Source organism: Pseudorca crassidens, chromosome X (assembly GCF_039906515.1).
Source record: "Pseudorca crassidens isolate mPseCra1 chromosome X, mPseCra1.hap1, whole genome shotgun sequence".
In the NCBI taxonomy this organism is placed as follows: domain Eukaryota; kingdom Metazoa; phylum Chordata; class Mammalia; order Artiodactyla; family Delphinidae; genus Pseudorca; species Pseudorca crassidens.
The window spans coordinates 91,028,095-91,096,868 of NC_090317.1; the positions used below are offsets into that span (position 1 = coordinate 91,028,095).

The 68,774-nt window shown below is 47.7% G+C and overlaps 4 protein-coding genes and 1 long non-coding RNA gene across 17 annotated transcripts; 1 reads left to right on the forward strand and 4 right to left on the reverse strand.

Annotated features, from left to right (window-relative positions):
• Positions 1–6,161: 6,161 nt before the first annotated feature.
• On the reverse strand, positions 6,162–9,840 carry RBM3 (RNA binding motif protein 3). 2 transcript variants are annotated; one of them, XM_067723294.1, is made up of 7 exons: positions 9,684–9,840; positions 8,957–9,076; positions 8,613–8,719; positions 7,860–7,965; positions 7,667–7,760; positions 7,096–7,178; positions 6,162–6,757 (listed from the first exon to the last, which is right to left on the reverse strand). In XM_067723294.1, exons 2-6 carry the CDS (start codon positions 9,057–9,059, stop codon positions 7,121–7,123), a joined length of 468 nt encoding a protein of 155 aa, XP_067579395.1. In that variant the 5' UTR covers positions 9,060–9,076; positions 9,684–9,840; the 3' UTR covers positions 6,162–6,757; positions 7,096–7,120. The 2 variants fall into 2 exon arrangements, with proteins under 2 accessions (XP_067579395.1, XP_067579394.1); XM_067723293.1 differs by having other exon boundaries at positions 7,096–7,181.
• Positions 9,841–17,992: 8,152 nt separating this feature from the next.
• TBC1D25 (TBC1 domain family member 25) lies at positions 17,993–32,026 on the reverse strand. Of its 4 annotated transcripts, none has more exons than XM_067723284.1 (6): positions 31,774–32,026; positions 30,067–30,176; positions 28,945–29,099; positions 20,167–20,294; positions 19,838–20,026; positions 17,993–19,590 (listed from the first exon to the last, which is right to left on the reverse strand). In XM_067723284.1, exons 1-6 carry the CDS (start codon positions 31,888–31,890, stop codon positions 18,229–18,231), a joined length of 2,061 nt encoding a protein of 686 aa, XP_067579385.1. In that variant the 5' UTR covers positions 31,891–32,026; the 3' UTR covers positions 17,993–18,228. The 4 variants fall into 4 exon arrangements, with proteins under 4 accessions (XP_067579385.1, XP_067579386.1, XP_067579387.1 ...); XM_067723285.1 differs by lacking the exon at positions 31,774–32,026 and adding an exon at positions 31,556–31,611; XM_067723286.1 differs by lacking the exon at positions 31,774–32,026 and adding an exon at positions 31,306–31,451.
• Positions 32,027–34,614: 2,588 nt separating this feature from the next.
• On the reverse strand, positions 34,615–38,926 carry EBP (EBP cholestenol delta-isomerase). Of its 2 annotated transcripts, XM_067724300.1 has the most exons (6): positions 38,613–38,926; positions 38,192–38,311; positions 37,352–37,715; positions 35,973–36,009; positions 35,717–35,847; positions 34,615–35,092 (listed from the first exon to the last, which is right to left on the reverse strand). In XM_067724300.1, the coding sequence occupies exons 3-6, from the start codon at positions 37,650–37,652 to the stop codon at positions 34,869–34,871; spliced, it is 693 nt and encodes a 230-aa protein (XP_067580401.1). In that variant the 5' UTR covers positions 37,653–37,715; positions 38,192–38,311; positions 38,613–38,926; the 3' UTR covers positions 34,615–34,868. The 2 variants fall into 2 exon arrangements, with proteins under 2 accessions (XP_067580401.1, XP_067580400.1); XM_067724299.1 differs by lacking the exon at positions 38,192–38,311 and having other exon boundaries at positions 38,613–38,902.
• A 757-nt stretch (positions 38,927–39,683) lies between these two features.
• Positions 39,684–50,304, reverse strand: PORCN (porcupine O-acyltransferase). Of its 8 annotated transcripts, XR_010940097.1 has the most exons (17): positions 50,147–50,304; positions 49,308–49,480; positions 47,883–48,075; positions 47,515–47,558; positions 46,949–47,130; positions 46,737–46,867; positions 46,605–46,622; positions 45,373–45,387; positions 45,150–45,275; positions 44,889–44,989; positions 43,771–43,847; positions 43,614–43,677; positions 43,407–43,492; positions 42,274–42,384; positions 40,997–41,217; positions 40,726–40,889; positions 39,684–40,136 (listed from the first exon to the last, which is right to left on the reverse strand). XR_010940097.1 is itself a non-coding variant. In XM_067724292.1 (15 exons), exons 2-15 carry the CDS (start codon positions 49,441–49,443, stop codon positions 40,035–40,037), a joined length of 1,386 nt encoding a protein of 461 aa, XP_067580393.1. In that variant the 5' UTR covers positions 49,444–49,480; positions 50,147–50,304; the 3' UTR covers positions 39,684–40,034. The 8 variants fall into 8 exon arrangements, 6 of the variants coding, with proteins under 6 accessions (XP_067580393.1, XP_067580395.1, XP_067580394.1 ...); XR_010940098.1 differs by lacking the exon at positions 40,726–40,889; XM_067724292.1 differs by lacking the exons at positions 40,726–40,889; positions 40,997–41,217.
• Positions 50,305–50,398: 94 nt separating this feature from the next.
• LOC137217448 (uncharacterized) lies at positions 50,399–59,469 on the forward strand. Its single transcript, XR_010940099.1, has 2 exons — positions 50,399–50,899; positions 58,107–59,469. It is a non-coding gene; the product is annotated as an uncharacterized lncRNA (long non-coding RNA).
• Positions 59,470–68,774: the final 9,305 nt, after the last annotated feature.

Genomic DNA, 68,774 nt, shown 5'->3' on the forward strand with positions numbered 1-68,774 from the left:
GCAGGGGACGCGGGTTTGTGCCCCGGTCTGGGAGGATCCCACATGCCGCGGAGCGGCTGGGCCCGTGAGCCATGGCCGCTGAGCCTGTGAGTCCAGGGCCGGTGCTCCGCAACGGGAGAGGCCACAACAGTGAGAGGCCCGCGTATCGCAAAAAAAAAAAAAAAAAAAAACCAAAACTGGACCCTAGGTTTGGTACCTCAGTCTCAGGTGATATAGCTACATGGGCACAGCCCTTGATTCATCTCATTTTTTTCTGTTAATACACGGACCTACATCTGGTTGCTTTTTAAATATTAAGCCATCCTTGCTTTCTTGGGGTACGTTTCACCTGGTTTTGGTGACCGCCTGCATTTACCAAGCTCTTACAATATGCATCTTATAGAACTGTCACAACAGCCCTAATGAGGTAGGTGCAACATTTAGCCCCACTTTGAAGATGAGGAAAGTGAACCCTGGAGGGGTTTACTGTCCATGGCCACAGACATAGAAAATATTAAAACTAGCATTTGGACCCAGGCAGGAAGTAGAACTGGACTGTTTCTTATCCTGGATACCAGAAACCACCCCCCCCCACCCCACCCCCCCCCCCCCCCCGGTAACTAGCCAGGAGTGTTGACAACAGTACCCTATCCCTCTCTCACCTCTCTGTATGTCTCCCCACCCACCCCCCATCCCCGCATCAAGTCCCAAATCAATTTCCACTCCTGTCTCTCTTCTGACCTTCTGCACTGGTAGATCGGCCCTGAAATCTACAACAGCTTCCAGTTGCTGTGAGAAGCCGACCTCTTTAGGCCTCCTCTCCAACTTCATCCCCTGTTGCTCTTACTCTATCTGGTTATGTTCCAGTTACACTGGCTTTCTTGCACATCCTTTTCAAACTGCACAAATTGTTCCTGAGATCTGGAACACTCTCTTCTGTGCCTGCAAACAAATACTTCTACTCATCCTACGCTAATATTACTGATAACAAAGCACTTTGTGCCAGACACTGTTCGAAATATTTTACATAGAAAACCTTCTTTAATACTCACAACCCTATGAAGTTGCAGGTTACTATTATTATCCCATGTCACAGATCAGGAAATGAAGACAAAAAGATGAAGTAACCTGCCCAAGGCTGCATAGCCAGTAAACAATGGAGTTGGATTTACACCCAGGCCACCTGGTTCCAGAATCCTTGCTCTTAACCACTACACTATTTTACACTAATTCCCAAGTTACTTTGTGTGAGGTTCTCCAGTGTGGATTCATAACAATTTCTCTCTCTCATCCCACCCCCTTTGTTTTTGATCTGTCAGCAAATCCTGTCGGTTCTACCTTCAGAACGTATCCAGAATCCAACCTCTCCTCTCCACATCCACTGCCGCCACCACCACTGCTGGCCTGGACTACTGTGGTGGCCTCCTCACTGCTTCCGCCCTTGCCCCCGCCCCAAGTCTGTCCTCACAGTTGCCAGAGGGTCCTGTTACAACCCAAGTCAGCCCATGGCCCTCCTCTGCTCAGACCCCTGCTCCATCTCTCTCAGAGAAAAAGCCAAAGTCCTCCCCGTGGCCAGAGAGGCCCTACAGAACCAGGCCCCGTCACCTCTCCGACCTCACCTCCTGCCACTAGTCCCCTCACTCACTCTGCTCTGGCTGCACTGACCTTCTTGCTGTTCCTCACACACACCAAGCAAGCTCCCAACTCAGGGCCTTTGCACTTACTTGCTTTTTCTTCTGCCTCTAATTCTCCTCTTCCAGATGTCTAGGAAAGGCAAGGCTGAGATATTTGGCTGGTAAAGAAACATACCCTGGTTCGATTCAGATGTTTGCTACTTACATAGACAGCAGAAACAAGAAGAGCCACAGATGCCAGCTCATGTCCCTCATGCAGGGTAACGCAGAAACAAAAAGGGGCCAGATGACTGCAGCACGGGTGGTGGGATACTGTGTTGCCGAGAAGCTAGTACATGCTAAGCAGTTCTATAACCTTAAATTGGGGGAGAGAAGGAACAGAAAGCCTCATACCTCACCAGAACCTCGGGAGATGAGAAACCGTCTCATGGCAGCCTCCTTGGTAGAGAGGATCTTAATGAGAAATGGCCATGTAGCCTCTCGTGCTCTGTGTTCCGAGGATCACAGGGCGTTCTCCCAATGCTTAGATCAGCTTGCCTACGTGGCCTATGAGGAGACATGCTAGGCAGCCAGAGCACCGTGGCAGACCCATTCCCCTACCATTCTCCCTCTAATTTCAAGTCTCTGTTGTAAGGTCACCTCTTCCGAGTCGCCTTCCCTAGACCATCTTGTGTAAGACCCCAACACTCTTCATTCCCTCTGCTTTATTCTCCTTAACGCTTGTCACTTTCTAACATTACATCACATACCAATTTATTACTTTATCATCCGTAGACCCCAATATGTGATTCCTAAGCAAAGGAATCTGTCATTATGTTGCTGTGTTCCTACTATTATTATCTGGCACACATAACAAATGCTTGGTAACATTTATTGACTACACGTAACTACCAGACACTGTTCTAGGTGTTTCCCATGTCTTGACTCATTCAATGGGTATGATCCCCATTTTACCCTTAAGGAGAAAGGTTTCTAAGAGGTCCTGGGTTTTGAAGGAAGGCAGGCAGGACCTCTGGTGCTGGGCAAAGAATGGTCCATCTGCCTGGAGAAGCCAGAGGGGTCCTGAGGGCTGTGATTGGGGGGGAGAGGCAGGAAGGGGTTCTAGGACCTGTATCTGGTTTTGTTTTTTTGGCCACGCAGCATGGCATACAGGATCTTAGTTCCCTGACCAGGGATCGAACCCATGACCTCTGAAGTGGAAGTGCAGAGTCCCAACCACTGGACCACCAGGGAATTCCCTAGGACCAGCATCTGGAAAGTATTGTCAGATGTCAAGAAATACAAGCTAGCATTGCAGGGTTTCTTGAGGCCCTTGGAATAGAGATGCCTGTAACAATGGAGAAGGCTTTGGGGAACAGGGGCAAGCCAGCCAAAAATAGCTGACAGCCATCCACTTCCCATGCCAACGCAAACGTCTAACAAACCACACCCCTAACAGTTTTCTTTTGAACTTTTTATTACGGAAAGTCTCAAACTTACAATAGTAGTGATTTAATGTACTTCCATGTACCTATCACCCAGGTTCAACAATTATAAACACACTGCATTTTCTAAGCTGCAGGCTCCATAAGCATTTGAGTGGTTTGGAGCCAACTGTTTTTGTTAACAAAAAGATAACTAGAAAACATCAGGGCATTTTGCACATTTAATTCATTAAACCTTTCTTCCACTTAAATAGACAAATGGGTAGATTGTATCCCAATTTAAAAAAATGTACTTCTTACTAAGGATTACAGTCAAAGTTTAAAATGGAGACCACAAGTACTGTGCTTGAATGACTATTAAGTAGACAGAGTAAAGAAAACTTTCTGAATTTTACTTGAAGGAAGCTTAAAACTGAATTTAGAACAGCATATTAGAAATTTTTATGCAGAACAATGCCACAGATTGTTTTCAACAATTTAGAAGCCTTAGGTTTCTTTGTGCCTTCACTGGTTATGTTAGAACCCATGTCCCATAGGCTCCAGGGCAGTTCTCCATAACCTAACACTAATACTTCTGCAATATATTGCATACATATTCACACTAAGTGGGAAAAATAAAGATTATGAAAAGCTTCAGGTCTTGTCACTGAATTTGAAATAAAATGACTTTTAGTTTTGCAGATCTCTGTGCACTTCGAATTATAAGGGATCATGCTAGCCTGGAGAGGGGTGAGAGGTGGAAGAGGAATGCAGCTAGGCAGGAACTGTGGCATGCTTTGTCTCCAAAAGCAGGAGTGGAAGGAACACTGCCCACTGTTATCCGATATGCTTTCCTACATACCTAAGTATTTACAGCAACTTATTTTAAAAAGCTTTTTGAAAGTTTACATCCCCCAAACCAGAATGTAGGGCAAGGTGTGGGGGTAGCATCACAGACCTACCTTGTTCTAAAGGTCACCTCCAGTACCGCTCTGTGAGGTGGCACTATTATTCCCATTTTGCACGTTGAACCTGAGGCAGATAAAAAAACTAAGCTAGGAAGCAGGGTCTGTGAGATGTTTGTCCAAGTTTGGTGGGGGGTAGGCAAGATCCAGGGATTGAAAATACAAATACCTGTAGGCCAGGGGTCTGGTCTTCACAGGCTTTGGGACACAGGTTCTCAAAGCACCTTTGAATGTGCTTGTGGTCTCAGTGGGTTCTTGGGAAACATGCACACTAGTGAGATTCTGGTCAAAGTGAAGAGGACTAAGAAGCTTTTAATAAGGGTTTTCAATCTCAAGTCCAGAAATTGTATTGCTGAGTATGTGCCAAAGAAAACTGTGTCTTCTAGGCCCCTTCCTTAGAGCAAGTAAACAAGAGACTGGGCCTCTGAAGGCTGGATTACTAAACAGCACCTTCTGAAAGGACGTTTATGGTTTTTGTTGATGTCACTTGGGGGATCATTTTGTTGCAGGAACTTTGTGATTATGGGATCCTGTCTCAGGCCACATTGTGAGACGGACATTTTACTTCCTGAGGTAGGATGCAGAGGTGCCCCCCGCCCTAGACAGTAACAGTGGTCCTCCTGCCAGATCCCACAGCCTTAACTCCCTGGAGGCCCAGCACAGAATGCCTTAGACTGAGTACTCAACCAGTAAGGAGTAGCCACAATGTCCCTTTACCTGGGCCTGGATCAGCAGTCCAGGCAGGTCTCTGAAGTTCCCAAGTCTCCATCCACCTGGCAAAACAAATTCATGACTGGATGGGAGGAATGGTCCTGGGGCCTGTCTCAACTAGCTGGGAGGCACAGGAGACAGGCCATCAATACTGGAACTCTCACAATACAGGGACCCATGTAACCCGTCAGCTCTGGTTGCCATTTAACAGCACCATACACTGGGTGGTTTATAAACAGAAATTTCCCATACTTCTCGAGGCTGGAGTCCTAGATCAGGGTGCCAGCATGTCCAAGCTCTCCTGGGGGAGAGAGCTTTCTACATTGCAGACTGCCAACTTCTTTTTGCATCCTCACATGGTGGAGAGCAGGAGATTGAAGCAAGCTTTCTTAGTGACTATTATAAGGGCACTAATCCCATCGTGACAGTGGAGCCTTCATGACCTCATCTAACCCTAATCACCCCCCACAAAGGCCTCATCTCCTAACGCCATCACATTGGGGAGTACACTATCAGTCCATTAACACCTGCCCCATGAATGAGTGAATAAGGCAGTTTAGGATGTCCTGAAACTTACAATCTGGTGGTACTTGGCTCAGTATCTGCCAGTTAGACGCAATGGACATAACTGATCAGAAACTCTAAAGAGGAATAGAGCCCATGGGACTCCAATACAGGCACCAGAACCATGACTAAAGGGAGTTAAAACTGAGGAACTACCACTTTACCACTGAAGACCCTCACACCACCATGGAAGACTGAACGCCTGTGGTTGATGCCTTTGCAAACTGTTAACAGCTATAAACATGCTTATTAAATGCACTTGACCCCCCAACAGAAAATGTAAATTGTCCATGAGGCTGAGAGACATGTTAAATGACCCACTGAAGGTCAAATAAGTGGACAGCAGCAGAGCCTGGATTTGAATCCTGGAATCAGAACCCAGAGGCTGTGCTCCTAGAACCCTGTTTTCAAACCAGGATTCTCCTGTGTCCCTTCCTGTGTCCCTCACACCAAGGTGAGTTTACTATACCTGCCCCCACCCCCAGTATTTCAGGAGGAGGAGCTGGCACCACTGTTTACAGCAGGATTTAGCCTACATTCTCAGAACAATCTTGTGAGAAGGGCACCTACCTGATGCTCAAAGACAGGGAGATTCAAACCAAAGCAGTCATTCCAAAGGTGACACCGAGATGATCACAACGGGACCAAGACACCATCTCAGGAAACCCAATTCCAGCCATAAGGGGATTTCACCTGGACTCCCCACCCTTCCCACAAGCCTTATGTATACCAAAACCAATCCCAAACTCAACCAAACTTTGAACTCAAGGTCTCTACCCCTTCGGCAGTCCCTGCCCATCCCGTAACTAAATCCTTTTCTCAGTCTCCCTCTTGAACTTCTTCTATTTTTAATTCGTAATAAGCCTCTATACCTTAATTTGAGTAAGGAAAAAGCACTATCAATATCGATTTGTTTTCATCTTTTTAATCAACTCGTTGAAAGACATCCTAAACACTACATGAAACACAACAGAATATTTTTTTCTTCCAGTATTAAAAAAAATGACACAAATATTTTTAAGAAACTTCTATATAATCAAGGCAGAGATCTGGAGTAAAAAACACCTCTAAGTAATCATGTTCTTCATTTCTTATAGTTACAGTCAGAGATTGCTTCCTAATCATAATTAAACATTGTGTTCAAAATGTTCCTAGATGCACATTATTTAAAAAAAAAAATCAGTCTGGACAAACATTTTTTGCCAGAACCAACATTCCTGAGCCGGAACTAAAAAACTGGTTAAAAAAAAAAAAAAAAAAAGGAAACAATATCCAGACTCCACAAATGTCTCAGAATTTGTCTTTAAATGGGAGAAAAATTTAACAAAAAAACACACAGAACTTTCTGAAAGGTCTTTAACAAGCTACCTTGGGAGCTCTACTCAAAAAAAGAAGTTGACGTAACTAAAACAGATGTTTCAGTGCAGCTCCAAAAATCTTTATAAATACAGCCATTTGGAGGGATGGTCCTGGATCAGAAGAAGTTTTATTCCTTGTGTATCTGAGAACAGTAAGAAGGGGGAGAATTGTGATGTTGGGAATAGGCCAACATGCTCACTTCCCAGGGCTGATGAGGATGCTGAAAGGCTAGACAGCAGGGACACCCCTCCACCTCTTCCATGCTCAATAGGAATAGATGATTATAGACGAGATAGGTTTGACACCCCCACCCCCCCAACCCCCCGCCAAAGCAGACTAGCCTTTAACAGGCACCTGAGAGCAAGGAAGGCCTAGGAATGCTGTCAGGTGGGCTTGTTGAGGTATGCATAGGCAGGAGAAAAGTGAGAGGGGCAGGACTGGTACATAGAAGTCTGCTCAGTGGCAACACAGAAGCCTCACCTACATTAGGTGTGCATGCCTCATCTCAGTTGTCATAATTATCCCTGTAATTTCCTCCTGAGTAGCGGTCATAACCACCCTGGCTTCTGGGAAAAAACATACATAAGTATCACAGGAATATCTTATATACACCTTCTAATAATACTAAAAACCATGTATACTTACAAATCCTGTCACATTTTTATGTACTATAACATAAACTTTAACGTGTAAAATGAGATGTTAAACATGAACACCAAGTAAACATCAAATAATCACATTATGTATAACTTACGTATAGCATTTTAAACCATATTAAACATTAATAGAATACACACAATTAATCAAGACAGTACAATAAACGTGTATGGGTCACTGTCGACTGCACACTGCAATTATATGACCTAATATCTTACTGTTGTATTTAACCCAAATTATTGTTGCATACTTATTTTGTAGTTTCGTTATAATTTGTAAAAACAAACACTAGTAGCACCACAGTAAGAAATGTATGAATACTCAGGCAGCCGAGCTGAGATCTTGGGGAGAGGGAAGAGCACCACCAGAGTACCCCAACCCCTTGGCTACCCACCTGCCGCCATAGTCTCTGGACCTTCCATATCCATATCCATATCCTCCAGGTCGGCTATCATACCTGCCACTTCCATAGCCCTGGTCCCCACCACCTACAGCAGATAAAAAATATTCAAATGGCAATTGTCCAGACATAGGCTAACAGGCAACTCTCCTCCATATCCCATTATCAAACTTACCACTGCACTTACCTCTAGAGTAGCTGCGACCACGCCCATAGGCCCCAAAGGCACCCCCTCTTGTTCCCCGGGCCGACTTGCCCGCGTGGTCTACACGGATCTGACGACCGTCCAGAGACTAGGTGTGGGGAGACACAAGGAGGATGGATGGGTTGGTGGTCAAACAGAGCAGGGATGAGGTAAGAGCGGGCTGGGCAGGTGGGCAAAAGAGCCCAGAAATTCCTGCTGGGCACCAGGTTCTGGGTACCACATTCCAGAACAAGCTCCTTTGACCAGAATGGCTTTATCAGGAGCTACAGAATCCCACAAAATGACCTGAATCCACCGTGTTCCCCCTGCTACTACTTACATCTTGACTGAACTCAGGTTGAGTTCTCCTCCCCACTCCTCTAAGCTGCCCGACTATTAGGGCTAGATAGACACCTCTCTTGGTTTGAGGCTTCAGAGTCCATCCCAGAAGACTCACGAGGTCCTCTCCGGGCCAGGCCCGCAGGTCTGCAGACTCTACTACCTAAGCCCAGAGCAGGTCAACCATCCACAGGTGGCTTCTCGGCCTCATGCAGGACCAGTCGTCGCCTCCCAGGCAGCCCGGCTCTGTCTGCCGCTGCCCTCCACCCCCTAGAACAGAAGGCAGTCACGCTCCTGTGAGTGGGCACTGCGGAGCTTGGTGGCCGCGCTGCCCCTAGCAGACACAGAGGGAAAAACAGAAAGAATGGTCGAAGTGACAGATAGGAGCAGGGCCCCTATGCAGGTAGGCGGCCTCACCTCTCCATTCATGGCTCTCATGGCATCTGAGGCATGCTCTGGATTGGTGAAGGTGATGAAGCCAAAACCCCGGGATCGCTGAGTGTCCCGGTCCTTGACAACAACCACTGGAAAAGGGAGAGGGGAGAGAGATAAGAGGACAAGTGGCAAAGGGTGTTGGACCCTCCTCCCACCAATCCTCAATGGAAAGTTATCGAGTTCTCAGTCTTAGACCTAGGAACAAAAGCAGGAGAAAAGTAATGTAAAGGCCTGGGATTCTGACCCTTTTCTCCTGTTTCCTGAAATGCATGGGCCCCAGACTTCCTTCCACACACCCCCCATCACGTGTCTGGCCCATGTCTCACCCTCAGAAATAGGTCCGAAGCTGCTGAAGTGGTCTTCCAGAGCCTGCTCATCAGTGTTGAAGTTGAGCCCTCCCACGAAGAGCTTCCCTTCTTCAGAGGACATGGCGGTAAATTCAAGTCCTGTGGAGAAAATATGGAGAAGAATAGAAGAAGCAGTGTAGTTGGGAGAAACAAGAGATTGGAGAAATGAGAAAAGATAAAGAGAAGAGAAGAGAGAACACAGAAGAGACAAAAGGAACAAAATAAGGGGTAACTATGTTGAAACACAGAAAGGCCAAAGCGGCGGGAATCTACGGGGCGAACTCAGCGAGGTAGCCATTTGGGGGCCGCCTTCGCGCATGCCCACAACATCCCCCGCCACCGCGCCCGTCATTTTGTGCGGCCGCGCATGCCCAGAACACCCTTGCGCTCCCTCCGCACCCGCAAAACAAGATGGCGGCGGTAACGTAAGAAAACCCCCCCACCCCCACCCAGGCCTCCTCTGTCGCGCGGTCACTGCCACCAGCCACGCCGCCAGCCCTCCCGGCATTCCTCGCAATTGGATATAGCGCGCCAACCTCGCACCAAACAAAGTGTCACCTCCGAGTACGGGACCCACTCGCCCCGGAGAAGCCCAGGCCTACGTGTCAAAAGCCAGTACTCTCCCCACTCGCGCACCTCGCTCTTGCCCGGCGTGGCACACGTCAGTGGGGCGAGAAGCGGTCGCTCCGCAAAACATGCTGCTTACCTGGAAATTAAGTAAAAGGCCGACGAGACAGCTACCGCCAAGAAGCCGAGAGACTGGGAAGTGCGCTACGCGGGAAGACTCCTGATAAAGCGTACGTAGCGGTACGTCACGGGTCGTCCGTCACGCGTGCCGGCGTGCGCGCTCATTGGCTGACGCCAGTGAGGGGGCGGGATGGGAGGAAGGGGCGGAGATGCAAAGGGATCGATGCGCTCAGTACGCTTCCGGGAATGGAGGCGAGGCTTGTGTAGTTGGTTCCGCCTGGCATCAGCATCGCTCCACTGGCCCCAGCCGTCTTCATCCCTTACACGCACGAGCCTTTTTCCTGTCACACCCATTTCCGTCCCGGACATCACCCTCACCATCCTTGACGTCGTCTCCCCCATTGGTTTTGACGTCTTCCTCTAGGTCCCTGAGGACATAATTACCGTCCTCTGATAACTTCTTTCACCTTCTAGTCCTCTAACCTCATACCTCTCGAGGCCTCGATGTTTTATCTCCCCACTGTCCCTGACGTCATCGCCCTTCACAGTCCTTAACATCAGACCCTTTGTTTCTTAGTCCCTGACCCTGACCCCTACGTTTCCTTCTCTGTGCCCAACATCTAGCCACTTGTTATGGGACCCTTTTCCCTGGCATCGTTCCTTCTCATTTATAACTTCAGCCCTCATCCTTATCTGACAGCCTCCTGAAGCCAGTTTCTCGAATTCCCTACCATTGGACCACTTGAGGTGCCTTCTACAGAAGAGGATGCTTCAATCTTCAGAAGGAGTAAATCCCAATCCAACAGAACGATTATTTGCTGTCACTCAGAGTTGCTGAACCCTTGATCCACAGAAAGGACTTTCACAAAACATAATGGACTTATCCAAAGCAAAGAGTGTCTGAGCCCACTCCCCACAGTTTGTTCTTGTTCAGTCTTCTGAGTGTCTGAGCTACTTTTACAATGAATGGATTTGACAGACTTTTCGTTTCTGAACTCCCCATCAAGGAAGAATGGGTTAGTTTTCCCTCAGAGACTCTAAATATGTCATCCATAGAATGGACTTGTCCAGCCTGCTAAGGGTGAGCACCCCAAACACAGACTAGATTTAACTTTTGGAGTACGGTATGGTATGCATCCACAAAATGGACTTGTCTGGCTTTTGCCATATCCAGACTTCTATGCCCAGGATGGACGTGAAGAGATTTCACATTGTCCACACATGTGCTAGTCTTAGCCCTCTGATAATCTGAAACCCCATGCAAAAATTAGAGGTACTTATTTACCTCTCAAAGTGTCTGAGCTCTGATCATATTTCACAGTTCGTGACACATCGTCATGGTTGTTCTATGCGAAGCCTCTCATTTTATTTATTCTTTTATTCCTGCACCCAACTATCATTCTCTTCCTCCCACCGTTAACTCTTTTATTGGGTTTAATGTTATCTCTTGGTGTGATTTCATATAAAATGTGCATTTTTGTGTATGTTTTTTTAAAAATGTATTTATTTAGGCTGCACTGGGTCTTAGTTGTGGCATACAGGATCTTAGTTGCAGCATGCAGACTTCTTGGTTGGGGCATGCAAACTCTTTAGTTGCAGCATGCATGCAGGATCTAGTTCCCTGACCAGGGATCGAACCCAGGCCCCCTGCATTGGGAGCGCAGAGTCCTACCCATTGGACCACCACGGAAGTCCCTTGGTATGCTTTTAATTTAAATGGTAGTGTCGTTTGTTTTTGGTTTTTTTTACTCTTTTTTTCAACCAGCATTATATTTTTATTCCATCTGTGGAAATTCCCTGGTGGTCCAGTGGTTAATACTCTGTGCTTTCATTCCTGGGACCCAGGTTCGATCCCTGGTCGGGGAACTAAGATCCCACAAGCTGTGCAGTGTGGCCAGAACAAAAAACAAACAAAAGAACAAACAAAAAAAACATTAATGGGAGTTTTGTTGGGATTGCATTGAATTAATAGATTTGGGGCAAAATAATATCTTAATAATATTACCTGTGGAGGTTTTAAAATATGTTCACAAACTCTTTGATAATGCCCCCTTCAAGAGTTGGAGCCTAGTTCCCTTTCCCTTGAGGGTAGGCTGGACTTTTGACTCACTTGTAATGCACAGAATGAGCACATCACTTCCAAAACTAGGTCATAAAAGGCACTTCGGGGCTTCCCTGGTGGCGCAGTGGTTGAGAGTCCGCCTGTCAATGCAGGGGACACAGGTTCATGCCCCAGCCAGGAGGATCCCACATGCCCGGAGTGGCTGGGCCTGTGAGCCATGGCCGCTCAGCCTGTGCGTCCGGAGCCTGTGCCCCGCAACAGGAGAGGCCGCAATAGTGAGAGGCCTGCGTACCATAAAAAAAAAAAAGAAAAGGCACTTCAGTTTCCTGCTTTCACACAGACTGCTTTCTCTGTGGGACGGTACCTGGTACTTCATGCAGCAGCCCTATGGTGGAACTGAAGCCTCCTGCTAACAGCTATGTGAGTGGACATTCTTGGAAGTGGAATCAAGCCTTCAGATGACTGCAGCCCCCTTCTGCATCCTGACTGCAACCTCATGAGAGACTCAGGTTCAGAACCACCCAGCTAAGCCACTCCCAGAATTCTGACCCTCTGAAACTGAGATAATGATTATTATTTTAAGTCTGGGAGTAATTTGTTGCCAATACATAGCTAATACATCACGAAATCTTCCCAGCAAAGAGCATGAGATGTCTCTCCTTTTATTCAGATCACCTACAGTATTTGTTATTAGAGTTAAAAAAATTTTTTAATAGATTTTATTGATTTATTGATTTATTTTTTGGCTGCGTTGGGTCTTCGTTGCTGCACGCGGGCTTTCTCTAGTTGCGGCGAGTGGGGGCTACTCTTCGTTGCGGTGCGAGGGCTTCTCACAGCGGTGGCTTCTCTTGTTGCGGAGCACAGGCCCTAGGCGCGCAGGCTTCCGTAGTTGTGGCACGTGGGCTTCAGTAGTTGTGGCTCACGGGTTCTAGAGCGCAGGCTCAGTAGTTGTGGTGCACGGGCTTAGTTGCTTCGCGGCCTGTGGGATCTTCCCGGAGCAGGGCTCGAACCTGTGTCCCGTGTTGGCAGGCGGATTCTTAACCACTGCACCACCAGGGAAGCCCCCAATTTTTTTCTTATAGAAGTCTTTTGTATTGGTTAAATTCTTTCCTAGATACTTTATTTTCTTATCGTAGAGAAATGGTTTTTATAGGTTAATCTGGAAACCTTGCCGAACTGTCTTATTGGTCCTAACAGTTTTTCTGGTCATTGTTAGTTCCTTAAGGTAGTCAGTCATATCATTTACAAATGGGTTTTTATCAATTCCTTCCAAAACTTACATCTCATTTCTTTTTCTTTCCTTACAGCACTGGCCAGCTGTATGTTAAGTAGCAATATTGAGAGGGAACATCCTTGCCTTATTCCTGATCTTAGAGGGAAAATGTGTTTAAATTTTCTCTGTTAGGCATTTTGTTTGTTGTTTTCTTTCTTTTAAAAAAATTTGTTTTTGTTTTTTACTATTGGGCATTTTTGCTCTTTTTGCCACGTAACCTTTATCAAGTCAAAGATGTTCTCTTCTACTCTTATTTTGTTTGCTCAGTTATTTTTTTAATATCATAAACAAGTGCTGAATTTTATCAAATTTTTTTTCTGCTTTGTGACTATCATATGATTTCTCCTCCTTATTAATGTGGTAGTTCACTCATTAATTTTCTAATTTGGATTATGTTTGAATTCCTGGGATAAGCCCTACTTATGATTTTTTTTAAACTAACACTGTTGAACTCGGGTAGCTAATATTTTATTAGAATTTTTGCATCTATATTCATAAGTGAAATGGGTCTATAACTTTATTGTCTTGTATGTTCCTTATCTGGTTTTAGAATCAAGACTATACTAGCCTCAAAAAATGAGTTGGGCAGCTTTTGCTTTTTTCCTAGTTTCTGGAACGATTTGTATATTTGGGAATTAACAGTTCCTTGGAAGTTTGATGAACTACATCTGCAAAAACATCTGGGTCTGGGCCTGAGCTTTTTGTTACAATGAGATGGAGTGTCTTTTTTTTTTTTTTAAGCGGTACGCGGGCCTCTCACTGTTGTGGCCTCTCCCGTTGCGGAGCACAGGCTCCGGACGCGCAGGCTCAGCGGCCATGGCTCACGGGCCCAGCCGCTCCGCGGCATGTGGGATCTTCCCGGACTGGGGCACGAACCCGTGTCCCCTGCATCGGCAGGCGGACTCTCAACCACTGCGCCACTAGGGAAGCCCGAGATGGAGTGTCTTTAACTATCATTTCAAATTTTCTTAAAACTTGTTATATTTCTCAATTTCTTTTTGCATCAGTCTGAGCACATTTTAATTTTTCCAGAAACTTAAGCCTTTCATCAAGGTTTTCGAATGTATTAGCTTCCAATATTGAGCCTTTTTGTGTCTATAATTTCCCTTTTTCTGTGTTGTATTTTGCATTCTTTTAAAGCAGTCTTGGCAGAGGCCTATCATTAATATTTTAAAAGAACCAGCTTTTCATTTTGCTATTCTTTATCATTACTTTAAAAATTCTCTTTGGCACTTATTTCCTTCCTTAACGATATTTCCTTCATGACTCATGGAGTCATGGGTTTGTTCCTCTGCTGTTTTCCCAACTTCTTGATTTGAATGCTTAGGTCATTTATATTTCAACCTTTCTTCTCTCCTGATAAATGTACTTAAAGCTATGCATTTTCTTTTAATAACTGATTTTTCTGTGTCCCAGAAATTTTGCATGTAGTGTTTTTACTGTTTAGTTCTAAGTATTTCTAAAGTTCCTTTATTTCTTCCTTTACCCAGGGGTTATTTAGTAATGCTAGTTTCCAAAAATGGGGACCTTTTTTTTTTTTTTTGGCCGTGCTGTGTGGGATATCAGTTCCCCAACCAAGGATTGATCCCAGACCATGGTAGTGAAAGCCCAGAATCCTAACTAGTAGGCCACCAGGGAACTCCTGGGGCCTTTTTTTTCATTGCTTTTCATTATTGCTAATTTTATTGCATTGTGGCCAGAGAACATGGTTGATATTGATACTTTTGAATTCATTGAGGCTTTCTTTGTGCCCTAACAGGGTCTGTTTTTTGTAATTAAGTGTAAGCATAAAAGGAGTCTTCTCCATTTGTTAAGTGGAGGGTTATATAGGAACGTGTGTCATATATATGAAATTATATATCAAGCTTAAAAATGTATTGTTCAGGTCTCCTTAGGAGTATATGTGTTTATGGTAGACATATATTCTTTGTTAATGAGTATATGTCCTTCTTTGTTTTTCGCGATCTGAAATTTCATTTTGTTAGCTATTAGGATGTCTCTCCCAGCTTTCTTTGGGCTTTTATTAGTCTGCTATATATTTTCTTCATCCTTTCATTTTCAACATCCATGTGTGTGTGTGTGTGTGTGTGTGTGTGTGTGTGTGTGTGTGTGTACAGTTGGACCTTTTTTTAAAAAAACAAAATCCATTGAGGGTGGTGTTCTAAATGTTTTTTGTACTTACTATTATATTAAAACTTGACATCTCATTTCATCTTCTCCATTTACAGTATTTTTGTTTCTTTTTTTTCTACCATCATACTCATACCTTATTTTGTTTTGAGTCCTTTTTCTATTTCTTGTTCCTGTTTTATATTTTCTCTCTTATTGTACTTATTTAAAAGTCTTCATCTGTATGTCCCAGTATTTCTGCTTCAGATACTGTATGTCACCCAGTGTGGTAGCCAGTCTGATATAGCCCCCAATGATCCCTGCCTCCTGATGTTCACATCCTGCATGGTTCCCCTCCATGTTTTACTAGGGCCTAGTAAAACACATAGGCCTATGTGACCAAGAAAATACAACAGAAGTGACGGTATGCCATTTCTGAGGTTAAGTTATAATAGACATTGCAGTTCTGTCTTGGTTATGGTCTCTTGCCTGCCTGCTGGGACCACGTGTTGTTTGGACCCCCATGGAGAGGCTCACGTGGTGAAAAACTGAAGCCTCCTACCAACAGCTCTGTGAGTGGGCCACGTTAGTGTTGGGTCGTTCAGCCAAGTCATGCCTTCAGCTGACTGCAGTCCTGGCTGACAACTTGACTGAAACCTCAGAAGAGACCCTGAGCCAAAACCTCATGGCTAAGCTGCTCCCAGACTCCTGACCCTCAGAAACTGAGAAAATATTTGTTGTTTTAAGCTAAGTTTGGGGGTGATTTGTTATACAGCAATAGATAACTAATACATCCAGTTTATTTTTCACTGGAGGTCATTATACTGCCCGGGTGTCTTGTTCTTTTGGCAGTGAGCTCATATTCCCCTGATGTGAGCAGCTGTTCTGGCTGGTAACTGTACTGAGGGAAGGCTGAAGGCCAGACTTGACCCTGGTTAATCACCTGGAGTCCAAGGGGTAAAGGGGTGTGAGGGGAGATGAGCCAAAGGGTGGAGAGTCCCAGGCACCACACAAGTAGAGCTCTCACTCCCATCTACGATCACACCACCCAACAATTCTGCTGGTAGGTTTCATCCTTAAACCCTAAGAGGGGGGGTCATCTCCCAGGTGTTACCACTAGCCCTGGTGTCTGGAGGGGGACAGTGGGGGAGTAATCACTCCTCTGGCTGCTCATTTCCTCCCCTCAGCAGGGCTCTTGTTACCCTGATACTAGCCCCCGCAACCAGACACCTGTACCAGTGGTTTGGATGATTTCTGCAATGAGGGGGCAGGCAAGGCAACATGGGGGAGAGGCACCAGCCAGAACTTAAATCTCTAACCTGTCCTGTATTTGTTGCCTCCAGCCATCTACCACTCAAAACACAGGTCAGTTAAAGATAACCTTCCATCTCCTCATAGGTCTTCATAGCTGTGCTAGTTTCTGGAACTCATGTTTCCCTCTGTAGTTTCTCCAGAGTAGTTTTTGGGCAAGGGAATCAGTGGCTTGTGCTGTCTGCCATCTTAGCGGGAACCAGAAGTCCCAAGTAACTTCGGAAACTAATAGAGATTTCTGTCCTTCAGGTTATCTGAGCCTCCTGTTCACAGAAAGGACTCCTCTGGCCTTCAGAGGTCCCAAGCTGCCATACACAGAATTGACTTGTCTGACTTCTCAAATATCTAAGCTCATAAATCACAGAATACACCCAGAGGGTGTCAGCTGGTTACTGACAAATGGGACATTTCAGGTCCTCAGAGGGCCAGATTCTCCCATATCTTGGATGGCCCCTGGGGCCAGGGTGCCTGAGCCCCTTATCCGCACTTGTTAGACCCACAGTCTTGGAGACCCTAGGCACAGAATGGTCTTGTCCTGCCTCCGGTGACTGAGCCCTCATCTGAGGAGTGGTCAGCCTCCTGTCCAATAATGGGGGGTGATGGGAGCCTTTTAAGAGTTAACTCCAGCTTTATATGACATTGTTTTGGGAGAGACAGATGAGAGGATAGCTGCCCTCGTGCCACTCACCTGTCAGTATTGCCTAGAGCAGCAACTTCTGGCCAGAACCTGGCACAGTGAGGCCACGACCCGAAGGACCCCAAGTTACTTCATCCATCATCTGCCATGTCTTCTGTGGAGGGACAACTCGGCCTGTGAGAGAATCTGCCTTCTGAGAAGGTAAGTGGGAAAAATGAACTTCTTTTGGATCATTATCCTCCACACAGGTAGGTGACTCCTTTTAGGGCCTGAGCTTTATCAGTGCTTGATTTGTTTGTCCACAGTAGTGGGATGGAGAAGGCAAATAAATGGTTTCTATTGTTGAAATGGTTAAGACAGGTATCCATGAGCTGGAAACCCAGTTTAGTGCTGACAGCCTGAGGCATGGCAAGGCCATAGTCCCTTAAGCTGTCCCCAGAGCAAGTGACGAGAATAGGAACCTTAGACCCCTGTCCAGGACCACTAGCATTAGTGCATAAGACTCACAGAGAAGGGGCTGGATCCTAGAAATGGTGACGTGTGGAATGCTAGAGGTAGCTGGCCCAATGTTTCTAAGTAGCCCATACTTCCCAGTCTTTGTAATGAATCTTGGCCTTTCTGAATCAGGATCTCTCTCTCCCATCCCTCATTCAAAGGGCCTGTCCTAAAAACATACATTCACAGACATCATCCAGACCCTTACAGGCAGACAGATGTACGACAAAACAGCCTCAGGCCTCCTCAAGCAGTCCTCGACCTGGGCTCACCTTCTAGAACTGATTTCTCAGCATCCATTCTCCTGCCACTGGGGAAGCAGGAGCCGCCCTTCACCTGAAATGGGAAGTATTTCAGCTCCAGCAGGTAAAGAGGCCCTGGGGACTCCATCTACAACAAAAACCAGGGAGAAGGCAGAGAAATACACAGACCACAGTGACCTTCATGTGTGCAAAGTACAATTGTTAAAAACAAAACAACAAAAACAGAAAAAAGAGGCCGTGGTCGCCATGGGGCAGTACTGAAGCAGAGCCCCATACTCTCAGACCTGGGGAGAGAGGGCACTATGCTCCCACATGTCTAGGGCTGGCAGGCAGGGAGGCGGGGTCTCATGTGTAGGCCCTCTTGGCAAAGAACGGATATCTGGTGGGGCTGATAGTGGGCTGGAGGGAGTCTGATCAAGATGGGGCTGTGGCCTCGGCCCCCTCCTCTGAGTCCCACACCTCTGACTGCAGGTAATCAGCGAAGAGAGCCTTGGCCCGGCGTAGGACGCGCCCCAGGTGGTGTTTTCGCACGAGGCGGTCAAAGTGCATGGCCAGCTCGTTGTAATCCAGCCCGTTGCGCATGATATGGTCGCGGTGCTCCAGCAGGATGGCGAGGCACAGGAAAAGCATGAATGGGTTCCCTCGGCCAAACTCCTGGGGCGGGGGCAGGCCCAGTGGGGGTGGGGGTGGCAGGGACTTCCCAGGGTCTTGTGGGGAGCCCACCTCTGGCATCAAGGGGGATCCTGCAGCCATGTCACCAGTGGGAGAGGCGTCCTGGGTGGATGGCGGAGATGAAGACGATGGGGAATCAGGGTGGGAAGAGGAGGAAAGCAGTGGGTCTGAGGAGTTCAGCAAGGGCTCAGAGAGAGACTTGGAGCTGATGAGGGCAGCTGGGTGGGGCAGCTGGACCAGAAGGTCCCTCCTGGGGCCTGTGTTATCCCTGAGTTGCTGGAGGTCATCCAGACTGGCCTGTCTCAGGAGACGCCCTCCACCACCAGGCCCCTGGCTGGTGGTGGCCAAGTGGTCAACAGCATCTTCAAAAGCACCATCTCCTCCACCGGCGGGCCTCAGCATGTGCCTCTGCCGCACGGGCCGTCCCCTGTGGCCCCCAAAGCCAGTGTCTGCCACCAGGCTGGGGGGGCCCACGAGCTCTACCTCATGCTCGGGAGGGTCGGGGGGCAGCGAGCTCCAGGTGACCTCCAGCATGCGGAGAGCGTCATCAAAGGCGAACTCGCGCTTGAGCTCGAGCAGCAGCCAGCGGTAACAGAAGAAGAGGTCGTCAGCACCGGCTTCCTGCAAGTACTGGTAGAAGTCAGGGTCGGCGTGTCTCAGCAGCAGCTTGAGGTGAGCGAACTTGGTGGCCATGGCGCGGCCATCAGGGTGGAAGTTCGCAGCCAGGCGCTTCATGATGCCACAAAAGCAGACAAAGGCATGGCCCTCGTGGTCCATGACGGCAAGGATGGGCGAGGCCAGGTCGCTCATGCCCTGGCAGTAGGACACCTGTGGGTGGGTAACGGCGTAAGTGGTGAGCAGGTCGTGCAGAGCCTGCAGGTGTGGGCCATCCTCGGGCCCTGCGAAGTAGGGGTGGGCCCGGTCGGTACGCAGCACGTCCTTGAGGACCGTGCTGCGGATGAACTCCAGGTCCTCGGGGCTCGCTCGCTGGGCCCACTCGCTCTTGAGCTGCTCATACTCGCGGCTCTTGCGTTTCATGTAGTCCATCCGCTCACGGCCTGTCAGCCCGTCTGGGTACACGTTCAGAAGGTACCTCCACACCACCTGGCCAGGGATGAAAGGGATGAGGCTGAGGGTCTACAGATGAGCTGCCACACCCTCGTGTGGATCCATCACCACCCAGCCACCCTGGGCCTCTGCCCTCCTTTGGAAAAGCCTGCCCCTCCTGAAGGTAAGCCTGCTGTGCTGGAATACTTCCACGCCATCCGCCGAGAGTGTGGCCCACCGCATGTGTCTCTTGAGCTATTCATGACTGCTGTGATGGATCCAATGAGTGACCAAGAGGGCTCACCTTTCGCAGGGAGGGCTCAACACCACCATGGTAGATCCGCAGGCGCAACTCCTCGGGGCGTGAGAGCTGGCCCTCGTGGTTCAGGTATGTGTGAAACTCCGCATCGCTTAGGGGAGGCTTGAAGGGCTTGACGTCTTCCCCATATGACCAGCTCAGCACCTGCTGGACCTTGGACAAGGTGCGGCCCACCTGTGAAGGAAGGAGGGAGGGAGGCCACCACTCAGCTGGGCAGGCCAGGGGCAGGTACCAACCGGCATGCTCGGAATCGGGGGTGCCAGGGATGCCCTGCCCTCCAATCACAGCTGGGCCCCGCGGCTCCCTGAAAGCACCTGAGAGAGGATGGACTGTGTGAAGGGCAGGGCAGCTGTCGTCAGCGATGACCGCTTCTCAGCCAGCAGCATGTCGGAGCCAATGACATCCTTGGGGCTGATTATGTCCCAGTCTTCCAGCAGCGGGCCTGGGCACACAGAATGACACCGTATGAGAATGCGGATGAGAACCCCAGACCTCAGGGTCGGGTTCCTCTCCCTCCAAAGCCAGGCCACCCACAGGGCAATGAGCCACTCCACTCTCCCTTCCCATGTCATCCCAATCACATAAAAAATAAAACCACGAATAATCCTCTTGTGGAAACTGTCTCACAGAATGGCTGAGCAGACTCTAATAGTAGTATTTTAATGATATAAGGTAATATTTATCAAGCACTTACTATGTGCCAGGCACTGTGACAGGGCTTAACGTCAATATAAACGATAAGAACAGTAGACAACACTTCCATACGGCTAAGTGCCAGGAAGCGTTCTGAGCCCTTTGCAAATATTAACTCATTTAATATTCACATCCATCCTCTAAGTTAGGCACTATTATTATCGCCACTCTATGTGGAAACATGCATAGTCAGGACTAGAAGTTGCCCAAGGCCCCACAGCAAGTGGGTGAAAGAACCGAAATTTGAAGGCCAGGCCCAAAGCTCAAGAGCCCAAACTCTTTTAATCTTATATTCCTGCTAGTTTTCCTCCCACAATTGGTATAGACTACCATTATCATTCTTATTTTGCAGACCATGACAAACAGCTTGGAACAGTTAGTAAGTGGCCAAGGAAACGGTAGGGCTGGGATGTGAATCTCATTTACCTTACTCCAGGGCCCAGATAAAGTTTAGCAAAAGTATTTGTAGAACAGGTATGCCATGCATGTTAGACAGAAGAAACAATGCTATGCTTGATATTACCCAATTCTGGCCCTTGGAACATCAGCAGAAGTCTGTCCCTTCTCTCTCTTCTTTACTCCCCCTTGCATCCTTTCTGCCCACCTCAAATGTCATGTGGCTGAAGCAGCAGTGGCCACCTGAATAAGTTCGAGAGACTTAAGAGATGTCGGCCCTGGCGCCACAGAGCTGCTAAGCTGACAACAGCAAAGACCAGTAGCTTTCAAACTCTATTATACGAAACAAATCAACTAGGATTTGTTCAAGCCATTGTCATTTGCAGGCAAATGCCGTCACTAAGCAACATTTCCATGAAGTCCACTGTACTTTCTCCCACAGAGCTGAGGGGGAAGCAAACCCTGGGCCACAAGTGGATGTCACTGCCTCTCTTTAGGTGTCCCATGGGGCACTGCAAACCTAAGGGGTCCAAAAGGGGAGCCCAAGATCCACTCTAGACATAACCTCCTCCTCTGCTCCTCGTGTGAGTGAACAGTGTCTCTACCTGTTCAGCTGCTTAAGTCCCACACCTCACAGATGTCCTTGCCGCCTCCCACTCTCTCAATTCCCAGGGCCAAACCATCGCCAAGCTAAATAGCTTCTGCATGCAGAACACACTTCAATTCCACCTCTTCTCTCAGCTCACACCACGCCTCTCACCTGAAACTGCCTCCCAACCGTCCCTGCCTCCCCTTTGCCCCTCTGCACCCTCTCCCAACAGCTGCCAGAGTGGGCTTTCTAAAACATGAAAACACATAAAATAAAGAAGGTTGCACTACTCAACAGGTAAAATAAAGAAGGTCACACCAATGGTCTGAAATACCAAAGAGAGGAGCCCCTGTCAAGGCACAGAGCTAAAGCTTGATGATTTGAGAGGAAAGCAGAGAGACCTGGAGGACAAGTCCAGGAGACCTGACAATGCAAACCCTAAGAAATGCAGGAGGAGCAAAGGGGTCAGGTGGAGACAGAATTACCCAGATGTGAAGGAAACTGTCCCTGAGATGAAGAAGTGGCTCGGCAGGTCTCAGGTAGGATGAATCAACGAACAGCACAGACCACGGGCTCCCCCAACTCTATTCACCTGCTGGCGAAGTGCCCACATTCTAAGAATGAAGACAAACTCTTGCCAGCTTCCAAAGATGAAGAACAGGCTGCTTACAACTGAAAGAAGGTCCGATTGCCGATGGGCTTCTGTTCCACAACTCTGGAAGCAAGACAGTGGCTTGCAGCACCCACGGAGTACTGACAAGAGAGGCCTGAGATCCAAGGGTCCCACATCCAGCCAACCCAGTACGTATCCACCGCGACTGAAGTTTCTGATCATTAGCATACATCTAACGCATGCGCCTTACTGGAGGAGAACGAAGAAGTTCTCTAAGAAATGACTACTGAATGACTACAAGGGCTCAAGGTGGGTGGGGGAAGGCAAAAGGGAGGGTAAATGGGGACAGGCCACAAGTTTTTAATATATACAGTTAAACATAAAACGACAAAGAGACTGTGACTGGGAGTTTGTAACATTGTTACATTAGGATTCCTGAAACATAAGCGAGTGACTCTAAAGAAAAGATAATGATAGCCTGGAATTGAAAAAGAGAAAAAATTACTGTTGGAGCAAAGCCCAGAAGTTAAGGGTTAGGGAGCAGGAGGAGGATGAGAATGAGAAGTGTTCCAAAGCTTCCATTTCACGGGCTACGGAGGGTGGGGGAGACTGGAGGGGAAAAGTGCTCAAAAGATTTCACTGTCAATTGTGTAAAAAAGCATAAATCCAGCTACGGAGATTTTGTGAGAGACATACTAAAACTAGGTGACAAAGAAAGGTTAAAAATTGAAGAAACATGAAGGTGTACCTGGCAAACACAAGCAGAAAGCAAGAGCAGCCATGTGAATATCAGAAAAAGCACCGCTCAACATCAAAAACATGGGACTTCCCTGGTGGCGCAGGGGCTAAGACTCGGCGCTCCCAATGCGGGGGGCCTCAGTTTGATCCCTGGTCAGGGAACTAGATCCCACAAGCAGGCCACAACTAAGAGTTCACATGCTGCAACTAAGGAGCCCGTGAGCCGCAACTAAGACCTGGTGCAACCAAATTAAAAAATAAATAAAGTGTATAACTCAGTGAGTTTAAAAAAAAATAAAAGACAAAACACATGACAGGAAAAGAGAGATATTCTATATTGACTTTTAAAAGAAAGAAAGAACCTGTTAATAAAATGGACAAAGGATTTCTACAAGCCCAAACTCATCTAGTGGCAAAACCGGATCTGAACTGACGTGTGACTATATGTAGTCTTTTTTTTTTTTTTAAATAAATTACTTTATTTATTTATTTTTGGCTGCGTTGGGTGTTCGTTGCTGTGCGTGGGCTATCTCTAGCTGTGGTGAGCAAGCACTCTTTGGTGCGGTGCGTGGGCTTCTCACTGCAGTGGCTTCTCTTGTTGCAGAGCACGGGCTCTAGGTGAGTGGGCTTCAGTAGTTGTGGTGCACGGGCTCAGTAGTTGTGGCATGTGGGCTTCAGTAGTTGTGGCTCATGGGCTTTAGGGTGCAGGCTCAGTAGTTGTGGTGCAAGGGCTTAGTTGCTCCGTGGCATGTGGGATCTTCCCAGACCAGGGCTCAAACCCGTGTCCCCTGCATTGGCAGGCAGATTCTTAACCACTGCGCCATCAGGGAAACCCTATATCTAGTCTTTATGTAACTCACTAAGTGTGAATATGCACACACTTCCCTGAAGAAACATGCACGTTTCATTATGGGGTGCTGCCCCAGGCCCTTCTTGCAGTATTACACAATATGTACTATACATACTGTACCTCCTTACCATAAAATTGTCAAACCTCCCAAATCCTAAATTATATATGTTGTGCAATGCCAATCAGTGACGTAGTGGGTTTTTTCCTGGAACTGGATAAAATTATTTTAAGGTTCATATGAAAGAATTCACATTTAAAATAGTTAAGAAAAAGGAGAGCCAAAAAAAAAGAATAGTGGGAGGAAGGCAATGCTTGCCTTATTAAAATGTATCAGAAAACCACTGTGATAAAAATATGGTGTTAGCATAGCATGAGACAAATAGAGCCAACTGGTGGAATTCAATATAGAAAGCCCAGAAATAAATCCAAGGACATATGGGAACTCAGTACATGACAAAAGTGGCATTTCAAATCAGTGTAGAAAAAGTGGTTATTTAATAAATGATGCTGACATACCTATTTGTCTGGAATTTTTTTTTTTAAAGCTAGGTCTACTAATCACAATGCTGACAGAGATTTATATGTAGAAAAGAAAATAATAAGCATATTAGAAGAAAATGTAAGAGAATATTTGTATAAGCTTGTGGATGGGGAGGATGTTCCAAAGTAAGGAGAAATTCAGAAATCATAAAGAAAAAGACAGATATATGTATAAGACTGCATACATATTTTAGTTTTTGATAGGATCAGAAAAGCACCATAAACAAAGCCATAAAACAAAAAGATAAGCTTGGAAAAAAATATCTGCAATACATATGACAGAAAGAGGATTCATATCACAAATGCACAGATTGGTTGATGGTCTAGGCTTGGTAATCTTCCAACTGTAGAGGTGACAGAAACTGACTTCTTCCCTGAAAGAGGGACTGGGCCATCTAAGTGGTCACAACATGCCTGTTGCTTTCACAGTCATAAACACGATCCCAAGAATTCCATTAATAATATTTGTAACAGCTCCATTGATTGGACACTTACTTACCTTTTTTTTTTTTTTTTTTTTTTTTGCGGTACGCGGGCCTCTCACTGTTGTGGCCTCTCCCGTTGCGGAGCACAGGCTCCAGACGCGCAGGCTCAGCAGCCATGGCTCACGGGCTCAGCCGCTCCGCGGCATGTGGGATCTTCCTGGACCGGGGCGTGAACCCGTGTCCCCTGCATCGGCAGGCGGACTCTCAACCACTGCGCCACCAGGGAAGCCCTTACTTACCTATTAATGTATAGCATGATACCATTAATGTTAAACACATACCGTCTGTGTATATATACAAATATGAATATACTTACGTATCTCTATATGTAGATTAATTTGTCTGTGTGTATGTGTGTGTGAATAAATAAAGGACCTGTAAGGTTATACATCAAACTGATCAAAGTAGCTCCTGCAGGGCAAAAGGGTAGGGGAACAAGATTAGGCACAGTGGGGGCTTCCCTGGTGGTGCAGTGGTTAAGAATCCGCCTTGACAATGCAGGAGACACAGGTTTGAGCCCTGGTCCGGGAAGATCCCACATGCCGCGGAGCAACTAAGCCCATGAACCACAACTACTGAGTCTGCACTCTAGAGCTTGCGAGCCACAACTACTGAGCCCGTGTGCCACAACTACTGAAGCCCGTGAGCCCAGAGCCCGTGCTCCCAACAAGAGAAGCCACCACAATGAGAAGCCCGCGCACTGCAACAAAGAGTAGCCCCTGCTCGCAGCAACCGTAGAAAAGCCTGCGTGCAGCAACGAAGACCCGATGCAGCCAAAAATAAAATAAATAAATTAAAAAAAAAGATTAGGCAGACTGGTTCCAGGAGACTTCAGCATTATTTATAATAAGGAGAATGTATTTACTGGATAATTAAAGATTAGTTTCATTAGGGAATTCCCTGGCGGTCCGGTGGTTAGGACTCTGTGCTTTCACTGTGGAGGGCCTGGGTTCAGTCCCTGGTCGGGGAACTAAGATACCACAAGCCACGTGGTGCGGCTAAAAAAAAAAAAAAAAAAATAGTTTCATTAAAAAATGTAAAAAAAAAAAAAATGCAACTCCATGGAATTCTCTGGCGGTCCACTGGTTAGGACTTGGCACTTTCACTGCCGTGGGCCCAGGTTCACTGGGTTCCATTCCTGGTCAGGGAACTAAGTAAGATCCTGCAAGCTGTGTGGCACAGCCCCCCCCAAAAAAAGTAGCTCCAATCAAATTCCCATCAGGATTTTAATGAAATGATAAGCTAATTCTATTAAATGAAAAGAACAGTGGGACTTCCCTGGTGGTGCAGTGGTTAAGAATCCACCTGCCAGTGCAGGGGACATGGGTTCGAGCCCTGGTCTGGGAAGATTCCACATGCCACGGAGCAACTAAGCCTGTGCGCTACAACTACTGAGCCTGCGTGCCACAACTACTGAAGCTCACGCACCCTAGAGCCCATGCTCTGCAACAAGAGAAGCCACCACAATGAGAAGCCCATGCACCACAATGAAGAGTAGCCCCTGCTTGCCACAACTAGAGAAAGCCCGTGCGTAGCAACCAAGACCCAACGCATACAAAAAATAAATAAATAATTAAAAAAAAAAGAACAGTAAGTGCGTGAGAATATTCAAGAAAAAATTTTAAAAGGAGAACATTAAAACATATCATAAAGCTACATGATTAAAACAACATAGAATTGGCTTAGGGTTGAACAAAGAGATCAGTGTAAGGGGATCAGGAATTCAGAAACAAACTCGTGTATTTGCAGGAGTTTGGGAAACAAGACAATGGTAGGAATAGAACTAACTCATCAGTAACTGGAAAGTTGATTCTCTTTAAAAAGATAACTTTTAAATGTCCTTTTGCCAAACTGATGGGTATGTGTCTCTCTGTAATTTGCATTCCTCTCAGTTCTTGTGCAGTTGGGGTTTTCTTCACATGTTTATTAGTGGGGCAGATTTTATTTCCTTACTGAAATAGTGCTATTGTGTCTATTTTATAGGTGAGGAAATGGAGGCTTGGGGACTTAGCTAAGTGACTGACACACAGTAGCACATAGGGCTGCTCAGTGCAGAGGTTCCTGTGTTTCTGGCTACCTGTCTTTTCCCATTTGTCTCTCTGCCTGTCTCTGTCACTATCTTTCCCTCTGACTCTTGTTTCTCTCTCTCTCTCTCTCTGCCTATCTTTTTCTCTAGTTTCTTTTTCTTAACAAGCCCCACATTTTGTAGAGTTAAATGGTTAAAAGCAAGGACTCTGAAGACAGTTCAGCCACCACCTGGGTTCAAATCCTGCTCCTCCACTTACTGTCTGTGTCACATGGACAAGTCCTGTCCCCTCTATGAGCCTCAGTTTCCCCATTTATAACATGGGGATAACGATTGTCCCTACCCTGTAGAATTGTTTTGACAATCCAATGAATAAACATTATGTGTGCAGAATGGCCCCAAGTGTTTGACACATGTTAGCTATTTATATGTTATTATGACATCAATAAAATGCCTCAGGACTTCCCTGGTGGCTCGGTAGTTAAGACTCTGTGCCCCCAATGCAGGGGACCCGGGTTCAATTCCTGGTCAGGGAACTAGATCCCACATGCACGCCGCAACTAAGGAGCTGGCAAGCCGCAACTAAGGAGCCCGCGAGCCGCAACTAAGACCTGGCACAACCAAATAAATAAATAAATATTAAAAATAAATAAATAAAGTAAAATAAAATGCCTCAGTCACCCCAAATAGGCACTGTGAATTCCCTGAGGCTGGGAACCGTGTCTTCCACTCCACAACTTTTTATTTTAAAAAAATTTCAAATCTATGACAAAGTTAAAAGATGAATACATTGACCATCCATATGTCCTTCATCTAGCTCCCCCAGCTGTTCACATTTTGCCACATTTGCTTCATCTTGCTCTCTCCATATATATATACATTTTTAAAATTTTTTTATTTTTTTAACATCTTTATTGGAGTATAATTGCTTTACAATGGTGTGTTAGTTTCTGCTTTATAACAAAGTGAATCAGTTATACATATACATATGTTCCCATATCTTTCCCCTCTTGCGTCTCCCTCCCTCCCACCCTCCCTATCCCACCCCTCTAGGTGGTCACAAAGCACCGAGCTGATCTCCCTGTGCCACGTGGCTGCTTCCCACTAGCTATCTATTTTACGTTTGGTAGTGTATATATGTCCATGCCACTCTCTCACTTTGTCACAGCTTACCCTTCCCCCTCCCCATATCCTCAAGTCCATGCTCTAGTAGGTCTGTGTCTTTATTCCCGTCTTACCCCTAGGTTCTTCATGACCTTTTTTTTTTTCCTTAGATTCCATATATATGTGTTAGCATACGGTATTTGTTTTTCTCTTTCTGACTTACTTCACTCTGTATGACAGACTCTAGGTCCATCCACCTCACTACAAATAACTCAATTTCGTTTATTTTTATGGCTGAGTAATATTCCATTGTATATTTTTTTGCTGAATTATTTGCAGATATCATGATGCTTTACCCCTTAATACTTAACTGTGTTTTTCCCGAGAACAAGGATATTTTCCTTCTATAACCATGATACCGTTACCATACCCAGGAACTTTAACCCTGACACACTATTATTTTCTAATGTAAGCTCAATAATCAAATTTTGGGGACCGTGTCTTAATTTATCTGTGGGCTCTCAGGGACCAGTACAGGTAAGACTAGGGGAACAAATATGAGAAGACTGGAAGTGGCTGAGAGATAAAAGGAACAAACAAATGAATATGAGTGCAGGGTGAGTCAATGAATAAATACAATTACCATGACTATAATCAGCATTGTTATATTTACAATATTATTATAACTGAAACATATAATACTGTAGCTCTATTATTATATTGCATTATACAGTTATATGTTACTACATTATATGCTATAATAAATGTGATCATTATTGTTATTAGAGCTAATACTTTTTGAGCATTCACTATGCAGCCATGCACCTTTCCAGGTTTTTTACATGAATTTCCCTGTTTAATCATCATGATGGCCCTAAGATACCATTATCTCTACTTTACAGATAAAGAAATTGAGGGCCAGTGGCCAAGCCAGGATTTGGACCCAGGATTCCTTGCTCCCTAGCCCACCGTGAGGGAGTGCATTGTGAGGAGTGGAGTCATCCCACGGGGAAAGGGGGGCATCCCAGAGCAGTGCCCGCAAGGCACCAGGTACTCACTATCCTCAGTGGGCCGAATATCTACACGCAACTGCAGGTAAGGTTTGGAGGCGGTGGCGAAGGCCGTGCTGAGGTCCCAGTCAGACAGGAGTGAGAGATAAGCTTCCTGCCCCAGCCGATCCCGGCCCAGGTAGCTGATACCAAAATTCTTCTTCCTGGACAGAGAAGACATGGCATCTTTCAGTGCCCCAGTGCCCTGGAGGCCTCAGGGACAGTTTCCAAAAGAAGCTGAGGAGGATAGATGGTTTTGAAAACAACTTCCTACTATGTGCTGGGCACTGTGCCAAGGATTTCAGGCAGCCTGAGGTCAGATCGTTTTTTTCTATTTTGTTTCACAAGCAGAAGCAGATACACACCTGCTTGTATCTGGAGAGCACACTGGGAACTGGTAACGTGGTCCCCTCTAGGGAGGGTAACAGAGTAGCTGAGGGATAGAAGTGGGAAGAAAGCAGCCTTGTGCATAAAAAAAAAAGCAATCTGTATGTTTGTTATATTTCACAACAAAAAATGTTTATGCACAAAAAGTCAAATAACAACTAAGAATTTGTTCTTCAGATACACCTGTGCAACTATGCAAAGAAGTATGTTGTGTGATAACTATTGTAACCATGGAAACATCCTAAATACCCATCACTTTTGTATTATTTGAGTTTGTTACCATGTGCATTCGTCTAAAATAACAACGACAACAAAATAACCATCACACCTGTCTCCAAGAGACACTACTTTTCATCTATCAGGTTGGCAAATTTTCCAATGTTTTCTAGTAGCCAGTGTTTGTGAGGGTGTGAGGGAAACAGGAATTTTATGGGCTGCTGGTGAGACTGTAAATTGGTAATACCTACCTGGAGAACATTTTGGAAACATCTGTTGAAATTTTAAAAAAGCATACACCGTTTAACTCAGCAATATTACTCCTATGACTAGATTTCCCCAAATATTCCAAGATATGTATGCGGCTGTTTGTTCACTGTGGGATTATTTCAATAATAATAATAATAATAATAGTAATAATAACAAGAAAACAACCTCCCCCTTTACCAAACAACAACAATAAAAATGCCAAACAACCGCTGTCGAGGTGGGTGGCCCACTGGCTTTCCCCAGGCTCCCGTTACTCACCCGTTCAAGTCAAAGGCTCGGATGAGGATGTGCTGTAACACATCGAGTGAGGTGATCTGGGGGTCCACAGCAAAAGAGCGAAACTCAGGTGGCAAGAAGCTCTCACATTTCTGGGGAGAGAAGACAGGGGTCGGCCATCAGGGGTCACATCACCATGCTGACATGGAGTGAGTAGCAGGGACCAGATCAAGGCGGGAGTTCTGAGCCATGGGGAGAACTGTTGTTTTTGCTCTGAATGGAGGGTGGGGGAGGCTTGGGAGGGTTCTGAGCAGAGGAGGGATGTGGTCTGACTCAGGATTTAACAGGATCCTTCTGGCTGCTCTATGAACAGTCTGTGGGGGACAAAGGAGAAAGGAGTGTTCCAGTGAGGGGGCTACTGCAATAGTCCAGGCACCCAATCCTTCTTCTACATCCCCTCAATGATGGTTGCCTGGATCACCATGTCCAGTCTGGCCCTCACTAAACCAGTCCTCCGCGCTGCAACCAATCTAGCACATCTATCTACAACACTCCCCTGCTTAAATCTCTTCAAAGGGAACCCCAGGATCCCCAACAGGTGGGCCTATAGGACCCCAGCCAGCCTCCCTCCAGTCAGCTTTTTTGAACTTTACACTCTGGTACTACCAGACTCCTGGAAGTTATACTCTGAATACATTCTGGCTCCAGGCCTTTGCTTATGCAGATCCCCCAGTCTGGTACGTCCTTCCCACTTTCTTCAGCTGGCTCACACACAGCTCAGGCATCTTCTCTTTTCTGAACTCCCAAACCTCTACCTTTGAGCTTCCTCTATTACACTGAAGTGATCTGTTTACTTCTCACCAGAATCTACCCTCTTCTCATCACCACCAGTGCCACCACCCTAGTCTGAGCCACCATCACTGACTGCCTGCTGGAACTACTGCAACAGCTTTCTTACTCAAGAGTACATGCCAAAGGCCCTTCACAATCTGCCCCTCTCTTACCTCTCCGATTCACCTCCTACCACTCTTCCCCTCACTCTCTGGGCTCCAGCAACATGGGAACCTAAGGGAACATGCCAAGCTCATCCCCACCTCCCAGCCTTTGCCCTTGCTGTTCCCTCTGTCTAGAACACTCTTCCCCCCTGATATGCACATGCCTGACTCCTTTTTATTTGTGTCTCTGCTCCTTCAGTACCTCTCTGGGGATTTCCCTGTACGACCTTGGCTAAAGTAACTCCCTAGTTCCGAACCTTTTTCGTTATTTCCCCATGACATCTACCAGTGTCTGAAGCATCTCATTTACTGAGCTGTTTGTCTCCCCGACGAGTATGTCCGCTCATCCAGGGTGGGGACTTGCACAAAAGTGCACTCTCAACACATATGTTGACTGATGTCAGAGGTTCCTTTTCAGACAGCAACAGCCTCCCTCATTTCTCAAGGCCCCACTCAACTATTAAGGCCCCTCCTCCAGCCCTATAGCCCCTCCTCTCTACCCACAATCTCCACCCATCCATTCCAGGGGCCTCTACCTTTCCATTTGCAGTCATCACGCCCCATGCCCTGCCCTCGCATTCCCAGGTCCAGCCTCTCCCCCACCCTCCACTCACGCCACCATCACTCTGCCCTCAAGCCTCGCCCCTCACGTAACACCCCAATTCTCAGGTCCCGCCCTCCAGCCTAGGACAGCCACCGCCTTCCCTTCCCCTGGGAGCTCGGGGCAGGCTAGACGACGGGCCGCCAGCCTCACCTTGACTCGGACCCGCACCACCTCTCGCTCTTCCTCCTCAGCTGCCGCTTGGGCTCCCCCACCAGGCGGGGGCGCTCCGGAGCCGGCCAAGTCCGAGGATCCAGAGGCCGTCGCCATCCCTCCACCACCCGCCTCCGGGTGACAGCTGACCGTTGCCCCCTACCCTTGCGCACACCCCAAAATGCGGGCGCCTGCGGCCCCACCTTGCGCCCGGGCGCAGGCGCAGAGGGCGCCACGGGACCCTACCCCCCCCACCACCTGGCACAGGGTGGAGGTCGCCTCTGCGCACGCGCACAATGTGCTGTTGCCAGGAGCCCCGCCCCCCAAAGCCGGGCATTTTGCCTCACTTTAGCCAGTGTGCAGGCGCTTATTGAGGGCCCGCCCCGCCCTTGTTCTTGGTTTGGTTGTTTGGGCAGTTTGCTTCCGGGTTCACCTAGGTGCGTGTTAAAGTGACGACCTATTCAGGCGAGAAAAGTGGGCGGGGAAAGGAAGCTGCTGCGCGACGACGTCAAGCCTCCACATCCCGCCCCAAGTCGCCTCGCGTCTCTGCTTAGAGATGATGTCATCTATTTCAAACGCCTGTGATCCTCACTTCAAATGAATCCGCTGAACGGAAGAATAATCCTTTTTCCAGAATCTTTTAAAAAATAGTTTACACGTTGTGAAAATTCATGGAGCTGTACATTTATGATTTTTGCAGTTTCTGCCCGCATGTTATACTTCAATAAGTAATTTACCCAAAAAAGCCATTTGTATGCTCTCTGGAGGTCCTAGCTTTTTAAAGTTTGCCTTTGTTTTTATTGAATCCTTACAACACGTTGAGATCGATCCTGTTATTAAATGGTGTGTCCACCAAATATCAGCTGAATACTGGACATAGCTTAGACTCCTTTGAGAAACTTTATGTACCACAAAATGCAAAAAGGCATTCTCCTCACTTTACTGTATAACATCTATATGGTTTGGACAAAATACAGGCTGCCCTTACAAATGTAATTTCTCACAAAGGAGTCCTGTAAGTTACCTGGACTCCAGCTGTTGCTGCAGTATTGTATGGATGCTACCGTTAACGTTACCTTTTTAGAGAAGTCTGCAATTCTAAAACACTTCTGTGGCACTGCTGGATTTTCTGATGGAAACAGGGAGTTTGAAAGTCTGTTTCTCATTAAAATTACCATAGGGTGGAATGAGCAAAACATTAGCCTAGAGCTTGGAGTTTTATCCTGCAGGCCCTGGAGCACAGGTTTTAGATGGGGGTATGATGTGATCAGATGTCCCTGTCTTGGTTGTGGAGAGAGCCCTGGAAGGAAAGATACTGGAAGCACGGAATTCAAAAAGGAGGTCCTTGCCATAGTGCTGGGGAGAACTTTCTCTTTCATTTGTTCATTGTTCCATTCAACAAAGTGTATGCCAGATAGTCTAAATATATTAATTCCTTTAATCTGCATAAAAACCCTATGAGATAGGTACTATTATTATAAGCATTTTACAGATGAAAGCACTGAATGAAAGGGGAAAACATGCTCTAGACCAAAGCGATAGTAAATGGCACAGAGAGCAGACAGTGCAATGGACGGAAGGTGGGCCTGTGCCTGGTGTGTCTGAGGAAGAACACAGAGGCCAGCATGCCTTAAGTAAACCATGAGGTAAGTGATGGATCTGAGGTGAGAAAGTGAAGCACGGCCTTAACAGTGAGGCATTTGTCAAAAGCTACACTGTAGGCTTGAGCGGAACCAGGATTTAAAATGAAGTCCTGCTCTGCACAGGTTACCTGGAGCCAGTTTCCAGGTATCTGCAGTTTTATTATTCATTCTTTGTCATCTCCTCAAAATTCCTCAAGTACCCATTTGTTTTATGACTGAAGGTCTATGAGGTTAATGACAGAGAGTGCAGGATGAGTGATGGGGGTCTGTAGGGTGAAGAGTATCTGTGGGTACATGACAGGTGGTCTGTGGGGTTGAGTGATAGGATATGGGGTAAGTGATGGAAGATCTGTGGGGTAATTGGGGATCTATAGGGTGAGTGATGGGGTATGTAAGGTAAGTGATGGATTCTGCAGGGTGAGTTATGGGGAGTTTATAGGGTGGTGATAGGGGATCTGTATGGTGAGTGATGAGGCCTATGGGGTAAATGATAGGGGGTTTGTGGGGAGAGTGAGAGGGTTTGTGTGACACATGATAGGGAGTCTATGAGGTGAGTCTTGGAGTTGTACGTGATGGGAGGTCTGTTGGGGCGAGTGATGGGGTCTGTGGTGTGAGTGACAGAGGTCTGTGAGGTGAATGATGGTCTGTCTCTGGAGCAAATGAAAGGCTGTGGGGAGAGTGATGGGTATCTTAGTTGTTAATGATGGAGTATGTGGTGTGAGTGATGGGAGGGTGGTGGAGTGAGTTTTGTGGGGTCTCTGGTGTGAGTGATGGGAAGGTTAGGGTAGTGATGGGGGTCTTTGGAGTAATGAGGGGCCTGTGGAGTTAGTGATGGGATAGTTGTGGGGTACCTGATCAGGAGACAAGAGGTTGAGTAAACTGAAGAACTTGGATTTGGAAAATTCTCAGCCTATCCATATTGTAAAAAGAGAGGTGTGTTCTGGAGAGAACGCCAAGGGCGTGGGTGGATGATCACGCCTTAAAAGAGCTGACAGGTGTGATTCATGGATCTAATCAGCCATCAGAGGAATCTGTGGGGTCAGTGATGGGGATTTGTGAGGTCATAGATTCGAGGTCTACATGATGATGATGGCAGTCTATGGCTGAGAGAATGATGGTCTGTGGAATGAGTGCTGGAGGGGTCTATGGGGTCAGTCATGGGGCATCTCTGGGGTTAGTCATTAAAGATCTCTCAGCATAGGGTCAAGATCTTTATTTCCTGATTTTAAAAAATTGTCCCCATCACAGACTTCCAAGGTTCTCTTGTACCTTTGTCCCAACAGCTCCTGACAGTAGCTCCACACAGCTCCTTTCTTCCCCCTGTTCACCCATCAGCCTGAGTTTGACAGATCAATTTGATTTGTCCTTCCAACCTGTGAGAGCAAGGATTGGAATCTTCTGGCAGGTGGAGAGCTCCTCAATAGCCAGTGTTCAAGCCCAGTTCATCACTCATTAGTTCTGCTTGCTCTTGGCTTTTGTGGCTTTGGTGTCCAGCATGCTCTGAGCACGAGCAAGTTGCTTTATAGAATCAAGCACGAGGATTCCGGGCAGCACCAGCCACAGGGCGTTCAAGAAGACAAAGTAAAACCAGAAGTAGAGAGGGTGGCCCAGCTCCCCATGCTGGAATCCCTCACGGTGCTCTGTCAGGAAATATAGCACATCCCCATATATCTGACCTGTGGGAGATAGAAGGGGAAGAAGGAAAGCCTGTAAGGAGGGGGAACAATTCCAAGCCATTTTCCAAGTCATCAGAGCTCAGGATTCCCAAATTCAGAGACCTAAGTGTTCTGCAATCATATGGCTGAGGATTTCAGAAAACAGAAGTGAGATTTCCAGAAATCAGAAGCTGAGACTTTCTGAACTCAGGAGAGTTCGTATCTCTAGAGTTTAAGGAAGCTCAAAATCCTTTCATTCAAGACATCTCAGGATTCCAGGACTAGAGAGAACTCACATTTCCAGAAAGTTAACAAAGTAAGAACGTAAGAGGACTGAATCTCAGATGAAGGAAACTCAGAATCTTGCTCCTGGAGGATCCGGGGGCCTCCCACCATCATGGGTCACCTCATGTAACCGTAACCTTCATGGGAGACTTTGTGATGGAGTGGGAGGAGAAATGAACCCTCCTCGCTTGAGAATGCAGGCCAAGAGGGGCATGGCTGTTCCAGAACCTCAGGGAGTTTGTCATTCAGTCTGACTCAGCCCTGGATGGGCACATTGAGAGGTCCCACCTGCAGGGATGCCCCCACGTCTGTGGATCCCCCATCAAGCCCTCAAGCACCCAGTGTGGGCCCTCTCCTCACCCACAGAGACCACAAGCTGTAGGACAAAGCGGAGGGGCTGCTGGCGGAGAAAGGCGATCACCACCCATAGGCTGAGTGGTCCCCACAAGCAAGCTGTGATGGTCTCCATGCATATCATGAAGCTATCATTCCTGCAAGAGAAAGGATTGGGGGGCACTGGCATCACTGTGCTCTCCCCACAAGGCACCCCATTAGTGGTCCCTGACTCACCACCCCTCCAAAACACAGGTCTCCCTTGACAGAGGCAAACACTTACAGGATGTATCGGCTGTCTCCCTTGGCATACTCTTTCCCTGAAGAAGACGAGAGACATACATGAAGAATATCATCAGGAAAAGGAACTCAGACTAACTTCCCCATGCCTCAGTTTCCTCATCTGTGAAATGGGGTAGTTGTTTGGACTCTAGGGTTACTATATGTATACAAGATAATGTGTGCAAACCTGGCACAGAACAATAAGTGTTGCTGTGATTGTCTGGTATTCAATAAATGTTTGTGGAGTAAAATGAGGCAGGTGTAAATGATGGAGTGAGGGACGTAGCCAATGAGTGAGTGACAGCGAGAGAGAGAGAGAGAGAGAGAGAGAGAGAGAGAGAGAAGGTGAACAGATGAGTAAATGAAAGAGTGAGAAGAGAATCAAGAAAAAGACAGATCACCCAATGTAAAAATAGGAGACTGGAATAGGCTTTTCACAAAAGAGGATTTCCAAATGGTCAGTAAACACATGAAAGCTACTCAAACTTTTGTTAGTCATTAAGGGAAAGCCAATTAAAACCATAATGAGATATCACTCACATCCACTGGAAGGACTAAAATTTAAGAAACACCTGACCATACCAAGTGTCAGTGAGGATGTGGGAAACTAGAACTCTCATATACTGCCGGTGGGAATATAAAATGGCGCAGCCATTTTTAAAATTTTTTTGGTGCAGCCATTCTTGAAAAGTTTGGCAGTTTTTCATAAAGGTAAACACACATCTACCATGTGACCCAGCCATTCCACTCCTCCATATTTACCCTAGAGAAATGAAAGCAGATCTCCACACGGAGACTTGCAGAAGAATGTTCTACCAGATTTATTCTTGAGGCCAAAAAGGAGTATTGTTTGTAACAGCAAAATATTGGTGGAAAATGCTATCAGTACTGGAAAAGTCAAATAGTTCTGTAAGTGTCCTCATTTAAAAAAAGCAAAGTTCAGAAGTGTATATAGCATGTTACCATTTACACAAAAGAAAAAATAAAAATGATGATGATGATGATAATAAGTAATATGGCATCTACTATCTGCCAAACACTGTTCTAAGTGTCTTACATATATTTGGATATGACTTATTATCCCTCTTTTATAATTGAGCAAACTGAGGCTTATGTGTGTTAATTTATGTGTAAAACCCTGAAAAGAAACATATGCAATTATTTGGGGAAACTTGGTGGATAGAACGCAGATTTTCACCGCATACCTCTTTAAATTGTTTAGTTTTGGATCCATGTGAATATATATGCAACAAAAAGTTAAATAAATTTAAAAATTTTATTTAAAATGAATGGAAAAGAGTTGGTGGGTGGGTAAACATCTAAGCCAATCCCTGCCCAGGAAATTCCCTTCCACAGCACACTGAAGAACTCAGGACTCACAGAGTTGAGACAAGATGGCTTGGTCTCCGAGAAGGTCCTCGTGGTAGAGGCTGAACCAGCCCTCAATCACCAAGTGAATGAACCCACACACTGCAAACCAGCACAGGGACAGTCTCCGCCAAGTCCCCAGTGGGATGACCGCAGCATGACCTGACAACAGCCATGTGGTCACAACTAAGACCCCAGAGATGGAGAAGAGGCCAGCCAGGAGATGCCAGGTGGGGCAGTCATTAGGCACAAAGTTGTCCAGCCTCAGGTGCCGAGGCCAGTATGGGTGCACGGGGCTGGCATTGGTGGTCATGTCTTTGTAGGCTGATGGAGGTGTGTGGATATGTAGAAAGGAGAATAAAAGGAAAGGAAAAACCTGAACAAATAGAGAGCACAGAATGAGATCATAAAATCAAATCCAAATAGTTTATTATGACAAGAAATGTAAATGGACTCAATTAACCAATTAATACAGACATGATTAAAATAATCTAATTATTTACTGTTTTAAAAAACATGACTATAAGGCCACAGAAAGACTGAAAGCTTGTTCCAGCCCTCCGGGAGCCATAGGATGCGGTAGATACAGGAACTAGAACAGGTCCCAGCCCTCATTGGTCAGTTTGCTGGGGAAGATAGGAACCAGGCTCAGTCTCTGACCTCATTGGTCACAGTCTGGTGGGCAGACACAAGAATCATACTAGGTCCCAGCCCTCATTGGTCACGCTTTGGTGGAGGAGCCACCTGATCCCCGCCCTCAGGGGTCACAGTCGGCTGGGGGAGACACAACGACCAGGTAAGGTCCCATTTGCAGGGGTCACTGTCTTGCATCATGCAACGGAAAGCTATTACCCTCCCCGTAGTCCTGGAAACTGCAGGACAGAAGAGAGAAGACTAATCAGAACGACGACCCTCAGGTTCAGTGTGTGGGATCGCCCGACTCCTCCCGAAATTGCGCAGCCTGCGGCTAACCTGCAACAAAGAGGAGCCTTGCGCGGGGCGCTAAAGAGAAAAAGGAGGGTCAAATACAGAGACCACCAATCAGAACTAGAACCCGCTAGTTCAGCTGCCCAATGAGAAGGCGGATCTTCTGTCGTCCGGACGACCGCGCGGTAGCCGGGGGTCCTGCGCAGGCGCGTGGGGGTGGCGGGGGGGGTGGGACGGCGCGGGGTGGGGGGGAAAGGGTAGGGTCTTGCGCAGGCGCGCCGAGGGCTGGCCGTTTTGCAATTGAGAACTAAGGGATGGAGTGGCAGGCCAGGCGGAGGGAACTCACCCAGCAGCGCGGCTGCAGCGGCCTCTCCCACCGGCTCCGGGGTCTCTCTAGGATCGCTCGCTGGCTCCGAAATATCCCTAGTTCAAACCCAACCCCTCACAGGTTCCGCCTTACGGAACTGGCCAATGGAGGGGCTGGGAAGGAGGCCACTGCCGCTCCCAACCAATAGTAATTCTCTGTGCCGCCGACCCCGCCCTCACGCGTTGGTACCATTTTCGCTGTTGGTTGAGACCCAGTCAGGCGTGGAAGAGGCTGGGAGGGCCAAGGTTGGTGGGCGTTTTCGGCGGAAGCCAACCTGCAGCGAGTCGCGGCTTCAGTTTCCTATCCCCTTATAAATCACATCGGAAATCGGGTGTTTCTGTGCTGTTGCATCAGCATTGCGTTGTGTCCTCTCACCTTTGCCCTCATTTTCAAAGGCAGAGCAACGAAATCTTTTCCTAGACCAACCTTCAATCCTAAACCCCGAATGGGCAAGGAAACTGTTAATACAACAGGCAGATCAATACTACACGCTGCCTCTGCCTCTCCCTCAGGCCATCTTCACCTCTCCTGACTTCAAGTCAGAAGAACCAATCAAAACCCAGGCCCTTCAGCCTTGTTGGCCAATTGGCATGGAGACCCTCAATCTCCCCCTGCCAACTCTAAAGAACCAATCAGGACTCCATAACTCTAACCCAGTGGGCGCCCAGACTAAGTCAGTATCCAGATCCAACCCAGGCCTCCTATCCAATTAGAACCCACAGCCCTCAGTCCTATGGACCAATAAGCATCAACTCTTCATCAGTCTTTCCCTCCTCTGTCCCAGTCAGGGCAACCAAACCGAATGGGGATCCCTCAGTTTTTCTAGCCAATTAGTATCAGGCCTCCCCTACATCCAAGCATCCAATCTGTCCTGGCCCCACTCAAATCAAGCAGTGCTATCCTCAGGCTCATCATCCAATCATGAATGATAATAAACCATGAACCAATCACAACCTCCCTCTTCACGGTTTCTAGCTTCCAAACCTTTATCCATGCTGTGCCCCCTTCCTCACTCACTTCTATTCCCCACTGAGCAGTGAAGAGCGAGCCTTTTGTATACTTCCTACTTTTATTTGATAATAACAAACTGTATATAAAAAGGGTCAAGGAAGGCGGGGAGGCCCTGGATCTCCCCCTCTCTGCTTCCCCAAGCATCCCCCGCCCCTAGGCCCCAGCAGGGACCACTCCCTTCCCTCCTTGTGGTGGGGTGGGGATTGACAGGCATGGAAATGGTTGTGTGTGTGTGTGTGTGTGTGTGTGTGTGTGTGTGTGTATGGGTGTTGGGGGGTCAAGGATGGAGAGAGGGTCAAGAATTAGAGAGAGGGCCTTCCCTCATCCCCCATCAGAGCTGGCACCCTGAGGAGGGGTCTTGAGAGAGTTGTGAGGGTCCACAGATGTGCCTCAGCCTATGAGACGGTAGAAGATCCAGCATCCAAAAGTGACCCAGTGACTGGCCCAGCTGAGCTCTGACCATTTGTGGACAGTGTATGCCATGCCGTAGCCCTGTGGGAGAGAAAGCGGTGATGGTCGGTCCCACTCAGCAAGAACAAAGAAGGTCTCAGGAAAACCTACCCTTTGCTCAAGGACGTTTCTGTGACTCCACTGCAGCCCTGAGTGAGGCCCCAGAGAAGAGATTGGGTACATATGAAAGGTAGGCATATTTAGTTTTTTTCTTTTGTATTTTCTTCTCTTTCAAAAATTTAAAAAACAAGACAAGGCAATCCCACTCTCTGACCTGTACTCTCCCGTATATATAAAGAGCTCCTAGAAATTCACTTTTTAAAAAGACAAAAATTAGCAAAGGAGGTGAGTAGGCCATTTTCAGTAAAGGAAAAAAAAACCCAAATGGCTCTTAAATATACGAAAAAATACTCAGCCTCACTCATCATCTTCCTCCACTCAAACTGGCAAACATATCCATGAGGTCTGAGAGGCACTCTGTTGTCGGGGTGTCAAGCACGATCACATACTGCTGGTGGGAGGGCAAAAAGGTAACTTCTCCATTGCTGTCAAGACTAGATCCTACAGCTCTGTCTGCACCTATGTGAATCCACATGGATGTGAGGGTATTACTTGCTGCAGCACCACTTACCATAGGAAAAGAGTGGGAATCACCTGGGTGTCCACCAATAAGGGACAAACTACATTGTGTCACAATGGAAAAAATGAACGAGGACACTCTATGTCTTCATGTGGAAGGTTTTCAGGAATTATGTGAAAAAAGCAACATGCAGCACAGTGTCATTCATGTGTTACCTTTAGGGTAAAAAGCAGGGGGGAGGGAATTAAAATATATTTTTATATCTGCTTATTATGCTTCAATTTTAGAAGGATAGTTTAATAAAATGAATAAAAGTGGTTACCTGTAAGAGGGTGGGGGTAAGACGGCAGGAATAAGACTCTCCCCTGAATATCTTGAATACTGTTTGGTTTTTCAACCACGTGATATGCATTAACTTTTTTTTTTTTTTTTTTTTGGTCATGCCTCGTGGCTTGAGGAATCTTAGTTCCCCGACTAGGGATTGAACCCTGGCCCCCGCAGTGAAAGCGCCGAGTCCTAACCACTGGACAGCCAGGGAATTTCCTTAAATTTTTAATTGAAAATAAAACTTTATATTATTTTATATTTTGTCATTAAAAACAATTTTTAATTTTTTATTCAGGTTGAATGTGCAAAATCTGGGTTTTGCTTCTTTTTAAATAAAATTTTTGTTTTATTTTTATTAAAACTTTAAAAATAGTTAATGCAGGGTATTCCCTGGCCGTCCAGTGGTTAGGACTCGGCGCTTTCACTGCGGGGGCCAGGGTTCAATCCCTGGTCGGGGAACTAAGATCCCGAAAGCCGCCTGGAATGGCCAAAAAAAAAAAAAAAAAGAAAAAAAATGAGCTGAAAGAGAAGCTAAACCGGGATCCTGCTAGTGCCATATGAATAAACATTATTTTGAAATTGTTTTTCATTTAAAAAGGAGTAAAACCTGGAACGTGCACACTCCACCTGCATAAAACTAGTATATACATTTTAATATACACTATTTTTTTTTTTTTTTTTTTTGCGGTACGCGGGCCTCTCACTGTTGTGGCCTCTCCTGTTGCGGAGCACAGGCTCCGGACGCGCAGGCTCAGCAGCCATGGCTCATGGGCCCAGCCGCTCCGCGGCATGTGGGATCTTCCCGGACCGGGGCACGAACCTGTGTCCCCTGCATCGGCAGGTGGACTCTCAATCACTGCACCACCAGGGAATCCCAACATACACTTTTTAAGTAGAATCCAGGATTTGCACAATCAATGTAAGTAAAACTATTTTTTTAAACAAATAATCTTGTGAATTCTACCTAAATAAAAATATGATGAAATAATTAACTTTTAAAAAAGTAAAACCTGGATTTTGCACTCCATCTCTAGAAAATAAATTTTATAAGTAAAATAAATGTATTTTGCACACTTCACCCAAGTAAAAGACCCAACAGTATGAATCAACCAGAGGGACAAGGGGACAGAAGGACGGTAGAGCAGTGGCTACACAAGCTGGAGACAGATGACACAAGGTTCCCATGCCTTGGCCTCCCCACCTTTGTCCTCATGGTTCCCATGAATAGGTAGCATATCCCTGGGTAACCCTGAGCCCAGGGCCCCACCTCACCTGCTCCTCTGTGGTGTCGTCCACATCAACATCGAACAGGGAGCCCAGGTAGGCCAGGTGGAAGATGGCCAGGGCCCCAAAGAGCAGGTTTAAGGCTCGCACCCCCAGGCCCTGTGGGGGACAGATGGATATGCTTGGCAGCTGGACCTAATCACCATCCCCCAGCCCCACTTGGGCAGGGGCACACAGGGAAATGCACAAGGCACAGGAATGAGGATGTCCAGGGCACCCACCCCCAGGGTAGGAAAGAGATGGTTCTGATCCTCCTATGGGAGCTCAAGGGGTATCCAAGGATGAGGGTACTGTTAGCATGAGAGCGTCCAGGTTGGGGGAGATGTGAGTATTCAGGCAGAGGAGGAAAAATGGTGGGTAGGGCTTTGAGTTGGGGGTTTATGGTGATAAACATTGGTTGTCGGGTGGGAGGAAAATCTGAAATTCTCCATACTTCTTGTTGCAAAAAGAATGAGAAAAAAAAAGACTCAAACGAAAGCAAATCCCCACTGTGACCTACAGGGCCCACCTCTCCCTGTCTCACTCACTCTGCTCAAGCCATACCGGCCTCCTCGCTGTTCCTCAAATATTCCAGGCCCTCTCCCATCTCAGGGCCTTTACACTGTTGTTGACTTTGCCTGGAATGCTTCCCTCCCTCACCTCCTTCAGTTAAAGAACTCAAAAGTCACCTCCCCATTTAAACTTGAAACCACTCAGCCCCTGATACTTCCCTTTCTCTTTCTCTTATGTATTTTCTCCTTGGCACTAATCACAGTCTAACAAACTATTATACTTTACTTATTTTTTATTTACTGTCTTCCCTGTTAAAATGTTTGTCCCAGAGGGCTGGGACTTTGGTCTGTTTTGTTCACCACTGTGTCTCCAGCACCTTGAACAATGCCTGATACCAGCAGGTGCTCAACAGATGTTCACTGGGGAAAATAAACGCTAGGTGGGTATATAGCAGTTGCTTGATAAATGTTCGTTAGATAAATGGATGCCAGTGAATAGAGATGAGGTTATGGGGGTGGATCGGGCACTGGAAGAGGAAGCTGGGCACCCTGAGACAGATATAAGATGGAGACAGAAGTAATTTTTGAGGGGGAGAGTTGGACAAAACGCTGCCTAGGCTGAACCCTCACCAAGCGATGCTGGTGTGAACAGTCTGCTGGGCACCGTTTCGACAAGATGCAGGCACTGAGGATCCGAGCCAGGCGCTTTCGGAGGACTAGGGCAGATGCGGGGTGGGGGGGGGCAGAGGTAAGGGCGTCAGGTTAGCCTCAGGGGACAGTGGTTCCAGCCCGCCACCAACCTTCCATCCCATCTACTGGGCTGGGTTCCGCCCTCACCGTGCTCCACATAAGTGATAAACGCCAGGGACAGCAGCACCGCAGCCAGGTGGAAGCTGAAGCCCTGGGGTGGGGGTGGGGGGCAATGAGGTGAGTGAGGAGGAGGCCCTACCACCCCCATCCAGCTACCACCCTGGTCCCGCTCCGCCCTGCTCACGTGCAGGAGGGCGCTGGCTGCATAGGTGACCAGCACAGCTGAGAAGGTCCCCAGGCGGAGAGCATTCTTGAAAACATCTGCAAGGGGGAGATGTGGGGCAAGTGTCTCCTGAGATTCCCCCCTGCCCTTCCTGGAGGGCCATAGGGCAGGGTGAGGATACCCACAACCTCTTGGGGCCCCCAGGATGAAGTCTCTTTATAATGGCCTCCAACTTCACATTGTCTAAAAGTTAGCTCCTGATCTTCCCTCCCAACCTGCTCCTCCTATAGTCTTTCCCAAGTGCAGCCAGTGTCACCTACACCCTTCCAGTTCCTCAGGACAAAAGCCTCACTATCACCCTTGATCTGCCCCCCACCCCCAACGCCCATAACCAAACTCAGCAAATCCTGTCAGTTCTATCTTCAGAGTTTATCCAGAATCTGACCTCTCCTCCCCATTTCCACTCTGCCCTCCCCGACTCCCTGTCTGTCCTCACAGTAGCCAGAGGGTCCTGGTACAACCTAAGTCAGCCCATGGCCCTCCTCTGCTCAGAACCCTGCTCTGAGATCTCTCTCAGAGAAAAAGCCAAAGTCCTCCCCGTGGCCAGAGAGGCCCTACAGAACCAGGCCCTGTCACCTCTCCGAACTCACCTCCTGCCACTGGTCCCCTCGCTCACTCTGATCCCACCACACTGGTCTCCTCACTGTTTTTCAAATGTGCCAGGTATGCTCCTGCCTCAGGGCCTTTGCACTTGCTGTTCCTTCCATGTGTTAAATTCCTCCCCTACATGTTTGCATTGATTGCTCTCTCACCTCCTTCAGGTCTTTGCTCAAACGTTAGCTCCTCAGTGAGACTTGCTCTGGATGATGTATTTAAAATTGCATCCACCCCTACTCACACACTCCTAAGACTCCCAGGTCATCTTTACCTGCTTTCTTTATTTTTTACCATAGCACTTATCACTACCTGAACTATTGTGTATTTTCTTTTTATTATACTGCTACCCCCACAAAAATGTCAACTCCACAAGGGCAGGAATTTGGGAGATTTTTTGGTCCCTACTATCTTCAGCTTGTTGTATGAATGTGTGAAAGGGGTGTGGGTTGAGGACTGCCAACTCTCTTGGAGTGGTGACTCACAGTTATTTAGCCAATAAGACATGGGCAGGTTCCAGCTTGTGACAACTTCCACCATGGACCGGGGCAGCTCCACGTTCAGTGGCTTAGAGACCGTCAGGTCCCTATGGGCAAAAGAGACACGCAAACTCATTTGGGATTTCAACCCACCTGATGGCCACACTTTTGTTCTTGGCTGTTCCCTCCCCCAGGAACACCCCCCTCCTCCCTGCAGCTCCTCTAGGCAGCACCCTGTGGGAGATGGGGCTCCCCAGCCCTCCCCACCATTCCAGGTGATCCTTCTCCTCGGTGAAGCCAGCCCCTGCCAACGTGGCCGTGGCCTCGGACAGAAAGCCCACAAAATAGTTGCTGAAGTGGAAGGAGACAGCACTCTCATAGGCTCGCAGCCACCTGCGGGAAAGGAGCCAGGGAGAGAGAGGCATCACGCCCAGGCCCCAGCGTGACACCCCACCATGTGCCAGCATCCCTGGCCCCTCTGTAGACTCACCTTACCATGGTGCCCCTAGGGGTCAGGAAGGCAGCAGAGAAGAAAGGAAAGAGAGTCAGAGAGGCCCTGGAGGCTGGCCTGAGTTGTTCATCAACAAGACAGACAAATATGGCGGCAAAAGAGGTGCGCTGTGATAGTCCCACACATCTATCCATCCGTACACCATCAGTTAGTTTCAGGCAGCTCAAATGGATGTGTGAGCTGCCCTATAATATGACACGGTCCCGCAGCTTCACGTGGCCAGACATCCAGACCCAGGGACTGTTAGAGGCTGACCTCACAGCCACATGGCCAGACACACATACTATCAGACTCCAAGCTCTCTGACCTGATTCGGTGACCATAAGATACCCGGAAGTCCTTTAGTTAGGCACAGAGACCATCAAGCACCCTGTTACGCATGCACACACAATTCTGTACTCAGATAGTCATCCTGTCAGTTGTACAGTCAGACACGGTCAAAGACAAGCAGCGTCTTACACTGGAAAAAGCATAGGTTCTGGATTCAGGCCTGGGTTTAGTGCCTGGCTGCTTAGTTGGGTGACACTGGGCAAGTCATTCCACCCTTCAGAGCCTCATTCAGCATCAGACACAATCAGCGGCCGGTGAGTAGGGGAGAAGGTCATACAGTCAAATAGCTGGATGAAATCCTAGTCACACCCGGGGTGGAAGGTCGGTTCTGCCCCTCAGCTAGACAATACCAAGGAGCCAGAGAAGGCAGACCCACAGGCAGAATCCATCACAGACATGCGCACGACACGCGACAGTGAGACCCATTCCCAGCCAGGGTTACAGACAAGCCAGATTTATCCTATCCAGTGACAGCCACATACTCCCATCATGGACAACCGCCCAGCCAGACAGCCAGAACTCCAGTCCCACACAGGAGTCCCTGGCTGATAGGTAAACAACCTATACAAACCCCTAGCTAGAGTCACAGACAGGTCAGTGTCACCAACCAACACATACTTGTGGCACTGCAGTCACATAACTTGCTTCTGATGGTGAAATAGCAGAACAGACGGACAGCCAGGCACAGTATGTGACGGAGTATCCATTGTACACGGAGTCATAGCGCCAATCTTGGTCAAACCACAGCCACAGACACTCAGTCTCTGTCTAGTCACCGGGTGGATGGTCAGACAGTCTCAGACTCACAGAACCAATCAGTCACAGACTGTGCACCCACCCCCATTCAGCCCCACTCGCCCTCAGCACCTGCCCTCATTTACCTGGCTTTGCGTTTCTTGCTGTAGTAACAGAAGACAGACAGAAGCATTAAGAGACAACTCAGAGCTGGGGAGACCCCAGGTCCCTCCCCAACCCCCTCACTGCTGGGCAGAGGCCTCGAAGGCTGTGCTCACTTGCGAAGGAGGCGGTCACCATCAAGGGGGATGAAGTACGGGAAGAGGTAGGGGCCCACACAGGTGGACAGCACAAGGCACAGCAGGGCCAGCGCCAGACTCCGGGCCACCTTCTGCAGCCATCGGCGGCTCTGTGGGGATCAAGGCTCCATGAACACTGCCCCATGGTGGCTTCCCATGGTCCCTGCCCACCTGTCCACCCAGGACCTCACCAGCGGGCGGCCTTGGACGGCCTGTAGGTAGCTGTGGAAGGATATCCAGGGCCCAAAGACGATGGTGCCCACGAAGTAGAGGTAGCCCATGAACTCCACGGGCGAGGGCACTGCACCCACCTCACCCCGGTCCAGGTCGAAGCCCAGAGACACCGCCTTCATGGCCACAATCATCTGGGCCCCTAGGTGTGGTGCCCATGGTCAAGTGGATGAGCAGAGAGCAGGTCATCATGGGGTACGGGGAACACCAGGTGAGAGGTGGTAAGAAAGAAGAGCAAGTGTGGAGAGGTGGGCATGGGGCCAGACAGGCAGCTGAGCAGGTAGGCCCAGGACTGGCAGATGTCTTGACTCAAGAGAGTCAGGCATGGACATGAGATGGGACAGACAGATGGGGAAGAGACACGGTAGAGAGAAACACAGATGTAAGGGGAATCTAAGGGCTGCGTGTCCAGTGGGCTAGGCAGATGAGGGAGAAAAGCGGGGAAGGAAAGACAGGGTGGGGGGAGTTAGGAGATGTGGAGTGGTGCTGGAGGGCTGGGGCAGGGGAGAGGGCCAGGGCTGCCTACCTCTCATCTTGTGCCATGTCACGGTGTCCACCATGTGCATCTCACTGAGGAAAAAGGTGGTGGTCTTGGCCCTGTGACTCCTCTGGCCTCAGATACCACAAAGGGGGGAAACCAAGGTGCAGAGAGGGTATACCCTTCCCTGCCCTGCACAACCTCATGGAGGAATAGTTCTCCAGGGCTCCCTCCTCCAGGGGGAGCTCAAGTCCAGCCTGTTCTGTGTAGCCTTCGGAAAGAACAAGTCTCCCAGATTTCCATCCCCTCCAGAAACACCCCACGTCCTCCCTGTCCTGGACAGCCTCAGGAGGGGCGGCCTGGGGATCCCCCCGCCCTTCTGCGGACAGCGTGGGGATGAGGACATACACCCATACCCCATGAGTAGGTAGATGAGGATGGTGACGGAGAGGAAGACGCCACGATGGGAGGAATGTCGGCAGAGGAACAGCACGAGGTAGCACAGGAGGCTGAGCAGTACGACCCAAACCATGTGCAGCTGGAAGAAGTGGTAGAGGCTGAAGAACCCGCCTGCCACGGTGCTTGCATGCTTCAGGTAGGATGGCAACCCTTTGGGTGAGAGAAAGAGAGGACAAGAAAGGGAATTAGAGCAGGGCTGGTAGAAGGGCAGCCTGGGCAGAGGACGTAGCTCAGGCAAAGGCTTAGAGGTTGGAACGTGGTGGGATTGCAGGGGGCCCAAAGCAGGTGTTGGGGAGCTGGGGAGGTGGCAGGGCTTGGGTTTAAAGAAAAGAGACATCTATAAAGGTCACTTTGGGAATCCTGGAGGAAGTTTGAATAACTTATATTGAATAATATTATGGCATCAAGATTAAATTTCCTGAGGGGTGATGGTTGAGGCTCTGGCTGTGGGGGGAAGATGTCTTTGTTCTTGGGGGACACACGCAAGAGGATTTGGGATGAAGTGTCAGCACGTTATTCAAGTGATTCAGGAAGATGATAGATAGATAGATAGGCAGATGGACGGATGGATAGGTAGGTAGATAGATAGGTAGATAGAGCAAGCTAATGTGGCAAGATGTTGACAGTTGGAGAATCAGGTGATGCATATATGGGTGTTCATTGTACTATTCTTTCAACTTAGCTTTTCAGTAACTTTGAAACTTTTCAAAGTGATAAACCTGGGGAAAAAATAAAACATCCATTTAAAATAAAAGAACAAGAAAAAAGAAAGTGTAGAACTTCTGAATCTCAGATTTCCAAAATTCTCAGCATCCCATGGGGATCTCGGGCACTTGGGATCTCGTTGTTTGGATATAGGCTTGCCACGATTTGTGGAAACATTCCAGAATCCTAGAATCCAGAGATTTTATCATGCCTTGATTCCAGAAATCCAGAATGCCAGCATTTTGGAAGCCTGGAATGTGAGAATTTCAACTTGTCAGAATCCCCAAACCCCATAACACGGCACTTTGGGATACATGGTACTTTCCATAACCCTGTGACATCAGCATTTCAGAATCTTATAACCTTGGGATGTAGGCATTTCAGGATCCCAAGATTCAAGAACCTCAGCTTTCAACAGTCCCAGAACCCAGGGATACGGAAAGGTATGGCTTGGCATGGCAGGATGTGGCTTGGTGTGGTGTAGCATGGGGTGGCTGGGTTAGTGGGACGTGGTGTGGTAGAATGGCGCTTAGCCTGGTGGGCTGTGGTAGGCTGGACGTGTACGAGCCTGGCTTGGCTTGGCAAGATGTGGCAGGATAAAGTGGGGCTTGGTACGGATGAACGTGGCAGGTGTGATTTGGCCTGGCGTGGTGGCCCATGGTGTGGCAGGCACTTACCAAGCCTCCACAGGAGGCGGCAGGCGAGGCAGATGGCAAGGAGCAGCCAGATCTGGTCAAGGCCCTGCTGGGCAGTAGGCAGGAGACAGCCCTGCAGCAGCTGCTGGAAAAATTCCTGGCGGCTGAAGGTGGCCATTGTGGACCCCCACGGATGGATGGACTGATGGATAGACCTGCCAAAGGGGGGACATAGAAGGAGCTTAGTTGGGATGTCCACGGGGCAGACGATGCTCAAGAGATGGACTTGAGCACTCAGATTTCAGTCTGGGGCTGTCCAACCCTTGTAGAGACAGGGTACTGGGGGGCTGAGGGAAGGTGTGAGTGTCAGGTACATCAGATTGAGCCGCCAGCTGTGTGTGGGGGAGTGTTCTGGGTGCACACACACAGCCCATGACCTGCGGTGAATGAAGGACCTGTGTTTCTTGTATGCTGGGAAGAGTCCGGGTCCGATAGTGATTGAATGGTGTACATTGTAGGCCTGTATATCAAATTGGGGGGCTCCCTGGTTTCCGAGGTAGAGTCACTCAGTGTGGAGGGCAGAGAGGGAGATCCTGTGACACTTGGGGGCCGTGTGCATCTCTCCTTGAACGGATGTGGGGGGTGTCCTGTATCCCCCGCGCGCCCCATCCCACCCCCACCCGGCCTCTCCCGGCCGCCAACAAAGCCCTGCCCAGGCCCGGGGGCTGCAGGGAGGTGGAGGTGGTGGAAAGGGACACAGCAGAAGGGAGAGTTGGAAAGGTGATGGAGAGGGGGCCCTAGCACACGCGCTGCAGACCCGCAAGGGGAGGCCGGCTCAGGATGCGAGCGGGAGAGCCGCACGTGCACTACCGGCGACCTACCTGGCAGTAAGAAAGCTGCGGTCCAGGGGGCCGGGGACGTACAGCCGCCGCCACCGTCGCCGCCTCCTCCGGGCAGCCTCCCCCGCAGGCCGCAAGGCCGGGACCAGCTGCGGCTCCCAGGGCAGCGCGGAGAGCGGGCCCTTTAAATCCCGGGGAGGCCCGGCCGGCCCGCTCGGCCAATAAGAGGACAGGAGCGGGGCGGGGACGGAGGAGGAGGGGAGCGGGAGGATTGAGGGAAGGAGGAGCGGGAGGTTGAGAGGAGCCGGGCGCGGGAGGACGTCGGCGCGTGGAACGTTGGATCCCGCACCTTTCCGACCTCTTGGTGTGCCAGTCCCTGAAGGGTCGCGTCGGGAGGTCTTCTGGCCGTCCAAGAACAAACTGTCCAAACGCCAAATTCCTAATCCTTGGAAGCCGAGATGGGAAAGATGGGGGAGGGAGGAGAGAAAGTCCGTTTCCCCAGCCATCAGCCTCGCCCCCGAAACTGCCCACCCGCGCACGTCTTCGTGTCACTGTTGTGCCCCCTTTTCACAGATGGGAGAATAAACCGAGGTCTCTCCTTTCCCATCCTTTGAAGGAGCTGTGGGAATTTCCAACCCTTTCCAGCACCAGGGACCGGCCAGAAACACCAGTACTGACTGTCACCTAGGAGCAAGAATTAGGCGCCTGTGCTTTCCCCTAGGGACTCCTTCCGGAGGCTAGTACGGAGCACCGATTGGGAGCATTTATAAAGCACTTACAGCGTCCCCAACGATGGTTTGTATTGGGCCCTATCTGCACCAACTCTGAGGATTTATGCAGCACTTGCTGTCTGCCTACCCTACCCTGCAGTGTCTGGACACTCCGCTCTGTCCCTAGGCTGATGAAGGGCCTTTTTCCAAAGGAGCATTTATTGGGCACGGACTGCATACTTACTTAGCTATCAGGTGGAAGGGAGAAGGAAGCCAAGGTCAAGCTGGACCCCACCCTGACCTGAGGAGCTAAGGAAAACAGGTTCTAATCAGATTAATGCCTGCCTGTATGGAGCTGGGCAAGCCATGCCCACTCCCGGGGCTTCAGTGTCCCTTTCTGTTAAACAAAAGAGTGGGATTAGCAGTTCTTTGCTTGGAAATACCAATGGCAATTGAAGAGAAATGCATGTCTCCTCTCTTTAAAAAAATGTTAACATGAAGTTAGATGGAGTTTTACCTCATAAATGAATATGCATATATTACAAATGAAAAATATTTAACAGTTGACCCTTGAACAACGCAGGTTTGAACTGCACAATCCACTGATAGGTGGATACTTTTCAATAGTAAATACTACGGTACTACACAGTCCTTGTTTGGTTGATTCCTGGGATGCAGAGGAACTGTGGGTATGGAGGGCCGGCTATGAATTATACACGGATTGAGACCCTCCCCAGTTGTTCAGTGGTCAACTGTAATGGATAATTACACAGGCCAGATGCACAAATATTAATTCCTTTCCTTAACAGCAGAATACAGGCCATACATTTTATGACTTAGACTTCATTCTAATTTTTTCCTCAGTTTTCAAACATACTCAAATCGAGTCAACAATGACCCACAGCACAAGCAAGAAATATTTCCTTTGGTTGCAAGACCTGGCATTTAAAACTGGAAGATCCTCACTATGTGTACCCTGAGCTTCACAGACTTGATTGTTTCCATCTAGTCTTCTGATGTGTGTGACAAAGAACTAGTCTCTAGATTCTAGGACATATAAAGGGCATCTACAAATCAATAAGAAAAGGACAAACAATACACTAGAAAATGGACAGTAGACATGAATAGGTAATCCACGGCAGAAGTCACCTGCAATGGCCAATACGTATAATATATGAAAAGATAACTCAATCTCTTTATCAGGGAAATGCAAAATTAAAACAACAGATATGATTTCATATCTACTAGGTGTGATGTTTCATATTTTTACCGCTGGAGCTTAGTAGAGAGTGGGCACTCAATAAATATCTGTCAGACTTTATAGCCTTTGTAGTCATTCTGGGTTATAGATTCTAGGACATTTTAAATGGTCTCCCTATAATTAAAGATGAAAATTAAGACAAAGAGATCCCATTCTTTGCTTATTAGATTGACAAAAAAAAATTGCCAAGCCTCAGAATAATGTTTTCTCTCTCTCATTTTGTCTCTCTTTTTCTCTCAGTATATCTCTATCTATCTATCTATAATTTTTTCTAAAGTATTTGATCGTAGTTGCAAGTGTGATGCCCTTTCAATGAAATACTTCAGTATAAAATTTCTAAGAACAAGGATATTTTCTTACGTTCCTGCCAGCAGAGTATGAGGGTTCCAATTTCTCCACATCTTCACAAACACTTTGTTATCTGATTCTAGCCATCCTAGTGGGTGTGCCAATACTGTCCTTTTATAGGAAAAGGAAATCCTAGGTCACGAGCTGCATTCCTTTATCAGGTCTTTTTGGTCTCTTTCAATCTGGAACAATGTCTCCATCTTCCATTAACTTTCGCGATCTTGATGTTTTCGAAGAGCACAGGTCAGTGCTTTGGAAGAATGTCCTTAAATTTGGGTTTATCTGATGTTTCCTCAAGATTAGATTTGGATTATGCATTTTGGGCAGGAATTCCACAGAAGTGACGCTGTGTTCTCCTCAGTGTATCCGGAAGCACAAAGCATTGGTTAATTCCAAATTGTTGGTATTAGCTTTGATCATTCGATTAAGGTGGTGTTTTCCAGGTTTCTCCACCGAAATGTACTCTTTCCCCTTTGTAATTAATAAGTATCTTGTAGGGACATACTTTGAGATTATGTATCTTTCCTATTTTTCGTCAAACTTCCACTCACCAGTTTAGCATCCGTTGGTGATTCTTGCCTGAAGTAATTACTACTATGATGGTGGCCATATGATGATTTTCTTTTACATGTATAGCTGGGATTCTACTGTGAGAAAGAGCTTTCTCTTCTTCCCCATGTATTTATTTATTCGTTTGTTTATTTGTATCAGTGTGGGACTCATAATTTACAGGTTAAAATCAGTTACTATCATTTTAAAATTAATTTATTAATTAATTTATTTTTGGCTGCATTGGGTCTTCGTTGCTGCACGTGGGCTTTCTCTAGTTGTGGCGAGCGGGGGCTAGTCTTCATTGTGTGGCTTCTCTTGTTGTGGAGCACGGGCTCTAGGTGCGGGGGCTTCAGTAGTTGTGGCGCGCGGGCTTAGTTGCTCCACGGCATGGGGGATCTTCCTGGACCAGGGCTCGAACCCATGTCCCCTGTATTGGCAGGTGGATTCTTAACCACTGCGCCACCAGGGAAGTCCCAGTTACTATCTTTATGTAGTTATAAAAGTAGCTTAATTGAGATATAATTTACATACCATAAAATTCACCCAAGTTAGTTGTACAAGGCAATGGTAGTTAGTGTATTTATAGGCTTGTGCAAAAATCACCACAATCTAATTTTAGGATATTTCGATCACCCCAAAAAGAAACCCTGTGACTGTTAGCATTCAATCCCTATCTGTCTCTGACAGCCCTAGGCAACCACTAATCTCATTCTGGATTTGCTTATTCTGGACATTTCATATAAATGAAATCATACAATCACAAATCTTTTGTGTCTTGTTTCTTTCACTGAACATAATTTTTTAAACTGTGATAAAATACACATAACATAAAGTTTAGCATCTTAACCATTTAAAAAATAATACATTTATTTATTTATTTTTGGCTGCATTGGGTCTTCGTTGCTGCGCGCGGGCTTTCTCTAGTTGTGGCGAGCGGGGGCTACTGTTTGTTGTGGTGCACGGGCTTCTCATTGCGGTGGCTTCTCTTGTTGTGGAGCATGGGCTCTAGGCGCACAGGCTTCAGTAGTTGTGGCATGTGGGCTCAGTAGTTGTGGCTCGTGGCTCTAGAGCACAGGCTCAGCAGTTGTGGCGCACGGGCTTAGTTGCTCCTCAGCATGTGGGATCTTCCCGGACCAGGGCTCGAACCCATGTCCCCTGCGTTGGCAGGCAGATTCTTAACCACTGCACCACCAGGGATTCCGTCTTAACCATTTTTAAGTGTACAGTTCAGTGGCATTAAATACATTCACATTGTTGTGCAATCAACACCACCATCCATCTCCAGAACTTTTTTCATCTTTCCAAACTTAAACTCCATACCTGTTAAACATCAAATCCCCTCCCCTCGTCCCCCAACCCCTGGCAACCACCATTTTACTTTCTGTTTCTATGAATTTGGCTACTCTAAGTACCCCATGTAAATGGAAGCATACAGTATTTGCCCTTTTGTGACTGGCTTATTTCACTTAGCATAATGTCCTCAAGGTTCATCCATATTGTATGTAGCATGTGTCAGAATCTCCTTCTTTTTTAAGACTGGATAGTGTTCCATTATATGTATATGCCACATTTTGTTTATCCATTCATCCATTGGTGAACACTTGGGTTGCTTCCACCTTTTGGCTATTATGAATAATGCTACTATGAACACAGGTGTACAGATGCCTCTCTGAGAGCCTGCTTTCAATTCTTTTGGTTATATGTCCAGAAATGGAATTGCTGTATCATATGGTAATTCTATTCTTAGTTTTCTGAGGAACCACCATATTGTTTTCTGCAGTGACTGAAGCATTTTACATTCCAACCAACAGTGCACAAGAGTTCCAACAAGGTTATCTTAACCAGCCCTTGTTATTTTTTATTTTATTTATTTATTTATTTTTATAGTAGTCACCCTAATGGGTATGAGGTGTATCTCACTGTGTGTGTTTTTTTTTAATAAATTTATTTGTTTATTAGTTTTGGCTGCATTGGGTCTTTGCTGCACACAGGCTTTCTTTAATTGCGGCGAGCTGGGGCTACTCTTTGTTGCAGTGCATGGGCTTCTCGTTGCGGTGGGTTCTCTTGTTGCAGAGCACCGGCTCTAGGTGCAAGGGCTTCAGTAGTTGTGGCACACGGGCTCAGTAGCTGTGGCTCACGGGCTTAGTCGCTCCGCGGCATGTGGGATCTTCCCGGACCAGGGCTCGAACCCATGTCCCCTGCCTTGGCAGGCGGATTCTTAACCACTGCGCCACCGGGGAAGCCCCTCACTGTGGTTTTGACTTGTATTTCCCTAATGATTAGTGATGTTTATAATCTTTTCATGTGGTTATTGGCCTCATTTATATATATTCTTTGGAGAAAGGTCTATTCAAGTCCTTTGCTCATTTGAAAATGATGGTTGTTGTTGAGTTGTAGGGGTTCTTTGTATGTTCTGGATATTAGCCCCTTATCAGATATATGATTTGTAAATATTCTTTCCCATTCCATGGATTGCCTTTTCACTCTGTTGATTTTGTCCTTTGATGCACAGAAGTTCTTAATTTTGAGATAGCCGACTTACCTATTTTTTTCTTTTGTTGCCTATGCTTTTGGTGTCATATCCAAGAAATCATTACCAAATCCAATGTCCTGAAGCTTTCCCTCTGTTTTCTTCCAAGAGTTTTATAGTTTTAGGTCTAACATTTATATGTTTGATCCATTGTGAGTTAATTTTTGTATATGATATGACCCAACTTCATTCTTTTGCATGTGGATATACAGTTTTCCCAACACCATTTGTTTAAAAAAACTGTGATTATTTATTTTAATGCTCAAATTGTTCTAGTTTTGGCCAGTGGGAGTCTCTTCGAGCTGGCTCCTGTGTCCTCTTGACATGTCTCCATCATTTTTTTAAGCACATCTTTCCTTTAGATCACATCAAGATGTTTCAGGCTCATCTTGTACTTTCCCAGTCCTGGCCCTGGACTCAGACATTTCTCCAGAGAAGCTTCGTTTTCTTTGAGTGGATAATGGCACTTAGGACACCAAGATCTGGGCACTAGAAGTGCTCATTGCTTCTGCAGTGTTGCTGATTCTAGGCCCTCTCCGTGGACAGAGTTAGGATATAATATGGATGCGTATATGTTGTGAATCCATATACACATATGTATGTAAATCCATGCACACATCTATCTTTCTACTTATACATTAAAATCCATGAGTTCCTACTGACATCTATTGTACAATACCAATCCAACACCAGAATGTTCCTCCGAGCCTTTCTCTGTTTCCCTTTCTGTTTGTAACTCCCTTCTCCAACAGTGAGAAACCTGATTCTCATTAGCCACAAGAATTTTACTTATTTGCTCAGTCCTAAAGTACACATTCAGTAGTTTCAGATTCACTAACCTGATTCACTGTGGAAGAGAAGTCCACCAACTAGAGGTCAGTATTTGTTACAGTCCATTTTGTCTGTAGCCTGATGGATACCTTGTTCAAAAGTTACTTCAGTTTGGGAATTCCCTGGAGGTCCAGTGGTTAGGACTCTGTGCTTCCACTGCAGGGGGCACGGGTTCAATCCCTGGTAGGATTTTTTCCCACAGCTTTTAGAAAGTTTTTTATTGGTTGCAATGATATAAAATGCATCATTTGAATTCCCCCCTGTCATTAAGTGCTTGCTAGCAACAGCATAAGAAAACTTTCTGTACATCTGACAAGCTCAAATGATTTATTTCATGCTGGAAGGGGAAAAATAGCAAACACCACTCTTAACTTGTCTGTCTATAATTAACCTCTCTCTCTCTCTCAAGGCTACGTTGGTTAAAATCAACGGACAACCCCTTTTGTATGTCAATTTGTAAATTTTAATGTTTTCATCAGAATAGTCTTTTATATCACTCTCCAACAAGAAACAATAAAATTACTAACAGCAAACTTCAATACAAGAACACTCTCCAGATTAACAACTCAAACAAAATGCAAAATGTAAATCACAATTGAAGCATCCAAAACAATTTAAATAATTTTAAATATTTTATTTTTAAACTGCTACAAACGCTTTATACAATATTTCAACATAAAGTCCCCATAACAGAAATGTAACAAAATGGGAATGATAGTGAAAGGGTTAAAGCGGCACAAATTCACCAAACAAGTATTAAACTACAAATTTTAAGAGGTAGATTACTTTTAAAGTTGAGGACAACAACAGCAACAAAAAAACACGAATAAAACAGCCATTTTCCACCAACTCAGTCATTAATTAGAGGGAAGGCATATAAGAATGCACGGAGAAATGACACTTGTATACTCAGATATAGGCCAATTCGTTGGGTTTTTAAAATCTCTATTAGAGACTGATGTGTAAAACCTGATAAGTAAATTCATTTACCCTTAGGTGTAGACATACATCTATACAGGCCTGTGATGTATCCCGGGCACTGATATATTGCTACCGTCTCCGATAATATAACAGTTATAAGTTAGTGCCAGATAATAATCTGAGAGGATAATGTCCATTTGGATATATAAACGTGACACTGGAAGAGGCATAAAAAAGAGTCCATATCCAATCTGGTTTCCTCTCCATTATGCTGGCAATCGGCTTGTGGTAAAAAACAACAAACAACACAAAAAACAGGCTAAGAAAGAAGCTAAATCCCTCTGTCTACAATTCATTTAAAGGAAAGGCATCAAGGGCTGGTGTGACCAAAACATTATAAAACGAGTGCATCAGAATCCGTCATCCCTGAAATCTACAACAAACTATTGATAAAACAGCGAACTTGCTTTGCAAGATTAGGTTCAACTCATTCCTTTCTCTGCTCTGTGCCAAAAGGCAGGGCCACGCTCAGGTCTGAGTTACCAGTCCCGTGAAGAGGAGCCAGGTCAGCTAGCCCATCCTATAGCGCCCTCCTCTGTGCATCTCAATCCCCTGCGAGCCCAGCACGTGTGTTGGGCGCCAGCGAAGCAGCGGATGCCTGACTCTAACCAGGGCAACAAGAAGCCCGCTGGCAATCGGCTGTGTGTTAGGGTTTCTGAGTCAGCTTCAACTGGTCTTGCAAGCTTGGTAGATTTCGTATGCTTTGCCGTAGTGCTTATCCTAAGTTGAGCATGCATTATCTTTATTTAGTCAATTAAGGTTTGTTTTGTTTGGGGGGCTTTTCTACAGGAAGTTCCTAGAAAGTAAGAAAACTGAAGATAAATGACAACATAACACAACCTTATATGAACTGACCATGTTAAAGGAAAGGTGGGAAGACCATGGGACGAATGTTAAGACAGCAACAGGACGACTCGGAAGGTGTGTGGGAACGTGGGTGTCCCATGCAAAAGAGACATGCTGGGAGGGACACAGACAGTCTCCTTGGAGTGATGTGGCAGAGATGGTATGTGAGAAACCAGCACCATTTTGTTTTTTTAACCAATTTCATGGTAAATGGAAAAGGTTGGTCTGGAATTTCGTTTTGCTTCTCCATCACTTATTTACATGTCCTTAACTGGCTGCAGTGGGAATATAGTATTAAACAGCAACAACAACGAAAGCGGCTCTAAAAGCAGCATTGAAGAATGTAAAAATGTCTTGGGATTTACAAAGATCAAAGATAGATAAGAGGGGAGTAGAAAATGTACCTCTTTCCTTATCTTTCTGTCTTACAGTCCATGGAAATGAGCCCTCAGCAACAGCTCTAAATGCAGTCCCACCGACAAGCCACAGGTGGGCTCCAACCCGACCCGTGGAAGGTGAGCCTGACACAGCATTCGCTGGGTTAAGAGCTGTAACAGGAGAATCTAGTTGGTGGTATGCCTCTGCGGCTTTGTCCTAAGAAAAGGATTTGGAGCACATGCCTTTTTCACACCCAGATTGGCACAATGGCTTGTGCTACAGGAAATGACCAAATGGCAAATTCTGCTGAGCTCTCAGTGTAGAATGGAAAACCTACGTCGTTCTCACGGCTGACTGCAAGTGTATACTTGAAAATGTGGAATCCTAAACTGGCATTTGAATGTAAAACGTCTGAGTGCTGAGGACTAGCCCTTAATCACAGTTATGATGAAACACACAGGAAAAGGGTGTACTGCCAGTTCGGGGATAAGTCCTGGAACATGCAATGGGGCAAGGACAGCGAAATCACTGAAAACCAGAGTGAAAGTGGATATTTCCAAACCTGTGCTATGAAATCACCCCTGAATAAAATTTACAAATAGAAATATACTGAAAAGGGAAGAAGACTAGTTAAAACAACTCCTTGGGCTTCCCTGGTGGTGCAGTGGTTGAGAATCTGCCTGCCGATGCAGGGGACACGGGTTCGAGCCCTGGTCTGGGAAGATCCCACATGCCGCGGAGCAACTAGGCCCGTGAGCCACAACTACTGAGCCTGCGCGTCTGGAGCCTGTGCTCCGCAACAAGAGAGGCCAAGATAGTGAGAGGCCCGTGCACCGCGATGAAGAGTGGCCCCCGCTTGCCGCAACTGGAGAAAGCCCTCGCACAGAAACGAAGACCCAACACAGCCAAAAATAAATAAATAAACAAACCAATGAACCGACATTAAAAAACAAAACAAAACAAAAACAACTCCTTGCCAGTGTAATACAACAAACATGGAAAATGACGAAGCCTCCACTAAGAGCCCTGGGCTGACACCGATGGACCATCACATCCCCAGGCCTGCACCTAGGATCCTGGCTTTATACCAAATTCACTACAAGGTACTAAGACGACCACAACTCTCTGAAGAAACTCCCACTCTTCTGCCCAGATGATCAAAATATGATGTCCCACTGAATGCTCATTTTGTAATTTCCAAAAATACTTCCCAAGTTCATGGTCATGGAAGCCTGCTGCTACCATCTACAGTCAGAATAATACCCGTGTCTTCTTACCTGATTCTTCCTTGTTTCCTTTTAGGCCAAATTTCATTCCAGCAATGTTAACTTTCAAACAAAGCAAAATAATTAAAACTAACTGGAGCAAAGAATAGAGACACAATTTTGTTAGGCACTTCAGTCCTTTGCAGTCTTTAGGGTTCTTCAAAAGCACTGGATGAACTTCACCCAGAGAGTTTTCCTTTATAGTAAGTTAATTTTTTTTTTTTTTTGCGGTACGCGGGCCTCTCACTGTTGTGGCCTCTCCCGCTGCGGAGCACAGGCTCCAGACGCGCAGGCTCAGCGACCATGGCTCACGGGCCCAGCCGCTCCGCGGCATGTGGGGTCCTCCCGGACTGGGGCACGAACCCGTGTCCCCTGCATCAGCAGGAAGACTCTCAACCACTGCGCCACCAGGGAAGCCCCAGTAAGTTAATTTTTTCATATCAACTTTACCCTTGAACTGTATAAATGGGATCCAGTACAAAATAAGTGATTCTTTCAGATACTATCGGAAACAAAGGAGAATACACATATACATTCTGAAGCATCAACCACCTGGGAAATGTTTTTTAGTACAGTCCATGAAAACGATGGCATGTTCTAGGTTCTTTAACCTTGAAAAGGACAGTTCGAGATATTAAAAAAAAAGTTACTTGAGCTAGTTCTTCCTGGTCGCCTTCAGTGAAGCTGTGTTTGAAATATGGTTAAGGTTCATTTGTTTCTGTCTGTATTCCATTTTAGGATTTTACCCCATCCTTGTTAACTTCATTTATTTTTTTAAGTATGTGAAACATTAACACGGTTTCAAAAGTCAGAACTTTATCAACAAGTATGTTGATGTGACAACAAGCAGTGTCACTTCTCTGTCCCATTTCTTCTAGCTGGCCCTCACCCAGCCCTCTAGGCAACCAATCTCAATATGTGCTGGTTTAGCCTTTGTATGTTTCTTTTTTGTAAAGGTAAGCAAATATACATATGTTTTCTTATATCATCTTGTTTATTACACGAAGGGTTGCATACCCTTTTATGCACTTGGCTTTTTTCCATTTAACAGTATGTCCTGGAAATCACTCCTCATCCATCCACAGCTTTCCTCCTCGATCTTTTTACAGCTGCATAGGACTCCCTTGTGTGACTGTACCACCGTTTTATTCGACCACTGTCTATGTATAGGAACTGGCATTGTTGCCAATATTTTGCAATTATCAATCATGCTGCAGTGAATACCTTGTGCATATGTATTTTCACATTGTTGGAGGTGTATCTTCAGGGCCAATTGCTGGAAGTGGGATTGCTGGGGCAAATGAGAAGCACATATGCATTTTTGTTAGATGTCATATTCCCCGGCATTGGAATTGTAAAAAGGACATTTTTAAAAGCACGAAGAAGAAAAGCTGCTATTCACAAGAGAAACCAAACAGTCTTTCTTACTGCCATTCAATGGTCCATGTTGGTTTTAAGACTGAGGGATTTAATTTCACAGAGACTGGTTTTAAGAGAGTGATTTAATTTCACCAGCATTGTCGGAGCCTCTGCGGGTGGCTGCACCCTCCCCCACACAACCTGATGCTGCTATAAGAGCCACTCATTTCCCAGAGGCAGCAACTGAGGTCACATATGATAAGCCACATGAGGGGCCATCTTGGACAGGCGATTCAAAGCCTGTCTGGGCTCTCAGCGATTTTAGAATTTACGCATTTGTTTCTTTGTGAGATCCCAGATCTCCCAGAAAATCTGATTAAAGCCCTCTCCTTAGGAGCACACTGAGAAAGAGAAAAGCAGGCCCCATATCCAAGAGCTGGCATCCAACTCACAAACAGAACTTGGTGTGTCCTCACCCCCCCACGTTGAATGTGAACAGTTTTGTAGCACATCAGCCTCAGGCAAGGCCACTCTGCAGCCGCCATAGATCAAGACAAAAACAAGCCCACTCCATAATTACGTTCGAACACAGACAGAGCGTGAGGATTGTCCGAGCCACAGAAATGACCAAGTGGTCCCCTAACCTGGCTAATATGCTGCTTCTTTACCAATTACAACTTTAGCCTCACTTTAATCTTCCCTCTTTCTAGATAAGATTTACTGATACGCAATCACAGAATCACTCCACTTCCAATCCAGAGCAAAGCCCTGCTTCCTTAAGCCTTCCCCCAAATCACCTAACACCAGCCCAAATCCTAGAAGAAATCCTCCCTAGCACCCTCTTACTAAGATACCCCACGGTTCCCCACAGTGTGAGCTGTCTCTTGTTGCAATGAGCAGTCAACCCAACTTGTTCAAGCACCGGCATATTCCTGGGGGTCTTTGGCTGGAGGGCTTTGACAGCACTTACAGAGTTCGCTGAAAATTCAAGGGCTCCTTGAAACCTCTGGTCCACAGGCTCTTAATTAAATGGCCTTGTGCCTAGAGCATCAGTAATGTCATTAAATAGATGGAAAAAGTGAGGTCTAGACAGATTAAGTGACTTCCTCAAAGTCCCACCCCCCAGGGCTGGTAGCTGGGTGGGAACTGGAAACCATGGTGGCTAACCCAAAGTGTTTCATCTTCCCTGGTCCAGCTGCTCTGGGTCACAGAGCCTGGTCCCTCACAGACCCTGTCACCAGGAGTATGCCTTATTCCCATCTCTCTGCTTCCCTTCTCATACCTCCCTGCCTTTGCCCATGCCATGCCCTCTGCCTGGAATGCCCTTCCTCTGCTTCTCATCCTTGAGCTCTCCTGATTTCCCTTCAAGAGCCAGCTTGGTATCACCTGCGAGGTGGGGGAAACCTTTCCCGTCTCCTGTCTCTGGCACTCCCACACCCTGGGCCGACCCTCCCTTCATAGGCCTTGTCACACAGAAGCTCCTGTCTCCTCACTAGGCAGGGCCTGCACACCTGTTCTGTCTGGGGCCCCGAGTGCCTGTGCTGGGCTGCGCTGGGCTGGGCTTCCAGGGGATGTCCAGGGAGGGCTGACTACAGGACTCCATCAAGCAGCTGACTAGTGTGGGTGAAGGAGGGGAGGTGCTGCTGGCCTCTGCCTGCCTGGAGCATGCTTGGAATGGGGCTGCCAAGAAGACTCTCTGGATCTGGGGGGGCACTGACGCTCACCCCGCAGTCAGTCCTATTGCCCTCAGCTTCCTGCCCCACCACACCTGCAGGCTGCTGCTCCTGTTCCTTCCAGGACCCGCTTGGGCCTCTCCATAGCTCCTGGCTCCCCAGGGCCCCCTGGTACACTGTCCCTTACCCTGGGTCCCTCTGGTGCCCCAAGGTCTGACTGCACCGACCTCATGTCGAGCTGTTAAAGCTGTGGGCTTTTCCTAACTGGGCCTGACACCTGGAAGGCTGCAGCACGGGGGTTTGTTCAGCCACCGAGCCCCATCCCCTGCCAGGGATGTCATCCCTATGGCACATCCTCGACTGTCCTCCTGGCTCTTGGTAACTGTGAAAGACAACGCCATCCCACAGAGCCAACAGAGCCCAATGCTCCTGACAAAGGGCTTCGGATGGTTTCTTAGATAAAAATTCGGCTACACCCAGGAGATTTCAGAAGCTGCTTCCGTCGAGGAAATTCTTAGAGCCCCAGCTAGGAGTGGCCTCCACTTCCTGGTTAGAGATGCTCACCAGCACAGCTGCCCAGCGCTCCCCTCCCTCCTCTTCCCTTGGCGATGAGGCCGTGCATCCTGCAAGCCCCCCAGCTCTGCAGAGCCGGGTACGTTGGGATGCACATGCCTAATGCCCCCAACAATGCTGGGTCCCTCACACGCGTCCCCAGAGCACGTGGCATGAACCAGAGTTCACGATAGCATCTGCACACCAACCAGTCGTCTATGCATCCATCTGTCGTCCGTCTGTCCGTCCATCTCAGAGACAGTTCCCACAAAGGCATCCTTTCTGCGAATTTGGAGTCTTTTTGTTTCTTTGAATTGCAGGCTGGATTTGACACACATGGCTCCTTGGGGCTTGGAGCAAGAGTGGGCTGGCCACCCAAAGGTCTCTGGCTACACTCTCTGGGTGCCAGCTTTTTTGCTCAAATGTCACCCCTGGCTTCCCAGGGTCAGGGATGAAAGGTCCCTCCCCCTCTTCCCAGTGTCAACTTCTGCCTCGGCCCTTCATTCACCTGATTCTTCAACCACACTCATCTCTCTTACACCTCCCCAAATTTATCCATGCTGTGCCCACTTCCAGGAATGCCCTTCCTTCTCCTCTCTCTTGGGGTTTCCACAGAATCGATCACAGAATCATGCAGTGAGGTATGCCCGTGGATGTCTCTTCAGCTAGACTGGGGGCTGCATAAAAGCAGGGGGTGGACATGATTCATCTCTGTGCTCCCGATGCATGGTATGGGCTGGATCCATAAGAGTCTCCAGTTATGTGGGTGGGGGGGTGGATGGTTGGGTAGGTGTGTGAGTGGACGGATGGGTGGATGGATGAGTGGATGAATGAATAGGTGGGTAGGTGGGTCACTGATGGGTGGATGAATGGGTGCAAGGCTAGGTGAGTGGTTGGGTGATGGGTGAGTGGGTGGGTGGATGGATGGAAGAGCGGGTGATGACTGTTCTAATGTTTTGACCTGCCCTATCTGCTTCCTGGAGCCTCCCGTCTGACCCTCCCACACAGAACTTATCTGTAATCATCCAGAAGAACAGACCTCCCTCTTTAGGAAGCTCCTTCCTCAGTGTTAGAAATTGATGCTTGATGAATACACATCTACTCAACAGCTTTGAAGCAGAACTCAAGTGACAGGTTGACAGCTGGACAGACAGAGCCCTCAGAGGAAGGGAAAAGAACTGCCTGGGAGGGCCATCTGCCTTGCATGGAGACCTAAGATAGGAAAGAGATTTCTCTTTCCTCCTGGGCTCCCTTGGGGCCTCTAGATCCACTGTGTACTTGGAAGTCTCCCCAGAGACCTCTCCTTCCTATTGCCACACTGCCCTAAATTCCACCATTAGATTAAATCGTTTCCAGCGAGGCTTTGCCTTCTTCAGATAGCCTCTGCCACAAACACGTTCACAGCTTCTGGAAGACATTGACATTTTAGTATAAAATACGTGTCACGAGAGGCAGAATTTCTGGTGGCTGAGAGAGATGAGGTTTACTGAGTCCATCCCTCAGCCCCTACAAGTTCCCCAAGCAGGCCTCAGGTGTGACCTAAGGACCAAACTCTCCTCTACATTAGCCTTGCGCACCCGGGCACTTGGGCTCTTGGCCGACTCTGCCTCTCAGCCTTTTGAGCAGCTTCCTTATTGTGGAGGGGCATGCCTTTCCCCTTCTGGTCTGCAGTGCTTTATCTCTGAAAGCAGGGCCTGGGGTAGGGGGGAGCTTCAGTTTTCAGCTGTTATGCTCTTGGAGACCATCTGTTCCTCCCTAAAAGGTGGCTGCAAAGGTCCTCAGCAGCCAATTCCCAACTCCAACGTGTCCATTGTGCAGATGGAGAAACCAAGGCCCCAAGAGGTGACTTCCCCCAGGGAACCCCACAGTCACCTGATGGGAATTCATCTTTCCTTGTGTTCCTCCCCGCTTCGTCCTCTGGGCCCCAGGATCCCCTGGGTGGCAGCCACAGGGGTTCCAGAGAGAGTGAGCCAGACACATCCTCGCTGGCCAGGGATCTGACTCACTGATCCATCCCCCAGGGAGCACTTCCTAGGTATCTTAGCCCAGGATGGAGAAGCTGGGCCCTGCTAGGCCAGCATCTGCAACGGGTCCCAAGCATCCTTTCTAAGATGTCTGCCATTGGAAGTTCTGCAAACAGACCTAATGACTGGCAGCTGACATTTATTTAGTCGTTGCTCTGTGCTGGACTATTTAAAGAGCTTCTCATCCATTACCTCGGTTAATCTGCTCCGCAGGAACCATAATTACCTTCATTTCATCGATAAGGCAGCTGAGACTCAGCTGTTGAAACAACCTGCCTGAGAATAAAGCCCTTCCACTGGTGTCACCAGCCCAGCAGCCCAGGATGGCAATGGGGCATTTCAGCACCTGTGTGTCCTGAATAAGCCCAACACAACTGGCACTGTCCAGGACGGGGATGGGGAGCTGGCTGTGCCTTAGATCTGAATCAGGGCACAGCACTGACGGTGGGAACAAACAGGGGAGGCCCTCACCCCAGAGGGTCATTCCACATCTTCAGGGTTGGGGGGTGTCTCAGCCCCCCTTTTCCACACCCTATGCAAAGCACAGCCCTTCCCTCCAGGAGCAGGGCAGAGCCCAGGATGGCCTGGATTCAGCTGTCTCCCCACCCCAGCCCCTGGGGCTCCCTTCACGCAAGACCCTTCCCCTCCCACCTCTGTACCTTATCTGTACTATGACCTGGCAGATGTGGTTAAAGAAAAAGTTCCAAAATGGTAAGGTCACGACTCATACATATATAAAGTGAACACACGTCAAAGATTTTACTTAGGGCTTTTAGTAATGAGAACTGCTAAGACGCTACAATCAGCTCAAAGGAGAATCTGCAGAATAGATGTATATAGATGAATTTGCCAATTGCTGCCCTAGGATATTTGGAGTCATCCTTTCTACAGGGTAGAAAGCACTTGTATCTCGACAGGACAACATTCACTTGCATGTTTAATAACGGGACTCCTCAGTTCTGCGCATGTTAACTCCTGTCTCTATAGAGTTTCAAAATGGCCCAGCCACAGACAAGGGTGCTGCCCCTATGGATCAGATAAGCCATAAATGTCCCCTAGACACACGAGCGTTCCATTGAAATGACACCTGGGAATAATTCTGCCCATTGAAAAGCCTCCCACCGTTTTTCCTGACAATGTACAGCACTGAACTAGACATTGGCTGAGACTTTTTGCAGCTCAGAGGCCTTCCTGAGTTGAGGCATGCCCAGCGCCTGTGGTTATATCCGCTTTCTGACTCATCTATCTCCTCACTTCTTTGCTTTTGAGACCTGGACGCTGAGGGGCGCCACTAGCTCACCTAGGACGTTTGCGAACTTCAGGAAAGGACGCCCCTTCCTCCTGACGGACATGGCCCCATGCCAAGACCCAGGGATGCAAGAGGAGCCCAGGCCACATCTCCGTCCCCACCTGCCTCCTTGGCCGGGTGTCCCTGGTCAGGGCACAGCCTGCCCAGCTGTACACGGTGGCCTGCTGCCCCAATATTATACAGTCAGTAGTGGTGACCCCCTTACTAAAAGGATCTAGAAGAAAGCGATCAGCTTGGGGTTGAGGTGGGGGCCCTGACACTACACCTGAGGGGCTTTTTTGGGGTGAAGGGCTAGGGTGCTGAGACTAGAAGGGAGACCTCTCTGCTCTCTGCAAACCTGCTGTACATCTGGGCCAGCCTTGGAATTCAGGAGCAGCAGTCCCCCTGTCCAGCCAGAGCCAGGAGGAGGGTTGGGGGTCCCTGTGCCTCGCCCCCCCGTCTGGGCAAGTTGGTGGGGGGCTGGGGCTGGCAGTGGAGCTGCCCCCTCCTAGCCCAGGGTGGCTGGTCCACCAGGCCTGGCCTCCCCACTGCCGACAGGCCAGCGGGCATGGCTCCCTCAGCCCATTTCCAAACCTTGCCCCAGGAGAAAGGGTGTGAAGACTCAAAGGTAGCAGAGGAGCAGGACAGTGGCCTAACGCTGGGGAGCCGCTCTTCTGCCCGCTCACTGTCTGTGGGCTACTCTTTCAGGCTAAATGCTTCCCTGGGCCTGGGCTGCAAGCAGGCAAGCCATTTGACAGCAAAGAATACTGAGGCCCGGGAAGGGTTGTGGCTTACCTGGGCCCCAGTGGCCCTGGGAACCCTAAACAACTTCCTAAGTGTAAGCTGCCCATTCCAGGGACAGATCAACGACTCCCCCACCTACCAACCCTAATCCATCTCTAGGCCCCTCCTAGGCCTGGCCTCTGGGTCTCCTACAAGCGATGAGAGAGCCAGATGTGGCTTCCTGACCGAATGAACACTGCCTTCCTACTCCTAGGCCTTGGCCTTCTGAGTCGAGGCCTTTGCCTTGACTTCTGTCTCCCTTTTCCTGTCCCTGCACATCCAGGCCCTCCCTTGCCCTGGGCCCTCTTCCCTGCACCTTCCTACCCCACCCTCTAGGAAACCTTACCTGAGTCTCTGCTCCCTGATCTGAGCAGCTTGCTGGCACTTCTGCTTTGTATCATGGAGGCTTATAAGCATTGCTCATCTTTCCTGGAGTCTGGAGTTTGGTCACATCATCTCCAGGGTTCCAGAGCCCACCACTGTGCTCAACTTGGCTGAATGAAGGAAGGGGCGGTTTCCCAGCTCTAGCTTTGTCCCAAGTAACAAGGTTGGAGAAAAGCAAAACGGTCCTGAATTCCACTCCCCGGCCTCTGCCAAAACCTGGATTCCTAGAGAAAGCACACTTCTTGGTTTCTCTTACAATCCCCAGCCAGGTGTAGGTGGAAGGGGAGCAGCATGCCCATCCCCCACACAGATGCCATAAGTGTGTCCCCAAGGAGACATGTGCACAGACACCAAGATCCAAGCTCATGGGTACATCTGAACACCTGAGCACATGCCATGCATGGGCCCCTAGGGATACACGTATACACATGCCCTTACCCAGGCCCATGTCCACACATGAAACCACGCACACACATGGGCATGGGCCCCCAGAGTTGTACATGCACAGATAGTGAGGCCCAGGACTGTGGGCACACCTGCACCCACCCACCCACACACATGCACATTTATACAGGGCCCATGGGCCAATATACACCCGTGTACACACACATTTATGGGTGCCCAGGGGTACGCGTGCACAGACATCACAGTCCAGGCTCCTGGGCGCTAGTGAGTCCATACAAACACAGATGTGCTTTCATGAACCCCCTAGGGGACATGAGCACAGACAGCCAGGCCCAGGCCGATGGAAATAACTCCAGCCATGCCTACACACATGCCCAGGCCCAGGCTCTCAGGGGTACGTGCTTACTGACACCCAGGCCCAGCCCCATGTGTGCACCTGGTCAATCACACTGGCAAATGCACCGGCACCCGGGATATACAAGCACAGACACTACACACAC

Coding starts and splice junctions, on each gene's coding strand:
- RBM3 (XM_067723293.1), bottom strand. CDS start 9,059: ATGTCCTCTGAAGAAGGGAAGCTCTTCGTGGGAGGGCTCAACTTCAAC. Junction 8,720..8,956: donor CTTCGGACCTATTTCTGAGG/GTGAGACATGGG, acceptor TCCCTTTTCCAG/TGGTTGTTGTCAAGGACCGG. Junction 7,761..7,859: donor TGGTCGCAGCTACTCTAGAG/GTAAGTGCAGTG, acceptor TATCTGCTGTAG/GTGGTGGGGACCAGGGCTAT.
- TBC1D25 (XM_067723284.1), bottom strand. CDS start 31,890: ATGGCGACGGCCTCTGGATCCTCGGACTTGGCCGGCTCCGGAGCGCCC. Junction 20,027..20,166: donor CACAGTCCATCCTCTCTCAG/GTGCTTTCAGGG, acceptor CTTCCTTCACAG/GTGGGCCGCACCTTGTCCAA. Junction 19,591..19,837: donor TTGAGCCCTCCCTGCGAAAG/GTGAGCCCTCTT, acceptor ATCCCTGGCCAG/GTGGTGTGGAGGTACCTTCT.
- EBP (XM_067724300.1), bottom strand. CDS start 37,652: ATGACCACCAATGCCAGCCCCGTGCACCCATACTGGCCTCGGCACCTG. Junction 36,010..37,351: donor AGCCATCTTGTCTCAACTCT/GTGAGTCCTGAG, acceptor CGTCTTCTTCAG/GGAAAGAGTATGCCAAGGGA. Junction 35,848..35,972: donor GGAGACAGCCGATACATCCT/GTAAGTGTTTGC, acceptor TTTCTCTTGCAG/GAATGATAGCTTCATGATAT.
- PORCN (XM_067724298.1), bottom strand. CDS start 48,262: ATGTCTCTTTTCTTTAAACCCAAGCCCTGCCACCTCCCCAGCTCCCCA. Junction 47,559..47,882: donor CTCATCTACCTACTCATGGG/GTATGGGTGTAT, acceptor CTTTTTCCTCAG/TGAGATGCACATGGTGGACA. Junction 46,868..46,948: donor CCGTCCAAGGCCGCCCGCTG/GTGAGGTCCTGG, acceptor TGATCCCCACAG/AGCCGCCGATGGCTGCAGAA.